This window comes from Camelus dromedarius, unplaced genomic scaffold, assembly GCF_036321535.1.
Source record: "Camelus dromedarius isolate mCamDro1 unplaced genomic scaffold, mCamDro1.pat HAP1_SCAFFOLD_126, whole genome shotgun sequence".
Lineage (NCBI taxonomy): Eukaryota > Metazoa > Chordata > Mammalia > Artiodactyla > Camelidae > Camelus > Camelus dromedarius.
This window is the reverse complement of record NW_026989807.1, coordinates 3,758,659-3,830,747: the sequence shown is the minus strand read 5'-3', so window position 1 is coordinate 3,830,747 and position 72,089 is coordinate 3,758,659. Positions and strand designations below refer to the sequence as shown.

At 41.0% G+C, this 72,089-nt stretch overlaps 1 long non-coding RNA gene across 2 annotated transcripts; it reads left to right on the top strand.

The window, feature by feature from the left end:
- Positions 1-14,734: 14,734 nt before the first annotated feature.
- On the top strand, positions 14,735-49,740 carry LOC135320815 (uncharacterized). Of its 2 annotated transcripts, none has more exons than XR_010380145.1 (8): positions 14,735-15,177; positions 36,961-37,203; positions 37,717-37,856; positions 43,798-43,885; positions 45,067-45,275; positions 47,482-47,764; positions 48,769-48,926; positions 49,488-49,740. It is a non-coding gene; the product is annotated as an uncharacterized LOC135320815 (long non-coding RNA). The 2 variants fall into 2 exon arrangements; XR_010380144.1 differs by having other exon boundaries at positions 45,067-45,356.
- Positions 49,741-72,089: the final 22,349 nt, after the last annotated feature.

Here is a 72,089-nt window from a genome sequence, read left to right as displayed (position 1 = left end):
ATCAATTTCTGGGCTTTTTCCACAGGGTCTTGAGTAATCATTTACTGTAGGTAAGAATTCTGCAAACCAGAACCCACAGATCCAGGTGAGAAGGATGCAGGTTTATCTCTCCTACCCGAGGGAGAGAGAGTAGAGAATTGAGATCTGCTTCCTTGTGGTCTCTTCCTGCCCCAGGGCAACTCCAGTTCACCTGCAGCCTTCTGGCCTCTGCTCATAGGGCGTCTGTCCCAGGACTGACCGCAGCCTTTTCTTCCCTTGTCAACATTTCCTGTGTCTTTTAGAAGTTGGTCTCTTCTCTGCAATACAACCCTTGAAGATGTGATGGTGGTCAGTGTGCTGGTGGGCAGTCACTTGGGGACTGCCAGGAACCATGCTGATTCTCCTGAGTCTCTCATTCGGGGTTACAGAACTGTCGAGCACCGGAGGAAGCCCATTCACGTGAGGCCAGCACAGCATTGCATCATTTTTATTTTATTTTTGAATTTTCAGTGGAGAAATTATTTGTAGCAAACTGTTCCAGATTTTCGGCCGCCTGATTTCCTCACCACCATTTCCTTGTTATCTCTGGTGCTTGTTCTAAGAACAAGGTATCTTCTCTGGTCATTTCTAGCAGCTGGGCTTGCTAAATCCTTGATCTGCATTTGAAGCAGAATGTTTTTCATGATGTCGAGCTGATTTTCCTATTTCTGAATATTTCGTGTACACTCAGCAACTGTTTCAAGTGAAATGCTCTTGTCCAATTTCAGTTTACCCACACTTGATGATCTCCTGCTTTCATGCTGAGGGCAGTTTCTTCTTCCTGTAATAAAAGTTAGCAATTTGTATCTACTATTTGAAAGTACTGGCCCTAGGTGCTTTTGTCCTTAGCAGTTTTAATACAATTCACCCAATAAAATGTACAGCGGTTTTTACTCTATGCCCAGAATTGTGCATTGCAGTCAATTTAGAATATTTTCATCCCACTACAGGAAGCCCCGTATGCACAAGCAGTCATTCCCATCTTCCCCATCCTCCCCCAGCCCCAGGCAGCCACTGTTCTCTCTCTGTGGATTTGCCTGTGTTGGACATTTCATGTAAAACGAGACATTTCATGTAAATGGAACTGTCTCTTGTGACTGACTTCTTTCACACTGAGTAACGTTTTAAATGTTTGTCCACGTTGTTGCCTGGGTCAGTACTCTATGCTTTGCTATTGCTGAATAATATTCCACTGTATGGCTGGGCCCCACTGTTTACCCATTCATTAGGTGATAGTCATTTGTGTTGTTTCTGCTTTTTGGCTGTGATGAGTAATGGTGCCGTGAATATTCCTGTAGGAGTTTTTATGTGGACATTTGTTTTCAGTTCTCTTACGTGTGTACCCAGAGAGCAGAAAGGCTGGGTCATTCATAAACCAAATGTTCAAACCTCTGAGGACCTGTCAGGCTGTTTTCCAAAGTGGCCACACAGCGTTACGTCCTCACCAGCAAGGGCTGCGAGCTCTGCTTCCTCTGTGTCCTTATTAGTGCTTGTTACTCTTTTTTTTTTTATTATAACCTATTGTAGTGAGTGTGAAGCGGTTTCTCCTAGTGGTTTTGACTTGATTTCCATTACAGCTAATGATATTGAACATCGTTTGATTGTGCTTATTGGCCATTTGTATATTTTCTTTGAAAAATACATTTTCAGATCCTTTATTCACTTTTTAATTGAGTTCCCTTTTTATTGTTGAGTTATAGGAATTCTTTTTTTATTTGAAGACAAAAATTCTTAATCAGATAAATGATTTGAAAAAATTTTCTCCTGTCTGTTGTTTTTTCACTTTCTGGATGGTGTCCTTTGAAGAAAAGTTTTACATTTTGATGAATTCCAATTTATCACTGTTTTCTTTGTTCCTTGTGTTTTGGGTTAATATTTATAATCTGAGGTATTTTATTTAAACCTTTATATATAAAATAACTTAATTCTTAGGACAGTTCTAGGAGACAGGTGCTGTTGTTGTCCCCAGTCTATGGATAGGAGACTGAGATGCAGAAAATTTCACTGACATATCAGTGTCACAGCTACCCAGTGCTGTGGGAGTTCAGACCCTCATGTTTGTCCCAAGCATCTGTGCTCTTCACCAACATGCTCCACTCCTTCCTGAATCGTTATGGAAAAAGTCTTTCCTTTTTTGATTTCTTGTTAGTTTGTTTTCTCATTGAGGAACTCAACTCCTCATTTTCCTTGCAGAGATCAGTGTAGGTTTAGTTTAGGTCTCATGTAGGAAGAAGAATTGCTATCAGTTTACTTCTTTATTATTCACTCTCCATTGATGATTGTTGCTAGTTGACCTACTCAAGTCATGCTTAACTCTTTCCTGCTCATGACACTAAAAACAGAGTTATTACTTAGAGAATACTCAAAGAAGAAAGTACTTGAGTGATTTTATTTTTCTAACCAATCAAACCAATCAAATAAAAACCCCGGTGTTAGAACAGATTATAAGCCCTCCAGAATAGGGTCACTGTCATCCTTGTGTTTCATTTGTTTGTCACAGTGTCTGGATAGTGCCTTGTTGTCCAGCAGTTATGTTAGGATACGGTGCTCGTGAATCATTGTAAGGACAGAATTTGGCAACAGATTTTGTTGTTCATTTCACGAGGGAAAAGATCATATAGAAATACTGCTCAGATGTATTTTAAAATTAAGCTTGGAATTTTGAGAAGAGTTCAGGGAACCATACAAAGATCTTTTTCACTAATTTTAGAACTATCTTACACATATTATGGTTACATAGCAGAGTAAATTATCAACTAGATTTGACAAGAGGAGTGTATTATTGATTATTTGTTTTAGTTGAAATATTCTACCTGGGATAAAGTAATCAGTGCCCATAAATGAACAAATATGTTTGTATATCTATGCAACATGGGAGCAGACTTCATATGTTTCTATATAATATATATGACTGTGTGTTTTAATCTGTCTGTCAGTGTTTTTATAGTTTTTCAGCAATGTTGTAACTTTAGAATTCTTCTAAGAAAATCACACCCAATTCTAGTGCAGTTTGTACTGTGTATCCTGTCTTATGCATGGGATACCACTCTCCCCTCAGTGAGGAATTTCCTCTCCTATTAAGTTAGTAGCAGAGTTAAAGGAACTGTGATTTCTAGGCCTTTGCTCTCCATGTGTTTGCAGTTGGCTGTCAATCACGATTTTCCCTTTCTTGAGTTTTCATTGTTCAATTAGAATTTTTGAAAATAACTATTAATATGTTGCATCGGTCTCCCTAGAAACTTGATGTGTTTGTACTTTTCAGTTTTCAATTTATGAAAAATGTGAATGCACTCTTGTTTTAAGTAGTCCTTTTTCACTAGATATTTGTTTACCTCTTTATAGTTAAAATATTACTTTCCCAATGAATGAATCGGTGTGCATGTTTAAAAAAATAACTTACTTTTTATTTTTCTTATTGTAACAGTTATTTTCATTGTAGAGAATTTAGAAAATAAGGATAAACACAATAATAACTTAAAAATGGCCTCTAACCTCACCTGGAGATACAGTTGTAAGGTTTGAAATTGAGAATTACAATTCCTCTCATGTTGTTCTTTTACAAGCACATTTTGGTTAATGAGACCCTTGAATTCCCATATGAATTTTAGCAGCAGCTAGTTAGTTTCTGCAGTGGAGCCGGCTGGGATTGTGATCGAGACCACGTTGTATGTATGGATCGCTCTGGGGAGCACTGCCATTCCAAGAGGGCTGTCTTCTGATCCAGGAATGTGCGTGGTGTGTCTGTCCAGGTATTTAGGTCTTCTTTAATTTTTTTCAACAATGCTTTGAGTTTACAGAGCATTATTTTACTTTTTTTTTTTTGCCTTTATACTGAGGACAAGTGTGCCAGGTACCGGGATCAGAAGTTTCTTTGAGCCCCGCCACTTGCTGCCACCATGGACGCTGCGCTCTTGCTTTGCCCTCTGTACAATCTTGCACAAAATAGGACCTCAGTAACTCTCTCTTGAATGAATGATAATATGATTGTTGAATGATGCTTGACAGTCCTTGTGATGATGTCTTTTTCCTAGCCTTTCCCCTATTCATAACGATGCCCTTTCCCTTCCTTTCCTCCAGCCTGGTTTTCAGCCTGCCTGTGGCATTGATTTTCCCTGTCTGTAGACTCTTCTTTTCACTGGTTCACGATAATGTTACATGTGGGCTGTGGAAACTTGCTAAATGACAAGAAAGAGCAAATCCATTGCATGCTAGTATTTATAGAGTGTGTTATTCTTTTATTGATTGAAATTAAATCAGGCTGACCCCCTGAGCCCTCCCATGAGCTTTTTCCGCCTTCCTACAGGTGATACTGCTCTGGTTGCTGCATGTCCCTGCCCCCAGCCTTGGTTTTGGAGTTGAGTATGTCACCATCAGTGGAGCAATCTCTTTAAAAGTTGAAGACAACATTTGCTCCTTCTCCCTCATTGGGGACTTGGATGAGATGAGGTACCAGATAAAGAATGGAGCCCCACCTCATTCTGGCCCCTGCTCTTTCCATTCCTTTCTCCAGGGGAAAAGAGTACAATTCAACAGTATAAAGATTGATTGTGAGCTAATGAGATAGACAAGACAACCGAACATTTATTAAATATCCTTTCATGCCAGAAACAAATGTATTACACACACAAAAAGCACACAGAGCACGTAATACCGTGGTTACAAACGTGGGTCCGTGTTCGAGTCCTGCTCTGGAGTGACCAGTTCTGTGAGATGGAGAAATGTTAGGTCAGCTTAGCCTCTCCCGGACTTGTTTCCTGTCCTGCAGAGACGGGGCTCGCTAGGCGTCCTCCGCCGTAGAGGTGCTGTGGGTGTAAATGGCGCGCGTGGGCAGCCCGAGCACAGCTGCTCGTTCCTCGTAAATGCAGGATAGAATGGATTTGCGGAGACAGCTTTATGGCCGCACCGTGTAGACTCTCAGTGCTCTAAAGGGAAGACTTGTGGTTTGGAGATGGGATTCTCACTTCTGTAAATACCCAAGGATTGTGTTATTGGGCTCTTCTGATTTGAATCTATTCTTTAGAAAGTACATATCATAGATATATTTTTTCAAGCATGCATGCTTTTTTTCTTTTATTATTTATAGTTCTACCCTCTCATCTCTTGGTGTGACTTTTCATGGAATCCAGGAAACAGCCCTAAGCTACCTGCCTCTTCACACTACTCCGTGGTGGTTTTCTTCCCTGACTAGAAGAGGGTTTTGCATAGGAAATTTTCTTTGTTCCCCTTTTCTTGCAGTCTCTCTGTCTGTCTGCCCTTCTCTCACCTGTCCATCTGTCCATTTATCTACCCACTCATTCTTCTGACATGTTCCAAGAAGCACTTCAGGCAGCTTACAGAAGAACAGATACCAAATAAACAGGTGAGAACATGGGGCCAAGTTCAGACAGGGAGGCTAGGAAGTGAGCCTCTGTGACGGTTGCAGGCGTGAGACACACGCCTCTGCCCTGTGACTTATAAGATCGACAACAAGAGTGTGCCTGAGGCTCCCAGCAGACACAGGGAAACAGGGTTTGTGGGAGATGCTCACTGGCTGTGAAATAAATAAGTGGTTTAGGAGAAGCCCAGCCTTTCCAGCTCCTAAGGCTTAGGAGAATATTTTGAGTATCTTCCAAAATCAGTGTATTTCATCTTTTATTTTGTCAGAGTTCTACATATTTTTGGTTACATTCTAAACCTGGAAATTTCTCCAAAACTCCTTCCCACATGAGTCCCATGGCTCAGGAATGGGGTGGTCCTGCTCATTGACGGTGTTTGAACAGAAACAGAAAATGACAGCCTCCAAGGAGCCTGGGATTTTTCAGTTATGTTTTGTCAGTGCTGTAGATTTCAGACAATGTTTTCACCGTTTCTTTCCATCTGAGGCAGCAGTGTGCTCTCTTAGCAGCATCAGGAGCTCAGTGCCACGGGATGGTGAGTGCTGACTGCACTGCCTTCAAGACATCTAAGGTAGTGACTGCAGGCGTGGTGCTTTTACATACGGCATTTCATGTTCTTTAATAGAAGGTTTCAACAGGGAGTTAATTGAGTTAATTAACATTTAATAAATATGATGCTTTGTTGAAAAGACAGTTATAAGCAGAATATAAGCTGTGAAGATTTTAAGAACGGTTTCATTACTGAAATTTCAGTAGGGAAGATTCACAGTTTACCTTATTTATGCCTCTCTTTTAAAGTAACAAAGAAACAAGACAGAAAAAGCATACGATGATTTCTGTTCTTCCTCTTGGCTTACAGGTGCCCTCACCTCCAGTGACATCCATCCAGACACCAGCACTGACACTGGCCGTGCTCAGAACTTCCTCAGCCCTGAAGACACAACTGACAAATAGAAGGGGGCCGTGCCCTGTTACAGCAGGTGCTCTCACTTAGTGGGTCCTTATGTAACTGTGCGGTGTTAATCAGGATCGCCCATTCTACATTGTGTGGCACTGCTGAGGTATCTCCTAGTTACTTGTTTCTATATGTACTCGTGTATTTTCTCCAATGTGAGGTACTACACATCTTAAAATGCTTTCTTTCAGATGAAAAATAATGTGTATTTAATATAATAAGTCTGAAAAAAGGGGCAAAAGAGGCTATCCTGATCCCACTACTCAGAGATAATAATTAACACTTTAACATCTATTTTCTGTTCTTTACATCAGTGTGTATCAACTCTCTCATAAAAACCAGTGAGCACTCTGTGCCTGTTTACTTTGTGGAGACCTCCATTTTCCATTCAGCTTATTACATGTTTTTCTACAATATTCTAATTCCCCTGGCATGATTTTTAATGACCAGTATAGCATTCTGTCTTGTGGAGGCATCGTCCATTTTACTTTGGACTTAAATAAACTTTTAAATTCCAAGTATACTTAACTGAAATACTGAAAAGAGAACTGTGGTGGTACTTAAAGGCCCCTCCATCCCTTCCCCTTTTTTCCTGAGGGCAAAACTTTTGGCAATGTGGTGTATATACTTCATGACATTTATGCCTATGACATATATATATACCCATACATACATACACGTATATGAGAAATCTATGTATATGTGTGTGTATATATGCTTTATTGAAAAATAAGGCCATAATATAAGTTTTATGCAGCTCGCTTTATTCACTCAGGGGTATATCATAGACGTTCTCCCACTCCATACTCACCCGGTCCTTTCAGATAGAGTGGAGGGGTCCCCTGATGTGCAGTTGTGTTCTCTTGTGCAAGGACACCTTTGTTGGGAGAGTGCTGTGGACAAGGCCTTGGACCACGCCGAAACGCTGGCCCCATCAGAGCACACAGCTCGCCGTGTTTTACCGCTTCGTCGTCTTGATGGTCGATACTTAAGTTTTCTCCATTTTCCATTGTCAGAAAAGATGTTTGACTGGCATCCTTCTTCTGTAAATATTCCTGTGATCTCGTATGAGTATTCCTTTAGTTAAGGCTTCTGGAAATTTAGTCCCTGGATGTGACATTTACATTCATCACAGGCTCTTTTCAAGTGACTCTAGAAATTGCTTCTCCAGTGGGGAATGAAAAGATGTAGAATTACTTATGTAACCATTTCTCTATCACTGGATTTGATTTCACTTCAGCTTTTCTTCCCACCATTGTAAACAGTGCTGTGAAAATATCCTGATGAGTACATCTTTTTGAACTGATTTTTTTCTAAATGAAACGATTCCTAGAAGTGGAGTTGAGTCTGTGTGTACACACGTTTTTCAGAGTTTACATATCCATTGACATGTCATCCTCCAAACACGTTGCTCACAGTTTGTTCTCTCACAGATGGACATTAGCTAGAATAACTTTTAAAAATATTTGCCAACATGATGAGCAAAAGTGCTTTTTCATTGTTTTAGTTTGCATTTGATGACCAGTGAGGTATTCAGCATTTTTCACTTATTAGCCATCTGACTTTTAAAAAGTGAATGATCCCTTTTGTCCTTCGCACACAGTTAAGTGAGGGAGCTTCTTGTTGCTTTGTGGCAGCTCTTTGTATGTTATGAACATTAACCCCTTGACTTCATCAACATGTATCACGCAGCTTTTTCTTGTCATTTCTTGCCTTTCATTTTGTTCAGTAGGTTTACTTTTGTTGTGGCCCAAAATATACTTAAGATAGTAAATGTTTTCTTTTTGGGTTTTATTTTTGGTATTATTTTAGAAATACTTTCTTATAATGGTACAAATCTCTTTTGTAGGTTTTTTAATCTCTAAGATGGAGATGATAGTAGTACTTGTTATAGTGAGAGGAAGTTGAATTAATATGAGCAAATAGTTGTATTTGCTGTTATTAGTACTTTTTAATATTTACATCAATATCTGTAATTTTTCTTGTGGTCATTATGACAGGAATATAATTTGTTCTTTCCAGGTGATTCTCTGATTGTCCCAGGACAATTATTGAATTCATACTTTGCTCTTTGATTTGAAATCCCACCTGTACAAAATACTTATGTACACCAGAGTCTCTTTTTGAGCTCATGCTTTATTTCTGTCAATCTTACTTTCTTACTCCAGTGCTATATCTTACATATTGTAAAATTTATTTAATATCTGACAGTGTGATTTTTTTTTTTATTCTTTTCTTCCATCCCAATTTTTCTTGGCTCGTATTATGACTTTATTATTCCTGAAGAATTCTAAAATACTTTATTCAAGTTAAAAAAAAAACAGATAAGGGTTTTCATAGGATTTTTTAGTAAGTTTTGAATTATCTTTAGGAGAACTTACATCTTTACAAAACTGCTTTCCTCCATGCAATATGTTGATGTCTCTATATTCACATCTCTTACTTTACCCCTCAGTACAGTCCTGTAGTTTTCTCCATGTAGAACATGGGCATTATTTTTGAGTTTAGCCCAGATTACTGTTTATGTTTTAGTTAATTTTGTAAGTGAGAATTTTTTGCTATTATATTTTTTAACTCTTTAAACTGACACCTAGGAAGGCAGATTCGGTTTGTAAATACTCACTTTGTAACTTGTCATTTAAAATTGTAAGTATTAAATACTTGTTCCAGAATCCTTTCTTTTCTGTTTTTCAAAATTTGCTTCCAAGATTATCAAAATGGTCATAGCTAAGTAGTATATTTGGGGAGACTGATGGAGAGAGGTAGTGTGGCTCATGTACAAACTCTGAGCAGTTTCATGGCTGCCTTTAGGCTGGAGAGGCCTGTGAAGAGCCCAGGTAAGACCAGGGATGGCTTTTTATTCACTTGAAAGCCAGCATTCCTGCCTTTATGGAGAAGCCTGTTGGACGTGACAGGTAGATGATCAAGGTCCAATGGAGGCCATTGGCTGCACAGAGCGCTGTGACTGTGAGAACTGGAGACCATCACCATGGGAAATCCTTGGCACCAGGAAAACTGCAGGGGAGCTGGGGAGCCTGTGTGTTAAGGATTTTCCAGTCCTGGGAGTGAGAAGAGCAGACTCTGCATTCAGATCTGAGTTTGAATTCATCCTCTCTTGTTTACTGGTCCTCTGACTTTTTTCAAGTTATATACCTGCTTTGAACTCCTGTTTTCTTGTGTCTCAAAATAGGAGAATTACAGTCTGCTGCTAGAGTGTTTGATCAGGGTAAATGATTTGTGTCTATAAGATGCCACGTACTGTCACAAGTTCAGTGAGAAATGGGCTGTTGTCTATTCTGCAACTCAGTGTTCAACAAGACATTGGGGGAAAGCCAGTCCCTAATTTGTGTGTGATGCAAGTAGGAACAAAATTAATGTCTTGCTTTTCACTAGCAGTATTCTTACTCCTTTGCTTCATTTACTTCTTTCCTCCTTTCATTTCCCCTTTCCCCTCCTCCACCAAAAGAGCCTGAGAATGTCTCAGAACACTAGATTCAAATTACTTTAAAGGTTGTCTCAGCCTCATGAAATGACAGTAACATAAAAAAATCTGTACACATCCCAGAATTCATTGTATTTGATTTACACACACACACGCACGCGCACACACACACACACACACACAATCAGGCTACCTCCCACTTACTGAGGAAGGAGAACCACTTATTCTGAGTTTTCATTCACTGACCGTGAGAGCAAAGTGTCTTACGCAGACTTTCACCCGGCTTCATGCATGGTGTTTTAGTTGGATTTCTGCTTTGTGGCCATAGAATTATTCTACTAACAGAAGAGAGGAAGTGGAGACATAGACATTCTGCTGAGATATTGGTGTCATCATATTTGAGTTGGGAAGGACTTAAGACAGCATAGAGTCGTAACTGTTTATGGGTGAGAATCCATGATGTTGTAACTTGGACAAGAACCTGGATCATCTACCATCGTGTCAACGCAGGTGAAGAGGCAACTTGGTGGGGGATGGCAGTGATCCTTCTTGCTTGAGTTCCAGGGTCTTGCTAGTTTTCATTGCTCACCTGCCTTTAGTTTATGTCCATGTGGCCTCTCATGGGAAGGTCACTCTGTTCTGATAAATAAAGTTACTAATCAGCAAAAGCTCTGGAACCACTAATATTTCCTAGAGTTTTTCGCTGACCTGCTGACACTTTATATAAATGAGACCTAAGAAATTACTGGATATAAAATCCTCTGTGTTATCATTAGCCCTCGAGTTCCATAGGAATGGGGTGCTGTCTCAGGCTGTCTAAGGCTAGATCTGAATAAAGATAGGGTGATAGACTTTGCTGCTGGACCCTCCACAATCAAATGTGTTTTCCACCTTAGTGTTTAGAATCAGGCAGATGAGATCAAATCTTGCCTTTACCAGTTATTAGCTTAGTGACCTTGGGGAAGAAACTGTACTTATTTGTGTCCAATTTTCTTTGTTTGTAAATAAGTTCAGTATTTATTTTAAGGTTTTTGTTTTAGAATTGAATGAGCTAATTTCCTCATTTATACCTAAAATACAGATCGCGTGGCTCTATGATGGTGCCTTGGTTGTTGATTACTAAGGCACTCGGCAGGGAGAAAGTGGGTGGGGGACCCCTGGATTCTAGAGCTTATATTCCAGGATATGCTTGTAAAAGACTGGATGTGCAGTGGATTTTTAGTAAATATCCATTCCTTTCCTAATCTGCATTGATTGTGTATATACCTTTATATTAATATATGAACAATTTTATAATGCAATTTAAATCTTTCTGTAGAATTTAAAATATGTAGTTGTAACAAAAATACATGAAATAAAATGATTTCACTTTTATTTTCTTTTCAATAAGCAAAACAAAATAAAATATAAAAGAAAAAAAGGTTTGAAGGAGTAGAAATAACTTTGTTTCCGTAGAATCAATTCCCTAACATAGATTTATAGGTTGTTTTGTTAAACAGCATATAAAATTGATAGGTTGTGACATATTGGAAATGAGGAAACAATGGAGACATACTACCACCAATGCAGTCATTTTGTTACCAAGTCCAAACTCATTCTGCTTGCTGCATGACAGGCCAATAAATCAGGAGATGAGGTGTTGGAGCAAAGAATATGACTTTATTTGAAAAGCTGGCAGACTTAGAAGATGGCATACAGATATCCTGGAGAACCCTCTTCCCCAAGTCAGAATTAAGTCTCCTTTTATACTAAAAAGGGGCAGGGGTGTGGTTGATTGTTGCAAACTTCTTTCTGTATGAATTGTTTGTCCTTGGAGTCCTTTGTTCTTACAGCTGTCCATGTGGGTCAAATCATGTGCCCCTGTAAAACCTCCAAAAATAAACAAAGTTTATTCTCTGTTTTAAAACTTGCCATCTATATATAAGTGCAGAAGAGCTAACATTCTTAAAGATCACAGCCCGGAGAATAGTCTCTCCTGGATATTTCAGCCTAAAGGCAACTTTCTTTTACAAAAGGTCCAGAGCTAGCAAGTCTGAGCCTAGAAAACAGGGCAGAGGTTTAAAGCCAAAGGAACACATCTAATATGGAGTCAAATTTGTTCTTTTCTATTACAATTTCTTTTCCCACCTCATAAATAATTTTAGTAAGAAACATGGGCAATTTTTTTTTTATTTTTGCTTCTTAATAACTGATAAGTGGTCCAAATACATTTTTGTGATCAGGGATGCTGTGCGTGCCTTGGGGTCACAGCAAACTCTTGTTGGGGGTGGTCGACACTGCAACATGCCTGATGCCCCATGAGTGTTGGTGAGGGTCCCCCTAACCAGGGGCTCTCTTCAGGAACCAGCATATGGACATTGACCTCAGGAGACCTCTTTTTCAGGTGCAGGAAATTTTTTCAGATTCTGTGATTGAAAAATCACTCCAGCTTGGGAAAATTAGGGAATAAAGGAAGAGGAAAAGGGCTTGGAGTAGAGTAGAAGAGAAGGACAGAAGATTAGGGAGCCTGGAGGCTTGGCAGCGTGGCCTCCGGAGAGAGAGAAGCAGGGGTGGGGAGGTGCCCGGCTCCGGAACCAGCTCCTGCACCTGTCCCCGCGCCCAAGCCACACAGCCTTTAATTACCCAGGACTCTCTGCTGTCTGGGCATCACCCTAGGCAGAACCTTGAGAATCAAAATTAAGGGGTGGGCAGTGCTAGTTAGGGGGTCACAGAGGACTTTGTTAAAGTCCACGGTGCGTTTTCTGGTCATGTGTCTTCACTTGTCCTTTATCTTAGGATCTGAGGAACAGGAGCAAGGAACTCAGAGAGAGATCCAGGAAGACATCTGAGTGTGTTAGGGGGGACATTCACAGCGACACGGGGAGCGAGGACACTTGCAGCAAAGAAAAATGACTTTACAACTATTGCATCAGAGCTGCAGGTGTGAGAGAGCCTAAGCCTGTTTCAGAGTGCAGGGGACAAGCGGAAAGGAATGGTAAAATTTCCACTGACAATTGAAATTTTGTTAAATAGCCTGCTACTCTTAATTGTATCACTTGAATGTAGGCAGGTGTATTTCTGTGAGCATTTATAGGTTCACACAAACCCACCAGCCCCTCTTGCCCCCATCGGGGATAGGCTTTCTCAAGCACAGTGCACCTCCTGCTTTGGGGGACCACGCTGCATGTCCTCGCCTGGGGCTGGGCTGCTGCAGGGCACTGAGTCCCCGAGGCACGGGCTGTGAGACACGACAAAAACATCTCTGCTCATGACTGAGAGCCTCCGTTTCCCCCTGCAGTGTAAGGATGCAGGTGACTGAGTTAGAAGCATGCTTCGAAGCTGTCCGTGTCCTTGTCATCCAGAAGCGGAGCCTGGGAGCTTCCGAATTTCTCCAGAATGTGGTTTACATTCACCTTCAACAGGTGAGTGTATGTCCACTTACAAGTGGAGGAATTACTGCAGTTTTTCTGAAACTTACTTACCACTATTCGATCTGATTTTTCTGTGCTAGGATTCAGTATACCCTGCTAAAAATTCTGGAGTCAGATCTTGAAACCCTGATGAAGAGGACTATTTATCTTATTTCTTTATATGATAGTATTTTACTTTCAAAATTCAGAGTTTTCAGTTCCTTGAGGAATTTTTTCGGGGGTTGGAGAATCAACTTTGCTATTACCATCTTTGTGACCTGTTGCTATATGCCTCTCACCTGTCTTCTGTCACTTGTGAGGCAGTTCCATTTGTGACCCTGTCCGGGTTGTTCATGTTATAAAAAATAAAGTCTATAAAAGTACAGTCCCTTTTACTCTGAAGACATTCCACAAGTACTACTTAAATCTGGGTGTGGTTTTTAGAAGACAGAATCATTAGAACATGTACTTGCAGGTTGCTAGTGCAAAACCCCCAAATCAATATTCTAGCTCAACATCTAAAATCTTTCTAATCTACCTTGGATTTATATGGACAAGTGAAGCAGTTTGCTAAGAACAGAAGACCAGGTTTACAATACAGGCTGGTGTAACTCAGCAGGTCCTCCCATGCTGAAGCTCTGCCAGAGGGAAGGGGCCGACCGGAGAGGGCGTGTCCTGCCCGCCCTGAGCTGACAGTTTGATGACAAAGATCTTCACCAGGTGAAGAACTGGGAGATTCTTCTAAGAAGAGTGGGTTTGAAAAGAGGCCTAAAACCGCGGGAGTGACACAATCCCATTTGTCTCAAGTAGGGGGGAGCAGCTGTGGGGCCACTTGGGAGACTCGTGAGTCCAGGTGGTCAGAGTTGGTGGCTTCCTCTTGAGTGGTGCGACGGTCAGTGAGTAAAAGCGAACAGATTGAAGGCATGTTTAGATTGTTAACAGGAAAGGATGAATGATGTCTGTGAATGTAGGATGGAGTAAGGCCCAGGTTTCTGTGTGCATTAATGAGGTAAATGATGGTCCCGCTGTGCTCTGAGGAGGGAAAGCTGCAGAGGGATTTCTGGGGGAAATCTGATGAGTTCAGCTGTAGGTAAAGTGAAAGGCTGTTAGATGTGTGGTCTGGGAGCTCCGGTGAGAGCCAGTAATGAGTAGGGTGAGGGGAGAGGGGGGGAGAGAGACTTTCAAATCATTTTGTCTTGTGAACATACAAATAAGTGTGAGCAATGATACACTTTACACATCTATATTCTGGATTTAAAGCCCTGTAACATTTTGCTATATTGACTGCAGAGATTCTTATTTTTTTAATAGAAATAAAATAAATAGAAACAAAATAGTGGAGTTAATGAACATCTTAGAGTTGATGTGTGTCCTTGTATATATTTTGATACCTCATCTGTTTATAACCATAATCTACAAAAAGTTAACTTGCTTAGCATAAGAGTTAAACATAGGGACGTGAAACACACTGTTGGGGGTTGAAGCTGATCACCTTGGGCAAAATATGTCGCCTCTCTGTGCCTTAGTTGCATCTTCTGTGACTGCCCCCGGGCCCCTCATCACAGCTGATTTCCTAGACTAGATGTTGGGAGGGAGGCTGCTGAAGGGAGTAAGAAGAGGCAACTGCTAGGGATAATGAAGAGAGAGACAAAAACAGATTAAAGCCGATAAACTGAGTGCAAATACCCTCAAAAGAGAAAGAATCCCACAGTGTTTTGAGCCACTTAGCGTAAGGAAAACAAAATCACGTGAACCCAAAGCTCTTGAGAATGTGAGTATTGTGGGTAGGAGGGTGTCATCAGAAAACAGTTGAGAAAAGGCCTTTTGTTTTCCCTTGATGTTTCCAGTAAGGATGGGGAGCAGAAGCTAAAACCAACCGCTTCACAGTGGAAGCTGCTGTTTTGTGCAAAACTGACCAAAGGTTGGAAACCAGTCATCAGCGGTGCTGGCAAATGAAGAGACTTCTGGATTGGGTGGGACACTTGCTGTGACTTCCAGGTGAGCTGCTGGCTGGGGGCTGTGAGGTGGGCAGTAGGTTTGCAGGGTGACCAGGGCATAATCCCTGGCTTGAGACTGCTGGTCTGATTAGCAGACCTGGGCACCCGCAGTCCTAATGGGGCAGCTAGGGATGTGGCCTGGGACATCTGCCATGCTGAGGGCGAGAAGAGGTCTCCCCTGAGGGGGTGTCCCTGCGGAGAGTGGAAACATCCTCCTGCAGGGGAGGAAGAGCCTCTGAGCAGGGGGCCGGATGCACAGGCAAGACCAGCCTGAGCACAGAGGGTTTGGGAAGCTGGAATTCATACAGTGGCCCAAACAGCCTTGTTCCTGATATACTGGAGGGAAAAGATGATGATAAAGGAGGGCTAGGGTCCGAAATTCTGTTGGGTTATGAGTGACAGGAAAGGACTAGACGGGCAGGCACGAGAGAACCCTGTGGGTGTCCCAGCTGGGGCGTCACACCAGAGGGAGGAGCAGAGTTATAGACTTTGCCACTTATTAGCTGTGTGACTTTGAGCAATATCACCCCACCTCTCTCTGTATGTATCTTCATCTGTAAAGTGACAGAGTGACAAGCTCGTGTCATCAGAAGGCTTAGTTTAGCTCTGATCCTCTGTGTCCAGTCCTGTCAGTGCTGCCCTGCAAGGTTCTGCAGCGGCTGCTCTTACTCTGAGATGGGAGAGCATAGATGGACATTGTAGCACCCGAGGGCAGGAAGGGGTTGCTTTAAAAGCAGACATGTAGCTTCCTGCAGCTGCAGACCTGCAGTCAGTTTGATTGATGGTCGTGGAGAGGACTTTGGAGGCCTTAGCTTTGTCTTAAGACTTGTTTTCACTTGGGGACCAGATTTGCCTTTGCAGATTAATATTGAAAATTTGGGCTTCTAGCAAAGCTGTTTTCAGAGATGGGTATATACGTAACATATCATATAAATTAAAATGATTTATTTAACGTGTGGGACTTTGCAACTTTTGGGAACAGCTCTCTTCGCCTGGTCTCCACGGAGGACTCTAGGGGTCAGCAGAGCGTGCGGGAGGGCAAGCAGCCCGCAGTGCTTTTGCCGGCTCTTCTCCCCAGTAGGGCAGTCTGCTGAGTTGACTCTTCTCTGAGTTTGGTTGCCAGATGAGCAGACAGCAAAGTAATGAGTTCTGGTGGGATTGTATAATGACAGGAAGAAAGAGGAACCCGTAGATTTTTGAGACTAGAACACGCTTTTGGTTCCTGATCCAGTGTGTTCCATTACAGAATTGGTGAGTTTTGTCTATTCTGGGATTTGATTGAAAGAAACGTTCAGCCTAAAAGTTAAGAGTTATGTTTTATTTGGCGGGAGGACTCGAGCCGGGATGACAGCCTCTCAGATCACTCTGAGGGACTGCTCCCAAGAGGTAGTGGAGGAGCTAGGATATACAGGAGCTTTACAACAAAGACCAGGTAGTTGGAACAATAAAACAGTGCTTGTTATCTAAAGAAAGCCAGGTATCTCAAGTTCAAGTATTTAGTGCTTTTCTATGTATGGGAAGAAGCAAACATTTTGGTAATCGAATTCATTCATTTTACAAGCACCTAGCTATCTAGGGCCAGTATCCTGTCGTTTCTTATTCTGAGTCAGCTCAGAGGGCACCACTGTGATTGGCTGAGAGGTTGGGCTGCAGGAATGTCCTCGCTGGGGAGTTGCAGCAGCCACTGATGACTTGGGTTCAGCATTCTTTGTTTATTGACATGGTTGCAGTATTTTCATTCACATTGTAGTACTTTCATTCACAGTACTACCCCTTGGTCCTAAATTCAACCAATATTTTGACAGACATTTCATGACCTATTTTGTCCCACGGTGCTAGGATGGCTCATTCCTAGTTCAGGTGAAGAATCTTCTGAGCTGTCATTCAAGGTGTTAGTTTTTCTATCAGGACCTGTTGATACTAAAAGTTCTCTGGATCACCTGTCTTACTAGTCTATTATGATCCAGGAAATGTTTAGCCTTCGTTGTGCATTCCCATACCTAGAATCACACTATTACAATTATTTTATGCAGGGTTATAAATTTTATCTATTTCTTCAAGATGTTTGCCACCATCAATCTTTTAGGCCTAGTTACACATTGGGAAATGTAACAGACAAGTTTATTATATAGACAGGATATAAGTAATTCAGCTAGTAACGTTAATAAAGTCATGAGTAAGAATTTAATATTCAAGAAGTTATATTTTTTGGTTAAAATATTGCTTGTGTTTCCGATTGAGTTTGAGTGATCTTATGAGAAATTTCATATTTATGGTCAGGGTCAGAGCAGGTATTAATTGGCCAGGTGAGGTCTCCCACCTTGTAAGATCAACAGTGGCCTAAACAGAACTATAATTTCCTTTTTAGAATAACGTTTCTGAGGGCTATCTAGTTTGTGCCTTGGAGTAGGGAAACCCACCAAGGTAACACAGAAGTACTAGACATAGGTAATTTACCGTAAACTTAACAATTGGAGTAGTTCATAATCAAAGGTAGGGGAAATTATCAAAGTAATTGGTATACAGGCCTGGTCCGGTGTCTTGGGTCAGCTGTCTTACCTCAGATGTCGTCTTCTTCTCGTCCTGTCCTGGGTAGCTTTTTCTCCATTTGGGCATTGTTTTAAGATGAGCAGTGCTCTATAGGTCAGGGCACTGTAGGGTCTGATTCTGATAGGAAATTAATTGGAAAGTCTGTTTCCTTCAGCTTTTGTGTGTATGGACTAGTTAAGAGTACCTGATAGAGGGTCCTTCCATTCAGCTTGGAGACAGTTCTTTAAGTCATGCCTGTTCCAGTATGTATAATCCCCTGGCTGCAGGTCTTGGGGCATTGGAACTTTACCCAAGGATAGATTACTGAGCTTCAGAAACAAACCTAGAGTATCCTTTTCATAATTCAATTAAACTTTACAGCAATGTGACATAACAGCAAGGAATGATCTGGGAAATGTCTTATTAAACATAGACCTCAATTAACAAAACTAGAATTAAATATCCACTAAAATATACTCCTTTTTCTCTCTAAAGTTACCCTCATTTTTCTCAAATATAGCCAAATCAAGATTAATTTGTTTACAAGTTAAGTCTGACTATTTGATCATATAGGCTTTTTTAAATTGGCTGTGTTGGAAGTTTTAATAAGGAGTCTCAGGGTAGAATGTTAATAAGGTTTCCAAAGGCCAGGAAAGCCACGTCAAGGGCTTGTCATGGGTTTCTGCCTTACAGATATAGGTAAATTCTTTTCTCTTTAAAATCCTTAAAATACCTTGAGATTCCTATATCTGTTAGGAGATAATCTTCCTAATTTGTCTGATAGAGCCACTGGGGACCTAATAGTTTTTAGTCTCTTGAGGGATCAGATAGAAAAGATAACTGTTCCAAGTCGGATTACATAGGTATAATTTATCAAATTTCTGTGAATCATAACTAGCTTAAGCAGAATAGTTTCCTTATGTCTGGGAAACAGGTTAAAAGCCAGTAGTATTTCAATCAAAATCAAAAAGTATAACCATATTCACTAGTTTACTGAGTCCCATGTAACTAATTCATTTAATCAGAGTTTTCATTAAACCTTTAAAATTTCTTACCCAATTTACTTCAGTGCTATAGTTTGAAATTTATTAGAAATCAGTAAATCTCCTTGAAGAGAAAGCATTTTTCAAACTCATTAGAAGAAAACAATTAACTGTCTATAAATGACAATAGATTTAAAAGCATGGTTAAAAACCACTACACTATAATCAATAAAGAAACCTGGTCACTACAACCAGAATTATGACTGGTAACATTTCAGATATACCAGAAATTTAGGGAGTCCATATACTTTCTAGAATATCTATATTAATAATACTTTCTCATACAGTATAACCTAGGAAGATTTATTATTCATTTGACAATACCATGTTATTTAACATGCAAAATGAAACTTACTAGTTTAAAATCTCTCTTTGGGATGTTTCAGGGGCCCTCTGTAGCATCCCAAACTTAACTGGAGATTAAAAGAACTTTAATTAGAAATTGATATTTGGGTAGCTTGTTAAAAGATTTGAGAACACGTGGTCAGATAAACGTATAGGTCACTGTAAACAAGTACTTATTCATTAACAAGAAAATACATCAAAGTAAAGGCAGAACAGTTCAGGTAAGTGGTATAAAAGCTTTACAATTTGTTACTGAAAGTGGATTAACATTTTAAGAAAATTTTGTCCTCTTAACAGTGAGAAAACCAAATCTATTCTTGTACCAGCTTGCCTCTAAGATTAATTTACTTTGCCCAAGTTGATTCTAAACTTAGCCAATTCCGACCACGTACAAAACTCTTTCCTCAGGGTTCCTCTTCCACAAGCCTTCCACAGCTTTCTATACTTATATTAGTGTGTCCCTTATTTTCTCTTCCATTCATAAGTAGCCAGCTTCAGGAGAAAGTCACTATTTTTTATTAACTAAATATAATTCCATTCTTATATCTTCCTTTACACGTTTATCTTACTTTCCTAGGATACTTAGATCATTGCCTTAATAATAGAGACTTTTTCAGTGTGGCACCAACCATTTATTAATATTTCTAAACACCTTTAGTTTCTCTGTAAGAAGAAGTTAAATGTTAAGTAATTCATATTTCAATCTTATTTTATCTGAAAATGGCATAGCTATTTAATAAAATCCTATCATTTAACTTAATTTAGCACAACTCTAGAATTTAAAGATAACAAATATTTAGAGAGTATCTTAACCATACATTTTAAAAATATATTTTAAAAATTTACCCAAAGCTCTCATCTCATTTGCATTTAATTTACTTCAAATTTTACTACACCACATTACTATTTTTTTTCTTGACAATTCTGCAACAGATATAACAGGATCTTATTTGACTTTCATTAAAACTAGGTACAGTAAAGGTATTGTACTTAATATTGATGACTTTAAAGATGTCTCTATTAATTAGAACATACTTAAACTAAACAATACCAAGTGTTATCTTAATATTGAATATTTTCCAGTTCACGTGACGCTGAAAGTCAATTTGGTCAGTTTTTATTTTAAAAATACTTAATTTGTAAGCTCTTATTTTTTTTACGTCAATTAAGCAGAGATCTTTGACTTTGATTTTTTTTTCAGCTGTAGAAATATCTCATATCTATAATGTGTACGCAGGCTTATAAACAGACAAAAGCTAGAGATCTCATAGGTTCACTTTAAAACTTACTTATAAGATAGGTATAATAATAGTTGGAGTAAGCTGAATTTGCTTGCTCAAATCACTAAGGCTTACTATTTATGAAACCGACATTTAAGATTTCTTGACAAATGCTGAAGGACGTGTCAGAGTTATGAGTTCTAAAATGCCAAAAATTTCTTCGCCTTAAGTATTATCTCGTTGAGCTAATTAGGCTCAGTCCTAGGTCACTGTTTGCTGTATTTATATTTCTGATCTGCAAGACAAAGACAGAAGCTTCCAGTTCCCCAGAGAACTGCTCTGTCACGCAGGTCCAATTGTATCTCCTTAATTGGCTTTTTTGTATCAGTGAGAAGAGCTGTAAACAAAGAATTCCATGTTTTAAAACTTTAAGATTTACTTTAGCATGTCTTCCAAAGCTTGGATAAGGTATTTAGTGAGGTCTCTTTTCCTTGAGTTATAAGTTAAACCCAGGGTAAACCTCTTATTTTATTGTCTATTAGCCACTGAATATTAGTTTTTAATTTTACGTTATATTGGAAGGCTCACAAAACTCTATTGGTTTCCTTCACTTTGTTCAATTAATATTTTCTAAGGGACAGATATGTGCCCAGCCTTATAATACCAAGAAGGGGAAGCGTTTTTCCATTGAAATATATCTATCCCACAATATAATTAAGCAAAAGTTTTATATAAAGCCCATTTAATATACCAATTTTACAAACTTTTATCTCAATTTTATTAAATCTTGTACCTTTAATTTTTATATTTATTAGGTTTAATCAGTAATTCCTATTTCTAGAAGGAGTGTCAGAAGCTTTTTTTTTTTTTTTTTTTTTTTGTGCACTGTATCTAATTACATAGAAAAGTCTCTGGGATTCCCAAGTTTCAGCCAAAGAGCTTAGGCCCTTCTCAATTTTCAATTTGATTAATAGGTCTGTTGTCCCAATCATTGATCAAGTATTTCAGTCTATAAATATGTATTTTTTTTTAGCTCTATAAATACATATATTTTAAACTGTGCTAAAGCGGACTTGTTTGAACTTTAATGTTGGGGGGCAGTAGGTGATCTCTTTGGCCCTTTTTTTTTTTACTTTACATAGTGTAATATCAAAACTTTGTATCTAAATCCAAAAATGTCCATTTTATTTATCTCATTCAAAATAACCATATAAAAATATTTATCCATTTGGGATAAGCCCCTTATCTTTTTTTTTTTTGACATTTTTACAATCCTTTATCCAGTTATTCAGCATAATTAACATTAATTATTCTAAGTATTAATTAGCATCTTTAAAACCATTGATAGGAAAGGAAAAACACAAATGTAGGTTTTCAAACCATTTTTTTTTTAACTAATTTCTTAGGTTAACCATTAGATATATTTTTCTACCTTTAAACTTGATTTTAATAGGTACCAATAAAACGGCTGTTTATAATGAGAGCTCTTTCAACTTTCACCAATTTAAAAGTTTTCCCAAATTAAAGGATCCATCATATGGCCATCAATTTATATATATATATATAGTGATTTTAAACCAATAAGATGAAGAGGCTTTTCCACATGAGAGTGGGGGTGTTGCTTAAATAAAATTCAAAAGTTTACTTTCCAAAAGCTAAAAGCCTTTGTGGTCCAGGCTGATGCAACAACGGTTAAGATGGCAAAATATCTGAAAATTGGTACAATCAAAGGATTTTTGAGAATCCCAATTTATTTGCGTGGCCACAATATGTACACAATACTTGTACCTTTTGTATGACAGAGTCCAAGGTGTCGTTTAAAAAAAAAGAAACACATATATACATACATACACACACATAAAACACCCAGAGAAAGATAAAACATTTACATTTCAAGGACACAGGAAGAGAAATCCAAGTTCCCCCTAAATGGGATTTTGTTCTTATAAGTTCAGAATTCCAAAAAATATTTTATCAGGCCTGGTTAGTTACTTTCAGGGTGAGTTTTTTTTTTCTAATTCCTAATTAATGTTGTAAGTTTTGTACGTATATAAACCTGGCTAGTGTATTAGTTGGAGGCTGGCAATCTGTCATTTCTTTTTCTTTTCTGTTCTGTGTTTTTATTTTTTTTTTTAATTTTTTTGAAAGTTCTATTTCCCATTGTAAGTTCGGGTTCTCAGAATAAAATTGCTGGTAAGATTTCCCGCAGGGACAACACTATGACATGAAGTCTTTGCCTCTACCATTCCTGAAAGTTTCTCCATCACCCAAGAATGCTGTTACCAGCCAGGAGGAGGGTCCCATTTTTGGAGTTGAAAGGTTCCTCATAAGAGTTTTACTTTTATTCCGAAAAATTCAATGGAGGTAACCAAATCGAGGACAACATTAGACCAGCTTCTTACCTAACCACTTAGTCCTGAACCCAGTGTCTTTCAACTGGGACCCACTCAGGACGTTTTCACTGGGTGAGTATTTTCCTGGTATGTTTCCACCAGCCCCACTTCAGACGTCTCCTCAAGATGGGTGTTTCCTGTTATCTTTCAACCAGGCCCCACCCAGTATGTCTCCACTGGGTGGGTTATTCTCCCCCAGTATCTTTCAACTGGAGGGCCAGGTACCTGGATACACTGCCAAATAAAACTCAGGATCATCAACCAATATGGGAGATCCGAGAACTAGGAGAGACTCACCCAAATTCACCTGGATTCCCCAAGGAGGCAGATGGGCACAAAGTGCCAATGCTGGTACCAAGGCTCCGGTAACTCTGAGAGTTCAGCTGGAGAGAAGTCTGCTCTGGGTCCCTTCCTGGTGTCCAAAACTTTTGACTGAAATACATGTGCAGCCTAAAAGTTAAGAGTTATGTTTATTTGGCGGGAGGACTCGAGCCGGGATGACAGCCTCTCAGATCGCTCGGAGGGACTGTTCCCAAGAGGTTGAGGAGGAGCTAGGATATATAGGAGCTTTACAACAAAGACAAGGTTGTTGGAACAATAAAAGATTGCTTGTTATCTAAAGAAAGCCAGGTATCTCAAGTTCAAGAATTTAGTGCTTTTCCATGTGTGGGAGGAAGCAAACATTTTGACTCACTGAATTCATTCTTTAGACAAGCACCTAGCTATCTAGGGCAAGTATCCTGTCCTTTCTTATTCTGAGTCTGCTCAGAGGGCACCGTTGTGAGTGGCTGTAGAGGCTGGGCTGCAGGCCTGTCCTCGCTGGGTTGTGTTGGCAGCCACTGATGACTTGGTTTCAGCATTCTTTGTTTACTGACATGGTTGCAGTATTTTCATTCACACTGTAGTATTTTCGGTCACAGAAAGATTATGGATAATCTGCAAACTTGGAAAGCAACCGAGATGGAATTACTTCAGGTACCTTCTAATTTAATAAGCCGTGTGCAAACATAAACATGGAGGAAGCATACAAAAGGATTTGGTGGTGTAGGGAAGGTGTTCTGCACATTCCTTTTCTTTGTGGGCAGGGACGTAAGCCCACCTTTCTTTTCCGTAGTGGTTTCTGAGAACAGTTTATGGTAATTAATGAACATTGAGAAACGGTGGCAAACATTGCATTCAAGAGCTGGCCGGCTGCAAACTTGTGTATTGGACAGGTGGATTTCATAGGCAAGTGGTCAAGTGGATGGGAGAGAGATGGAGCCCAGGCCTGGGCCCAGATTCAGGTTTAAATTGCCATTTCCTCACCATGGGGCCTTGGACTAGAATGTAACCTCTCCTAACCTGTTGGTGAATCTGTGAAATGGGCATGAAAATATTGGTTTCTACCTGGGATTGTTGTAAGTTGTAAAGAGTATTATAGCACACATGAAGCACTTAACACACTGGCACTTAGCAGTGTTCACTGTGTGTGGACGTCCTGCTTCACGTGTGTCAGAGCCATAAAGGCAGCATTTGTCTGTTGAGGATGCACTGATAGCCCCTTGAATAGGTTGTGAATTTGGTGATTTCCTTTTATCTTGGTAAATCTGTGTGCCATGGGCAGTTATTTTCATGGACAGATGAGGAATCTCAGGGTAAAGAAGACTGTGTAATTTGCCCAAAGTCAGACCATAATTTTGGGTGCAGGGGCCTCAGTTCAGCATGGGCCCCTGGGCCTTCTGCCCTCTCCTTTCAGCACCTGAGCCAGATGTGTGCTCGGCTGTCTCCCAGCCCAGAATATCCAGCAGGGAGCAAGACATACCTGGCCCTGTGCTGCTTGAGCAAAACTCAGGGGTGGAGGCAGTTACAAAAAGGATAAACATAAAAACAGATGACTGCAAACTGTGATCATCTCTGAGAAGGAAAGGAACAGGCCTCGCCGTGCAGCGCTGGGAGCTTACCCGTCGGGGCTGCTCTGGGGGCGTTCAACTCAGCTAAACAAGCTCTGCTGCTGCACCAAGGCAGGAAGGCAGGGCACGTGTGACCAGGTAGACTGGGCCTCGTTAGTCATACTCATTCCCCATTAAGCGGCAGCTGTCATGGGCACTTACCTAGTAAACAGATGTTGGCCATAATCATCACGCACTTTTCTTGGTAGTTTTATTGGCCCCACCTTTGAGATGAGGTCATTGAAGCTGGGGAGTTTGCTGCATGCCCGTAATCACCTTGGAAATACCCCCACTGGTCTTTCAACCTAGACTGGTTTGGCTGTCATGCCCCAGCCCTGTAAATGGCATCGTGTAACTTCTCCCAAGTGGCCCAAATGACTGACATTGATTTTCTTAATTCGTAGGAAATGGTATGTGACAATAGGAGAAAAAGGTAGTAAGAAATTGTTTGGAAAACTAGAAAAAAATTGAATTCTTCCCCAGCTGGGGGAGCATACCCTGTGTTACTCACCCCACTCACTGCCTGGCACCTCCTCCCTGCTGACTCCCTGTTCAGAAGCCACTCTGAGCCTTTGAAGAACATTTTGCCTCATGACACTCTTGACTAGGACCTGCGACCTCTCTGTCCCTGGTTAACAGTCTATTCAAAGCCATTTAAATTTTATGCAGGCTTCTCTGCTCAGATGTAAGAATAGCCTCTTTAAACTTCTTGATGCAGCTCCTTAATGAAGATCTTGCAAAGGAAACCTAGCCAAAACCTGGGAGGTATGCACACAGTGACTGCAACCTCAGCACTTTGTGAAGTTCAGAATCAGAGGGGTGGGAGACTCAGGAAAGGCTTTTTAAGGTAGAAAAGGGAAAGTGAAAGGATGATGGCTGTGTGAGACTGAAACATCTTTGTCCCAGCCAGCAAGGCACCTCAGTTCACGATGGTGTGTGGAGAGTGCAGAGTTGTCACAAAGAAAGAAGTGGTGGGATGGGAGGGAGGACAGTTAGGTTCTTTATTGGGGAAGGAAAATTTGGGCTGAGCACTTCCTGGTTGAACAAGAGGACTGTGACATGATGTGCTTGTATTTTGGAGAGAAGGGTTTTGTGGGGACAGGCCTAGAGAAAGCTCTCTGGATGGGGAGTCAGCACAACAAAGAAACACAGAGAACCAGGCAGACCCCAGGGCCCCTGCTGGGGGAGAGGTTGCCCGCCAATTAGAGCCCTGGGGGCTGCTTCTGTCCCTTAGCTGGGGCCTCAGAGCTCCCTTCACAACACAGTCCTGCTGATACAAGAAAAAATACGTGGGGCATGAGAAAGGCTGTGTCCCAGGCTTTGGTTGAAACCCTGGGATGTGCCCCGCCAGATGTTGGTCCTTGGCTTCATGCAGGAAAGGATTCAAGAGCAAGCCAGTGTTGAGTAAAGGTAGATTTATTCAGAGAGATACATAGAAAGGCAAGAGAAACGCCACGAGGTGTGGGGGTTTGATGCTCAGATTAAAAGTAGGTACACAATCCACAGACAGAGTGTGGGCCTTCTTCGAAGAGGGAGAGAGAGAGGAGTGACCGAGAGGTGGCGCTGTGTTGCTGGTTTTCATGGGCTTGGTTGTTTCATATGCTAATAAGTAGAATGAGCAGCCTAAGGGCAAGGGGCTGGGATTCCCAGGGAGTTGGCCATTTCCCACCTTTGACATTTTGTGGCTAGCCTTGGGACTGCCATGGTGCCTTGGGGCATGTTATTCACCATGTTACTATTACAACGGATGTATAATGAAGCTCAAGATCAGCTAGAAGTTAAATCTCTTCATCCTGAGCCTCAAGGCCTATTGGGGGTTGAATCCTTCACCATATTGATGTTAATTGCTGTGGCCTTCATTGAATGGCTGTGCTCTGCCCCCTTCCATCCTGTCTCACTGTGTTGACACAGAGAGAGCAAAGGCCGGGCCCTGCCTGTGCTCCTGCATTTAACAGGGGGAGGGATGGTGTGGGCTGAGGATGACTCTGAGTGGTGTGAATGATGTTTCAGATTTTCCCACGTGGGACATGGGGACGTGCCAGCAGCCACCGCAGATTTATCTCATAGGCATTATCACTTGTGTCACTCATTTGTTTCTATTTTTCTTTTTTTTTTTCAAGTATTTAATCTAAATTTAATATCAGGATTTTTTAGGAAAGAAATTTTTCTTTTTCTTTTCTTTGGGGCTCTTTTGAGGGGTAGGTAATTTGGTGTATTTATTTCTTAGTAGAGGCCCTGGCGCTTGAACCCAGGACCCCATGCAAGCTAAGTACACGCTCTACCACTGAGCTCTACCACCCGCCCCATCATCTTTTTCTTTTTGCTTTAGCTGCCAAGAATCTTACAGCTGAATTTCTAATTGGCCTTTAACACTTACCCTGACGTCATGGCATTCGTTTTTATGACTTTACCTTCCCCTGGTTTCATTTAAGTATTGAATCTCCATTTTCTCTTCACTCTCAATTTTGTCTTTTTGTTGTTATGGTTGTTAAGTTGTGTTTAAAAAATTGATTAATTTCTCTTTTAGCAGAAGGCTAAAAGTAAATAACTATGTAAACAAACTTATCACAATTTAATGTTTTATACATTCTAAGCTGTTTAGTAGTTACTTAAAAACCGAATTGAATACTAAAGTGATAAAATTTTTAAATTATTTTTTAATTTTTTATAAAGGTAGAGCTGATTTACAATATGATATAAGTTTCAGGTGTACAATAGTTGCACAATTTTTATTGTTATGCTCCATTTATAGTTATTGTAAAACATTGGCTATATTCCCTGTGTTGTAAGACACATCCCTGTAGTGTGTTTATGTTACATGGAGAAGTTTGTATAAGAAAGCTGGTTATCGCAGAGTCTGGGGCGTGGCTGTGTCTGACCCAGGTTCACGCTCACCCTGCCTGTCAGAGCCCAGGCCCTCACTCCTGCCTGCAGGGCCGCAAGTGGAGGCAGGTCTCATCAGCGCTGGCACCACCCCCTGAGTGGCAGTGACAGCAGTGACTGTCTGTGGACATGCAAATTGTTGTTCCAGGAGCTTTACATGCATTTCTGCATTTAATAATTAAAGCCCTCCTGTGAGGAATCGTTTTATGTTTTTAATGAATAATACATTTTATTTTGATTTTGATAGAATTCAAACCTCCGGAAAATTTATAGGAATAGTACAATAAACGCTTAGATACAGTTCACCTAAAAGGGCACAATTAGCCCTTTTGTGTCTGGCTTTTTTTAGCATAAAGTTTGAAGGTTCATCCATGTTGTAGCGTCAATCAGTACATTATTCTTTTGGTTTGATAATATCCTTTTTCTTTTTTTTGTTTTTTGTCTATTTAAAAATACTTTCATTGAATTCTAGTCAGTTTATAATGTTGGATCAGTTTCTTGTGTACAGCACAACCCTTCATTTATATAGAAACATACCTGTATTCATTTTCATATTCTTTTTCAACATAAGTTACTGTAAGATATTAAATATATTCTCCTGTACTATACAGTATAAACTTGCTGTTTATTCTATACATACTGAGTATCTGCAAATCTTGAACTCCCAATTTATTCCTTCCCACATCCTTTTCCCTCTGGTAACCATAGTTTGGTTTCTATGTCTCTGTGTCTGTTTCTGTACTATAGATATTTTTATCTTTTTGTTTGTTTTTCCTTTCTTTTTTTTTTTTTTTTTTGATTCCACATGTGAGTGATCTCATATGTTATTTTTCTTTCTCTTTCTGGGTTACTTCACTTAGAATGACATTCTCCAGATCCATTGATGTTGCTACAAATGACATTATTTTATTTTTTTTTTTTATGGGTGAATAGTAGTCTATTGTACAAATATACTAAAACCTCTTTATCCAGTCATCTGTCAGTGGACATTTAGGTTGTTTCCATGTCTTGCTATTGTAAATAGTGCTGTTGTGAACATTGGGGTGTAGGTGTCTTTTTGAATTACGGATCCTACTGGATATATGCCCAGGAGTGGGATTGCTGGGTCATATGGGAGGTCAATTTTTTGTCTTTTGAGGAACCTCTGTACTCTTTTCCACATTGGCTCCACCAAACTGCATTCCCTCCACAGTGTATGAGGGTTCCATATTCTCCACAGCATCTCCAGGATTTATTGTTTGTGAACTTCTGAATGGTGGCTATTCTGACTGGTAAGAGGTGATACTTGATTGCAGTTTTGATTTGCATTTCTCTGATAATGATATTGAGCATTTTTTCATGTGCCTATTGGCCATTTGTATGTCTTCATTGGAGAAATGTTTCTTTAGGACTTCTGCCCATTTTTGAATTGAATTGTTTGTGTTTCTTTCTTATGAAGTGTAAAAGCTGTTTACATATTCTGGGAATTAAGCCCTTGTCAGTTTCATTCATTGCAACTATTTTCTCCCATTCCATAGATTGTCTTTTTGTTTTGCTTTCTGTTTCCTTTTCTGTGCTAAAGCTTGTAAGTTTAATTAGATCCCACTTGTATATTTTTGCTTGTATTTCTATTGCTTGAGTAGATTGCTCTAGGAAAACATTGTTGAGATGTATGTCAGATGTTTTTTCTATGTTTTCTTCTAAGAAGTTTATAGTGTCTTGACTAAATGTTTAAGTCTTTAAGACATTTTGAATTCATTTTTGTGTATGCTGTGAGGGAGTAGTCTAACTTCATTCATTTACATGCAGCTGTCCAGTTTTCCCTACACCATTTGCTGAAGAGGCTGTCTTTACTCCATTGTATGTTCTCACCTCTTTGTCAAAGATTCAATGACCAAAAGTTTGTGGGAATATTCTTGGTAATTGTGTTTATCCATTCATTGATGGATGGATATTGTTTGTAACCTTTGGCTACTCTGAATGATACTGCTATGAATATTGATGTGCAAGATTTTGTGAGAATACGTTTTCATTCGGTTGGCTGTACATTTGGCCAGCCATATCTGTAGTTTCCACTTCATGGATCCAGATGGCTGATTGTAAAGAGACTCGAACATCCTTGGATTATGGAATCGAGGGTGGGGGGTTCCTGAAACCAACCCCCCGAGGATACTGAGGGATGACTCTACATGTAGGAGTGGAATTGCTGAGCCATATAACTCTAACCATTTGAGGAAACACCAGACTTCTGCAAAGAAGCTGCACCATTGTCCCTTTCCACTGGCCACATATAAGGTATCTCTTCCTCCTGAACAACACTTGTTATTGTCCATGTTTTGATTATAACCATCCTAGTGGGTGTAAAATGAGATATCGTTTTGATTTTGATTTGGCTAGTGATGATGAGCATCTTTTCGTATGCTTATTGGCCATTTGTGTATTTATTTAAATCCTTGGCAAATTTAAAAATTGGGTCGATTTTCTTTGTATTGTTCAGTTGTAAGCATTTGTTATATATCCTGAATACTAGTCTCTTATTAGATACACGCTTTGCAAAATTTTTCCCCTATTCTGCAGATTGTCTTTTCACTTTAGTTTTTTAAACATTAAAACAGTTTCTTTATAGGGGAGGTAATTAGATGTATTGACTTATTTTATTTTTCTTGCTAAGCACGCACTCTATCACATGAGATACCCGATTCCCCTGTCATTTCACTTTCTTGATGATGTCCTTTATAACAAAAAGGTTTTAATTTTGATGAAGTCCAGTTTATCTGCTTTTTTCTTCTATCACTTGTGCTCTTCGTATTGTATCTAGGAAACCAAAGCATATCCTAGGGCCACAAATATTTATACTGTGTCTTCTTTTAGAAAGTTTATAAGTTTAGTTTTTACATTTCTGTCTGTGATCCATTTTGAATTAATTTTTATTTGTTATATAAAATATGGGGATCCAGATTCCACATTCATTCTTTTGCCTGCAGATACCCAGGTGTCCCTGCACCATTTGTTGAATAGACTATTCTTTCAATGGAGTGTTGTTGGCACTCTTGTGGAAAACTGACTGTAAATGTAAGATATTTCCCCCTGGATTTTTATTGTGTCTCATAGATTTATTTATCAAAACTTATGTCAGTACCATAATGACTTAGTACTATAGCTTTTTAGTACACTTTAAAGTGAGTCCTCCAAATTTTCTCTGCTTTTTCAAGATTGTTTTGTCTGTCCTGGGCCCCTTGCACTTCCATATGAATTTTGGTATGTTTTTCAATTTTTGCAAAGAAGTCAGCTGGAATTTTGATAGCGATTCCACTGAATTTGTAGGTCACTTTGGGGAGTCTTAACATTTTAAACAATATTGTCTACCATTCCATGAACATGGGATGTCTTCCATATATGTAGATCTTTTAAATTTTAATTCCGTGATACTTCAAAATGTTCAATGTACAAATATTGTAAATTTTTGTTAAATGTATCTCTCATTTTATTTTTAATGCTGTTGTAAATGGAAAGGCTGAGCTTCTTGAGGGTAGGACTATACATCAATTTGTTTATTTCTAGGATTCCTACACAGCAAATCCCCTAGGTTTATATTTGCTACATAAATCTATCCACAACTCTTACCACCCCCGTGTTACAAGAAACCAAGACCCAGGTTAAGCTACCTGAACAACTATGTGGAAGTGAGAAATGAGACATTTTTGTGGGGCTTTGTGCAGATGATACTGAGAGCTTACTTAGGATGGCTTCATCTTAATTTCTTTTAAACAACACTTTCGGTGTTGTCAGATACATTAAGATCATGCCTTTTGATGTGCAGAGGAGCTAAGACTATCATTTTCAAATAATTTCTAGTGAGACTGTTGTACTTGAAATCTAATTTGAATCAGTCTTTGAAGATTTATGTTTCAGGAGCTTTGACTAAAGAACACATGTCTTTATTCATTAATGACAACTAAATGCTCAAGCAACATGTAAGAGTTTGAGCAAACTGCCCCCGCCCCGTAGTGCTGGGTGGCTGCAGCTGTAACTGGAGTCAGCGCTTACCTCTACCAGCATGCTTGGGCTGATCTGCTCAAAGGGGTTCGTCCAACAATTTATCTGTAGTCTGTTGGACAAAGCCATAAAACACTGAGTTAAGATTGCTGGAATGCAATATATTCTTATTAATATTAAGTAAGCACATATTGAGTTCTTACTGTATGTTGGGAATTGTCCCTCAGCCTCACATGAATATTATTTCACTTAAAACCTCACATATTTCCTTGTTATTCTCACTTTACAGATAAGGAGGCTGAGAATTAGGTCTTCTTTCTTTTGGGTGGAGCTCATTATCAATGATGGGAAGTTGTAAGGAAAAAGATATTGATTCACCCCGAGAAAACATTTTTCTGAGAGTCAGCAGTGAAGAGGGTGAACACTGAAGAAGGTGATCATTGTTTGATTGAGATGAGCCCCGGGTTGTACGGAGTCAGCATCCTTGTCCTGGGCACAGCCAGTGTAGTGCTGCATGGTGGGTGAGGCAGCGCAGCCATGCAGGGAACGCGGATGCCAGGCCGTTGGGCTGTGCTCAGGCCCGGGGGGGCTTTCTCCTAAGAGCAGTGGACTGTCATTGACAGATTTTAAGTAGGGGAGTGGGGTGCTCTTGTAGATCACTTTTGTCTTGTAGAATGGTTAGAAACATTTAGAAGGCTCAGCAGGAGGTGATGTGATGAGTCAGAGTAGGGTGGCTGCCAGGTGTAGGAGTGTAGAATTTTCAAGTGGTTTTCAGTCCCATGTTTGTGGCTCAGTAGCCATGTCACTTTGGATGATGCACTCAAGGAAGTGAAACAATTTATCTAATCAATTCAAGCAGTGATGTACCGACCTCCCAGGACTGCTGTGGAGATCCAGTGAGATAACGTGTTCGCAGTGTGCAGCGTGGTCCCCAGCACAGAGTCAGTGCTGCGTGAGTGCCAGTGAGTATCTGGTAGGACAAGTGTGGGTGGTGGGCCTCGGTAACTGATGAAATCTGAGGCCTTAAGGAGGGGTCCAGTCACATCTGTGAGTGATGGGCCTGAGCTGGGAGAGGCAGAGAGACCTTGCCCCCCGACCAGGGGCCCAGGGCAGGACGGCTATGGGAGGAGAACCGTGAAGTCAGCTCTTTGCAGGTGGAGTTGGAGTTGCCCTTGAGACATCTAAGTGCAGTGTCACAAGCTGAAAGTTTAGGTCTGGGCCCGGGCTGTGAATTTTCCTATAATCTTAATCCCTGAGGATGCTGAGATATTGATCACTGAACGTGAAGACATACTTTACAGGACAAGTGAATAGTAGTATCATCTCTTTCATCAAAGCTCACGTCTCTTTATTCATCACTCACTTTGCTATTTGGGTACTTACAGAGCTCACTTCACCGCCCTCCCCTGGGCTCAGGCTCCACAGTAAAGAGCTGGTGAGACTCCCTCCTTTCCAGAAGAAGACACATTTAGCTGGTAGCCTTCTGTACCTCGCCAGACTTAGAATTTTAGTTTGTTGTTTTAATTCTATTTTCTGTTAGCCATCTCCTGACAGGAGAGACGTTTTACATCATGGTCATATTTCAATTAGCTGTTACTGAGAATTGCTGATCTGATCCATAGTGTAAGTATTATATTAACCTTGTAGAGTATTTATCATTTTTCTGTCTTTGCCCTTTAATTTTGTATGCCCCTTCAAGTCTCTATCCTATTTGGGGCCTTATTGTTTTTAATATAAAAATGTCTGTTGTAGTTAAGAGAATGAAAGAAAAAATACACATGATAGCTAAACTTAGAAAATATCCATTGTGTTTTCTGTCTTGGCAATGGAGTGTTGTAGAAACTCGTGAAAACTTTCATTACACAAGTTTCTTAAAATGCTAATTAAGAAATAAAACCTTCCTTCCTCATCTTTCAAGCTGCACAGCTAATTGTCAAGAAAGTGAGGGGAAATCCTCAGAAGCCAAGACAAACCAGAAAGCAGGGATTCTGGGAGATACGTGAGCCTTAGAAGCCCTGGGGTGCCTGTTGGCTCCTGTACTGAGTTTCAGTTGCCCTGGCAGGAGGGCAGGAGGTGAGCCCGAGGCCTCTCACACTGGGAGTTGGATGACTGATCATATGTAAGGCCAAGCAGAACCCGAGAAGCATGGTTTACTATAGGGTGAACTAGGAAAAAAATTCCTCAAGACAAGACCGTAAGGAAAGTCAATTTTGTTGGAAGAGGGGAAAAATAACAAATCCAAAGTAAGGATATTGTTTAAAGCTGTTCTGGCATGAGAGTGACCACAAACTCCTGGCAGAGAAGCACAGCTACTCCTGGAATGAGAAGCTGTGGTTTGAATAAATCAGTGAGCAGCCATTCCGAAAAAGGCCTCCAGAGTCTTGTGGATCAAGATACTGGACCGCAAACACCTCTCTTCCAAGGTCTCATTCAAATAACCAGAAAGGTTTTAAAGGAAAGAAGCCATAATCATAGTTCTATTTATTGACATTACTATATGCCAGGAATTCAGAGGTGACTATGGAGTTGTCTCCTCTTTTATGGATCTTACTTTCTCCTTGGGGAGACAAACTGACATAGTCGGGGAGCTTGGTGGAGGGGGGTGTTAGTCTGTTGCAATTAGCCAGGAGAGGGGATTAAGAAAGCAGTGAAGGGTGGGTGAACTTTTTACCTGAGGACAGACAGTCTTGTTCAGTTGGCTTTTAATTGCAGGCTCAATGAGCTGTCACTGGAGGGAATAGATCTTATGGAGGATGGACTTAGCTCAGGCCTCTTTAGAATGGACAAGTGAACCTGGACAAAGACAGTCAAATCTGTGCAGACATTGAAGTTCACTTGAATGTGCTCGAACCCTGAGCCAAAGATAGGACAAATATGCAGCACTTCTTGAGGACAGAGGAGTGGTTTTTAAGGTTCTCCAAGAATGAATCCCAGGGAACCGAGATGGCCAGTTGTCAAACTGTGACTTTGCTTTTTCGACGGTGTACCCACCAAGTATATTGGACTTTTATAGGTTTTCATTTCTCTTTAATACATGTCAGGTGATGAGGACGTGGGCACAAGTGTTTGACACCTTGTCGAGGTGACTTTGTGTACCTGCCTAGAAGCACGGGCACAGCTATGGCTGCATCATACATCTTACCGCCCATCCCGCTCCCCGGATCCGTGATCACGGCAGAGTGGTCCCTTGTTGACCTGTCCGTCTCCTCTGTGACATCATAACCCATGAAAAGACCAGAGCGTATTAACTTGGCTTTGTTAAAGTCAAAGGAACAGATCAAATATGGAGTCAGATTTGTTTTTTCCTATTTCAGTAGTACCATGGAGAAGGCAGTTTGGGCAGCTTTTGGTAGGGTCCTGGAGGCTTTCTCTCTCAGCCTCTGGGCGCCTCTATTGAAAACCCTTCATAGCTGTCTGGCGTGCTGGAAAACCACTCCGACTGTTTTGCCCTGAAGATGTGCTCTGTTTATAACTCATCTCTACTCCTTGGAAAACAACTCAATAAAAACTCAGTTGGTTTTCCACCAGCCATGGGCAGGGGTGAGGGATACCTTGTTATTATTTCATAGAATAACAATAACAGTAATAATAATAATAATAATAATAATAATAATAATAATAATAATAATTAATAAAAGTAATAAAAGAATTCTTAAAACACCACTGGGCACATTGGAGAGAGTCAATAAATGCTTCCTGGCTTAAATCAAAAGTGATGACTCAGTGATTCCATGGCTGCTGTATTTGCTGAGCTAATTACTCCTTTGCTCGATTACACATTTTTTTAACTGAAAAAGAAATACATGCAAATTTTTTTAAAAAATTCAAACAGAGCACAAAAATACACAAGTGAAAGAAGTTTCCTCTCATGCTCTCTTCTTTCAGCCCTCCCTGGAGATGCCACTATTTACTAATCTTTGTGTGATTTTCCAGATAGGCTATGCACATTTCCACCTATGTATGTAAATTCCTTTAAAGTTTTAGTTATTTTTAACTTAAAGGGATTTAAATCCTCAAGTGGCTTCTGCCTGGGTAATAGAACAAAACAAATCTGACTCCATATTAGATCTGTTCCTTTGACTTTAACCCTATGCTCTGTCTCCTAGGCTTCATCTTGCTTGTAAAACAATGTTGCCTAGAGCCTGAAATATATAGGAGAGCCTATTCTGAAGGCCCTGACCTTTAAGGATATTTAACACTTTTTCATTCATAAAAAGATAACAAATTGCAGAATAGAAAATAACGTTTATTTTGTTGGAGGTTTACAGGGATCTGACCCAGGCAGATAGCTGCAAGAACAAAGGATTCTAAAGATAAGGAATTCCTACACCAAGAAGATTGCAACAACCAAGCATGTAGGAAAGGAGCCTGAATTCTGACTTGGGGAGATGGTTTTCCAGGACATTAGTTTGCCATCTAGGTCTACAGAAACTTGCTATTCCATGCTCCAACACCTGGTCTCCCAACTTATTGGCCTGTCCTGCACTGAGGAGAATGAATTTGGATTTGGTAACACTCTTATCTACCTAGCAAGCTGGGCACTGGAACTGAGTGTTATGGAAACAACAGGCCAGCCAAGAAACAAGCACCACTCGGAGTGTTGGTGTACTCAGATTTATTATGCCGGCGGACTCAGACTGGTTTCTGCTCCGAAGTTATGAGCACCCCGAGACGTGCACATGAGGTTTTAAAGGGTTAATTACAAGTAAGGGGGTATTAGCCAATAAGGCTCAAACAACAAAAAGCAAGGAATCAGTACACTAGAGCTTATCTACTTGTAATAGTTCAGGTTACTGACAATTGTTGAGCTTGGATTTACGAGTTAGCTTGTAAGCCCAGTAAACTGACACTAAACCTCAGATTTATGAGTTAGCCCAGCAGAATTTAGATCAGTAAACCGACACTTATCACACTTAGATTTGTGACTTAGCTTGTTAGCCCAGCTTGGCTTTTCCTTCACATGAGGATAGCTCTCCCACACCCAGGGAACTACTGTGAGCCCTTGATGGTTCCACTAGGGTGGGGTGTGGTTTACCCAGGAGGGATGGGGACTATGCACCAACACTCAGGCAGTCTGCTCTGTCTGGGGCTCTGATCTTGTACCACCCCGCTCCCCGCCAGCCCAACACCTGGGACAGTGGAGCTAAGGCAGAGATCGTGCCTGCCTGTTTCCCAGCGTGTAAAAGGGGAATATGTACCCTTCCCAAGGTAGTTTTGAGCGACAACACCTGCGGGTGCTTGGTTCCCAGAGAAACAGAAAACCAAGCTCCGTGTGGGGCAATGGGTGTGATACCCCTAGGGGTTCTGCAGAAGCATCGGAAGGAGGGCTGGATCAGAGAGGTAAAACGTGAGCTGCGGGCCTTGAAGGGTTACAGAAGGGTACAGAGGCAGGACTGCCTCCTCCTTCGGGGTGCCCCCAGAGGTAAAGCTTTTTCTCTCCATCTCCGCTACTCCCCTCCCCTCTCCAGATCCCTCCCTTTTCTCTGCTCTTCCTGTCCATCTGTCTCCCTCCACTTTTCCCCTCCTCCCCTCCCCCTCCTCTCCTCCCCCTCCCATCTTCTCCCTCCCTCGCTGCCCCACCTTCCCTCACAGAACCCAGAGGATCGCTGGCCCTCCTGCGCATGGGCAGTCAGTGCCAGCTGGACCCCGAGTTGGAAGCTCCAGCTCCGAGCCAGGAATCGGCCCCAAAACCTTCTCAGCTCTGTCGCCCGGTAGGCCTTTGGCTCCTGCCCTGGGCCGGGGCCACCGGCTGTGGAAGTGCAACGTGGGGTTTCCCGGGAAATGGGTCAGGCGACTGCGAGAGGGCGGTCTGCGTGTCACAGCCCCCCAGGGCGCCAGTCAGCCTGTGTTCAGCTGAATTGCTCGGGCCAGACCCCTCTGCCTGCGCCACCTGCCCCGGGGCCCCGGGCAAACCTGTCCAGGGCCAGGTGTGCACCTGCCGCCTCTCACCCAGCCGGGCACCACTCAGTCCGCGGGTGGCGTCCCCTTCCCCTCTCCCGCCCGCGAGTCCTCTCCTCCCGGGCTTCCTCTCCTCGGCCGCCGGGCAGTCCCCACACCTGGGCGGGCTGTGTCCCGGGCGGGCGTGGTCTGCCGACCCGGATGGGGGCGGGCGGCTGGGGCTGGGGCTGGACTCCAAGCGGGGCTGCAGCCCGCGTCCCCAACCCCCCGCTTTCCCTGCCCCGCGACCCCGGGGCTGCCCTCCTCTCCCTTTCCCGCTCCCTCAGGACCAGCTCAGTGGCGTGGGCACTGCTCCCCCGGCTGAGAGCCCCCGGCTGTAACGCCCAGCTTCTCCTAGTGGAGTCGGGAAAAGGGATCCTCAGTGTTGAGCGAGCTTCTATCTCCTCCCTCAGTGTTTCTGCCGCAGGTAAGTATCTTGAACACTTTCAGGTGTTATGATGGCGGTGCTTGTTTATGTCACTTTTTTTATAGTGCGAGGGATTACAGTGTTGAAAGCAGGGCTTGGTTCAGTTAAAAATGTGCTGAAGCTATGAGGCTGTGACATCCTCCTTCCTTCCCTCTCCCAGGGTGAAACGTGTGACAGTCGATTTTAAAAAGATAGTTACCGTCCCTAACTAGAGCATCCCAGCTAGGGTATTTTAACAGGAACAGCACCACCAGGGGCGTTGGAGACCCAGGGATATTGCAGTCCTAAAGAGCTCCTGGCACAGTTTGGCTTGTTTTGGTTTTTTGTTTTTCTTAAATTGTAGGGCAGACTAGTAGTATAGAGGGAAAAATAATTGTCAAGAAATATTTTTTCATATAACAGCTTTATTGTGATATTTTTCACACACCATGAAGTCCATCCATTTATATGGTACAATTCAGCAGCTTTTAGCATATTCACAGTTGTGCAACAATTATTATTCCAGAACGTTTCATCACATCAGAAATACCAGAGGAAATGAGTGACCTATCCACCCCTCTCCAGTGGTGGTTCTAAAGAAGGTTCTTGGCTATTCCTGACCATAAAATAACTTGTTACATTCCATGAAAAATCTGGTAGGAATTCTAATCAGAATTGCAATGCATTTGTCTATCAAAACAGGAAGAATTAATGTTTATGGCATAAATTTCTTCTAAACATGAATATATCTGGAACCGTATCTTTCCATCTCTCCAGAGCCTGGCCCATGGGAAGCCCTCACTAATTTTTGGGCTTGTGAATGATGAGATTCTATACATCGTTAGTTGCTACTGTTGCCTTTCACAGGGGAGGAAAGTAACCTCAGTGAAGCCAAGTGACTCTCTGATGGTCAGAAAGAGTGACAGCCAGTGCTGGAGTGATCCAGTGGACTTGGTACTTGCAACCAGGATTCTCCAGCACCTACAGCTAAGGGGATTAGAGTATTCTTTTATTTTTTCTTAATGGCGTTGCTTTTATTTTTACTTATTTTTTAAAATTATTTTTTATAGAAGTGTAGTCAATTTACAATGATAGTTTCAGGTGTACAGCAGAAATTCAGTTATAAACATATGCATATGTATATACATAAGTTTTAGATTGTTTTTAGTACAAGTCATTACAAGAAATTGAATATAGTTCCCTGTGCTATATAGTAGGTCCTTGTCATTTATTTTATATTTATTAATGTGCATCTGTTAATCCCTCCTTTCCTGGCTGCTAACCACAGTTTGCTTTCTATGTCCATGAGTCCATTTCTAGCAGCACCGTTTTTCCTAGTAATATATGCTCTTTGGCTGCTTTCAGCTTCAGTAATTCCATCTTATCTGTGGGCACTTTTCTTCTGGTGGCCTTTATGTTGTTTGCACACATGGTAATAGAGATCTGTATTTGGGAGAACTCCAGGCCTAGTGTACTCCCTGGTACAGAGTGCCCACTGAGTTGATGCTTGAACTGGGAAAACAACATAGTAAATGTTGGAATTTCCACTATGGTTGAGACTTCCAGGTTTCTATAACCTGTTTAGCCCACCTTAATATTGGCTGCACCCATAATGGGTAATTTGGTGGAATTTCATGGTATGGTGGTGTAGAGACAGGGTCTTTTATGCTTCTTCTCTTTCCGTTTTCTAACACTCATTCTCCTGGGCCTCCCAGATCCTCCCCTAGAAGTTCCCAGGGCTGGCTTGGTGCTGCGCTGAGGCAATATTTATTAATGAGGACCTTTCCTCATCTCTTCTGACCCTCCGTTTCTTTCTCTGCACAATGAGGGCTTAGACTAGATAAGTGATTTTCAGTTTCTTTTAAAGCCATATTTCCTTTGAGAAACAGAAAATGCAAATCTCTCCTCCCATCCCAACCCTTTAGATTTTGATACGTCCTCCAAGGAGTGACATTGCTGTTTGTGGAAAATTGATGTGATTGTGATTCCAGGTGGCACAGAAAAGACTCTTCAGAGATTTATTGCAGGGAGAGGGCAGGAAAGCGGCAGTATGTCACACTTTCTAGTGTGAGCAGTGGAGCAGGGGCTTGGATTTAAATATGGTGTCTGTCGTGTCCTCTCTTTAATCTTGTACAATGTGATAAACTTCTCTACCTCAGTTTCTTGATGTGTCAAGTTGGGGTGATAATATTTTAGGGCTTTTGTGAAACATTATACACATAATCCATTTGTGTCTCAGTAGAACCAAGACCTGCTAGTGTTTCAGGAATTTGTTTAAAAAAAAAAATCTTGTCCATAGCACTCTGTCGGTGTGTATTTTGAATTTCCTGGAGGGTGAGGGTTGAGTCTAAAGTCCATCTAAAGTCCATCTGGGGCTTGAATCCAGACCCCGTGTATGATATACACATGCTCTAACACTGAGCTCTACCACCCGCCCCTTCATCTTTTTCTTTTTGCTTTAGCTGCCAAAAATCTTACAGCTGAATTTCTAATTGGCCTTTAACACTTACCCTGACTTCATGGCATCCATTTTTATGACTTTACCTCCCCCTGGTTTCATTTAATTATTGAATCTCCATATTCTTTTCACTCTCACTTTTGTCTTTTTGTTATGGTTGTTAAGCTGTGTTTAAAAAATTGTTTAAATTCTCTTTTAGCAGGAGGGTGAAAGTAAATATTTATGTAAATAAATATCACACTTAAATGCTTTTATACATTCTAAGCTGTTTAGTAGTTACTTAAAAACCGGACTGATATTAAAGTTATAACATTTTTACATTATTTTTTAATTTTTTCTAAAGGTATAACTGATTTACAATATGATATGTTTCAGGTGTACAATAGTTGCTCCATTTATAGTTATTGTAAATCATTGACTGTATTGCCTATGTTGTAAGATACATCCCTCTAGCGTGTTTACGTTACATGTAGCAGTTTGTATAAGAAAGTTGGGTAACACAGAGTCTGGGGCGTGGCTGTGTCTGACTCAGGTTCCAGGTCACCCTGCCTGTCAGAGCCAAGGCCCTCACTCCTGTCTACAGGGCAGCGAGTGGAGGCAGCTCTCATCAGCGCTGGTACCAACTTCTGAGTGGCAGTGACAGCAGTGACTGTCTGTGGACGTGCAAAGTGTTGTTCCAGGAGATTTACATGCATTTCTTCATTTATTATTTAAAGCCCTCCTGTGAGGAATCGTTTTATGTTTTTAATGAATAATACACTTTATTTTTAATTTGATAGACTTGAAACTTCCGGAAAATTTACAGGATTAGTACAATGAACACTTAGATACACTTCACCTAAAAGGGCAGTATTTGTCCTTTTGTGTCTGGCTTATTTCAGCATACTTTTTTAAGGTTCATCCATGTTGTAGCCTGAAACAGTAATTTATTCTTTTGGTTTAATAATATCTTTTTTCTTTTTTTTTTGTTTTTGGTCTATTTAAAAATAGTTTCATTGAAGTCTAGTCAGTTTATAATGTTGCATCAGTTTCTTGTTTACAGCACAACACTTCAGTTATATAGGAATATACATGTATTCATTTTCATATTCTTTTTCAACATAAGTTACTATAAGATATTAAACATATTTCCCTGTACTATACAGTATAAACTTGCTGTTTATTCTATACAAAATCAGTATCTGCAAACCTTGAACTCGCAATTTATCCCTTCCCACACCGTCTCCCCTCTGGTAATCATAGTTTGATTTCTATGTCTCTGTGTCTGTTTCTGCTCTGTAGATAAGTTTCTCTTTCTTTGTTTTTCTTTTTTTTTTTTAAGATTCCACATATGAGCGATCTCATATGGTATTTTTCTTTCTCTTTCTGGCTTACTTCTCTTAGAATGACATTCTCCAGATCCATTGATGTTACAGCAAATGGCATTATTTTATTATTTTTTATGCCTGAGTAATAGTCTATGGTATAAATATACTGCAACCTCTTTATCCAGTCATCTGTCAGTGGACATTTAGGTTGTTTCCATGTCTTGGCTATTGTAAATAGTGCTGCTGTGAACATTTGGGGGAAAGTGTCTTTTTGAATTAGGGTTACTTCTGGATATATGCCCAGGAGTGTGATTGCTGGGTCATAGGGGAAGTCAATTTTTTGTCTTTTGGTGAATCTCCATACTGTTTTCCACAATGGCTCCACCAAACTGCATTCCCACCACAGTGTAGGAGGGTTCCACTTTCTCCACAGCCTCTCCAGCATTTATTGTTTGTGAACTTCTGAATGATGGCTATTCTGACTGGTGTGAGGTGATACTTGATTGTAGTTTTGATTTGCATTTCTCTGATAATGATATTGAGCATTTTTTCATGTGCCTATTGGCCATTTGCATGTTTTCATTGGAGAAAAGTTTCTTTAGCACTTCTGCCCATTTTTGGATTGAATTGTTTATTTTTCTTTCTTATCAAGTGTAAAAGCTGTTTGTATATTCTGGGAATTAACCCCTTGACAGTCTCATTTATTGTAAATATTTTCTCCCATTCCATAGGTTGTCTTTTGGTTTTGCTTACTCTTTCCTTTGCTGTGCAAAAGCTTGTAAGTTTAATTAGACCCCACTTGTATATTTTTGCTTGTAATTCTATTGCTTGAGTAGACTGCTCTAGGAGAACATTGCTGAGATGCATGTCAGATGTTTTGCCTACGTTTTCTTCTAAGAGGTTTGTAGTGTCTTGTCTACATGTTTAAGTCTTTAAGCCATTTTGAATTTATTTTTGTGTGTGCTGTGAGGGAGTAGTCTAACTTCATTGATTTACATGCAGCTGTCCAGTTTTCCCTACACCATTTTCTGAAGAGGCTGTCTTTACTCCATTGTATGTTCTCACCTCCTTTGTCAAAGATTCAATTTCCAAAATTTTTTGGGACTATTCTTGATAATTTTTTTACCCATTCATTGATGGATGGATATTGTTTGTAACCTTTGGCTACTCTGAATGATACTGCCATGAATATTGATGTGCAAGCTTTTGTGAGAATATGTTTTCATTCTGTTGGCTGCACAGTTGGCCCGCCATAGCTGTAGTTTCCACTTCATGGATCCAGATGGCTGGTTGTAAAGGGACTCGAACATCCTTGGATTATGGAATCCAGGGTGGTGGGTTCCTGAAACCAATCCCCCGAGGATACTGAGGGATGACCCTATATGTAGGAGTAGAATTGCTGAGCCATATGATAACACTAAACTTTTGAGGAAACACCAGACTTTTCCAAAGAAGCTGCACCATTGCCCCTTTCCAATGGCTGCATATTGAGGGTTCCCTTTCCTCTGCCTCCTGACCGACATTTGTTATTGTCCGTGTTTTGATTATAACCATCCTAGCGGGTGTAAAATGAGATCTCATTTTGATTTTGATTTGACTAGTGATGCTGAGCATCTATTCATATGCTTATTGGCCATTTGTGTATCTATTTAATTCCTTGGTAAATTTAAAAATTGGGTCGATTTTCTTTGTATTGGTCAGTTGTAAGCATTCGTTTTATATCCTGGATACTAGTCTGTTATTAGATATATGCTTTGCAAATTTTTTCTACTATTCTGTAGATTGTCATTCCACTTTACTTTTTTTAAACATTAAGACAATTTCTTTATAGGGGAGGTAATTAGATTTATTCATTTATTTAATTTATTTATTTATTTTTTGCCAAGCATGCACTCTATCACTTGAGCTACCCACTTCCCCTTTCATTTCACTTTCTTGATGATGTCTTTTGTAACAAGTGGTTTTAATTTTGATGAAGTCCAGTTTATCTGGTTTTTTTTTTATCACTTCTGCTCTTGGTATTGTATCTAGGAAACCATAACCTATCCTAGGACCACAAAGATTTATACTATGTCTTCTTTTAGAAAGTTTATCGGTGTAGATTTTACGTTTCTGTCTGTGATCCATTTTCAATTAATTTTTATTTGTTATATACAATAGGGGGTTTCAGAATCTAAATTCATTCTTTTGCCTGCAGATACCCAGCTTTCCCTGCACCATTCATTGAATAGACTATTCTTTCAATGGAGTGTTGTTGGCACCCTTGTTGAAAACTGACTGTAAATGTAAGTTTCCCCCCTGGAATTTTTACTGTGTCTCATAGATTTATGTATCCAAACTTATGACAGTACCATAATGACTTCAGTACTATAGATTTGTAGTAAAATTTAAAGTGACTCCTCCCACTTTGCTCTGCTTCTTCAAGATTGCTTTGGCTGTCCTGGGCCCCTAGCACTTCCATATGAATTTTGGGATCAGTTTTTCAATTTTTGCAAAGAAGTCAGCTGGAATTTTGATAGCAATTCCACTGAATTTGTAGATCACTTTGGGGAGTCTTAACATTTTTAATAATATTGTCTACTATTCCATGAACATGGGATGTCTTCCATATATGTAGATCTTCTAAAATTTTTTCAGTGATACTTCAAATTGTTCAATGTACAAATCTTGTAAATTTTTGTTAAATGTATCTCCCATTTTATTTTTAATGCTGTTGTAAATGGGAAGGCTGAGCTTCTTAAGGGTGGGACTATATATCAATTTGTTTATTTCTAGGATTCCTACACATCAAATACACTAGGTTTATATTTGCTACATAAATCTATCCACAACTCTTCCCTCCCCTGTGTTATAAAAATCCAAGACCCAGGTTAAACTACCTCAACACCTATGTGGAAGTGAGAAATGAGACCCTTGGGTGGGGCTTTGTGCAGATGATACTGAGAACTTATTTAGGATGGCTTCATCTTAATTCCTTTAAACAATCCTTTCAGTGTATATAGTCAGATACATTAAGAACATGCCCTTTTGATGTACAGAGGAGCTAAGACTATCATTTTCAAATAATTTCTAGTGAGAATGTTGTACTTGAAACCTAATTTGTATCTATCTTTGAAGATTTATGTTTCAGGAGCTTTGACTAAAGAACACCTGTCTTTATTCAATAACGACAACTAAATGCTCAAACAACATGTAATAGTTTGAGCTGTAACTGGAGGCAGCACTTACCTCTCCCAATACACTTGTGCTGATCTGCTCAAAGGGGTTCGTCCAACTGTTTGTCAGTAGTCTGTTGGACAAAGCCATAAAACATTGATTTAAGGTTGCTGGAATGCAACATATTCTTATTAATACTAAGTAAGCCCATATTGAGTGCTTACTGTATGTTGGGAATTGTCCCTCAGTCTCACATGAAATTTATTTCTCTGAAAACCTTACATATTTCCTTGCTATTCCCACTTTACAGATAAGGAGACTGAGGATTAAGTCTTCTCTCTTTTTGGGGGAGCTCATTATCAATGACTGGAAGTTGTAAGGAAAAAGATATTGATTCATCCTGAGAAAACATTTTTCTGAGAGTCAGCATTGAAGAGGGTGACCACTGAAGAGGGTGATCATTGTTCGAGTGAGACGAGCCCCGTGTTGTACGGAGTCAGCATCCCAGTCCTGGACACGGTACTGTGCTGCGTGGTGGGTGAGGCAGCGTGGCCACGCAGGGAATGAGGATGCCGTGCCGTTGGGCTGTGCTCAGGCCTGGTGAGGCTTTCTCTGAAGAGCAGTGGACCGTCATTGACAGATTTTAAGTAGGGGAGTGGGGTGCTCTCGTAGATCACTTTTGTGTTTGTAGAATGCTTGCAAACATTCAGTAGGCTCGGCAGAAAGTGATGTGACGAATCAGAGTAGGGTGGCTGCAAGGTGTAGCAGTGTTCAATTTTCAAGTGGTTTTCAGTCCCATGTTTGTGGCTCAGTAGACGTGTCACTTTGGATGACGCACTCAAGGAAGTGAAACAATTTATCTAATCAATTGAAGCAGTGATGTACCCAATTCCCAGGACTGTTGTGGAGATCCAGTGAGATAACATTCGCACAGTGTGCAGCGTGGTCCCCAGCACAGAGTCAGTGCTGAGGGAGTGCCTGTGAGTACCTGGTAGGTCAGGTGTGGGTGGTGGGGCTCGGTGACTGAGGAAATCTGAGCCCTGAAGGAGGGGTCCAGTCACATCTGTGAGTGATGGGCCTGAGCTGGGAGGGGCAGAGAGACCTTCCCTCCCAAACAGGGGCCCTGGGCAGGACGGCTATGGGAGGAGCACCGTGAAGTCAGCTCTTTGCAGGTGGAGTTTGACTTGCCCTTGAGACATCTAAGTGCAGTGTCACAAGCTCACAGAGGAGGTCTGGGCCCGGGCAGTGCATTTTCCTATAATCTCAATCCCTGAGGACGTCGAGGTATTGATCACTGAACGTGAAGACATACTTTACAGGACAAGTGAATAGTAGTATCATCTCTGTCATCAAAGCTCACATCTCTTTATTCATCACCCACTTTGTTAATTGGATACTAACAGGGCGGTTCTTCACCGCCCTCCCCTGGGCTCAGGCTCCACAGCAAAGAGCTGGTGAGCCTCCCTCTTTTCCAGAAGAAGACACATTTAGCTGGTAGCCTTCTATACCTCGCCAGACTTAGAATTTTAATTTGTTGTTTTAATTCTATTATCTGTTGGTCATCTCCTGACAGGAGAGACGTTTAACTCATGGTCATGTTTCAATTAGCTGTTACTGAGAATTGCTGATCTGATCCATAGTGTATGTATTATATTAACTTTGTAGAGTACTTATCATTTTTCTTTCTTTGCCCTTAAATTTTGTTTGCCCCTTCAAGTTTCTATCCTATTTTGGGCCTTATTTTTTTTAATTAAAAAATGTGTGTTAGTAGTTAAGAAAACAAAAGCAAAGAAACAATGCACATGGTACCTAAATTTAGAAAATATCTATTGTGTTTTCTGTCTCAGCAATGGAGGGTTCTAGAAACTCGTGAAAACGTTCATTACACAAGTTCCTTAAAATGCTGATTAAGAAATAAATCCTTCCTTCCTCATCTTTCAAGCTGCACAGCTAATTTTCAAGAAAGTGAGGGGAAATCCTCAGAATCCAAGTCATACCAGAAAGCAGGGATTCTGGGAGATACGCGAGCCTTAGAAGCCCTGGGGTGCTGGTTGGCTCCTGAACTGAGTGTTAGTTGCCCTGGCAGGAGGGCGGGAGGTGAGCCCCAGGCCTCTCAAACTGGGAGTTGGATGGCTCATCCTATGTAAGGCCAAGCACATCCTGAGAATCCTGTTTAATAAAGGGTGAATTAGAAAGGAAGAAAAATATCATTCCTCAAGGCAAGAAATTAAGGAAAGTCAATTTTTGGGGAAGCAGGGAAAAATAACAAATCCAAAGTAAGGATTTAGTTTAAAGCTGTTCTGGCATGAGAGTGACCACAATATCCTGGCAGAAAATCACAGCTCCTCCCGTAATGAGAAGTTGTGTTTTGAATGAATCAGTGAACAGCCATTCCGAAAAAGGCCTCCTGAGTCTTCTGGATCATGATACTAGACCCAAACAGCTCTCTTCCAAGGTCTCATTTAAATAACCAGAAAGGTTTTAAAGGAAAGAATCCATAATCATAGTTCTATTTATTGACATTAGTATATTCTAGGATCAGAGGTGACTATGGAGTTGTCTCCTCTTTTATGGACCTTACTTTCTGTTTGACATAGTTGGGGAGCTGGGTGGAGGGAGGTTTTAGTCTGTTGCAATTAGCCAGGAAAGGAAATTAAGAAAGCAGTGAAGGGTGGGTGACATTTTTAGCTGAGGACAGTCCTGTTCAGTTGGCTTTTAATTGCAGGCTCGATGAGTTTCACTGGAGGGAATTGATCTTACAGAAGATGGACTTAACTCAGGCCTCTTCAGAATGGACAAATGAACCTGGAGAAAGACAGTCAAATCTGTGCAGACATTGAAGTCCACGTGAACGTGCTGTATCCCTGAGCCAAAGATTGGACAAGTAGGCAGCACTTCTTGAGGACAGAGGAGTGGTTTTTAAGGTTCTCCAAGAATGAATCCCAGGGAACCGGGATGGCCAGTTGTCAAACTGTGACTTTGCTCTTTGGACGGTGTGCCCACCAAAGGTATTTTCCGTTTATTAGTTTTCATTTCTCTTAAATACATCTCAGGTGATGAGGACGTGGGCACAAGCATTGGACGCCATGTAGAGTTGACTTTGGATACCTGCCTAGAAGTGCGGGCACAGCAGCGGCTGCGTCGTACATCTTGCCGCCAACCCCGTTACCCGGCTCCGTGATCACGGCAGGGTGGTTCCTTGATGACCTGTCCGTCTCCTTTGTGACATTGTAACCCACCAAAGACCGGAGTGTATTAGCTTGGCTTTGTTCTTTTCCATCCTTCTCTTTGAATGGACTGATAGTGGACCCAGTTATGTTAGCAGATGTTTTACAAGTAGGGCTCTCAGTACAAACCTTGTAATCCCCGCTGTGTGATCTAGAGAAGAAAGTTACATTCTTTCCAAATTGTTTTGATGCACTTATGTGGGAAAATGGTGTACGTTTGAATATGTATTTCCTCTCTGAATCATCATGGCTAGAGATGAATGTGGGCAGACATGGAATGTGTTTTCTGTATTTGAAATGTATGGTCCCCTAAATTCTCCCCAGCTTTTTAAAGTCATCACTGGAGTGCTACCTCCAGAGTGTCCCAAAGCATCCACCACTGCCTGTTCTTCAGACACTGTGAGTTTCCAAGTTGGAGAAGGCTGCTAGCTGGTGAGGCATTCTCTGGCACATCTCTGGCTGGCTGATGTGGGCTTAGCACCCAAGACTTGGCAGACAGTAACTAACCACGATCACTTCCATTTCTGGGACACTCATTAAGGATTTTAGATGTATGCTAGTGGCATACGTTATTTCAATTAGTTTTCCCAGCAATCATAATTAGATTTTTTCACCTGTATTAAAATGTAAACTGTCAAAGCGAGTGACGTGCAGACTTTGGACTGGAACACGGGTCTTTCTGGTCCCTGTCTCTGTTCCCTCCCCGGCCTATCCTTCCAGATGGCCAGGAGACTCTTCCTCAGTCTTGAGTTTCCTGCTGATATTACCACTCTCTTTGTTTCTAGGAGAGGAAAACAAGTCTAAACTTACTTTCCAGTTGGAAATGGAATGGAGAGTTAACTTTGGAAGCCGGGAGAGTCTGTCCTGTGATGAAGCGGTCTCCAAGCCACTTCCACTGGGATGTCACGTCACTGTCTGGGCCCCTTTCTCAGCCTGTGCACAGGTGACAGCACAGATGTGCCGAGCCGTCCTCCCGGACAGGGCAGTGGGTTGGAAATGAGTTTGGGGATTTGGTTTCATTTCATAGGTTTCTGAGGGCCTTGGCCTGGCACTTCGAGTGGGACCATTCCCTGTCCCACATACTCGTGCTCTGGGCCCGTGCAGACCTGATGTGGCCTCAGCCTGAGGCTCAGGGCCCATGGTGAAGTGGAGAATTTTAGTCCATGGTCTGTGGAGGCACTGACAATTCTGTGTCATGGGACATTGTCCAGGATGATAATAATTCCTCCCCGAGTTTCAGATTTCCTTGCCTGTGAGACGGGGTAGTAATAGTTTCTGAGATGATTGTAATGATTCAGTAAGGGGCGCAGCGTGTGCTGGCAGGTAGCTGGTGCTTAAGGAGCAGAAGTCGCAGTCACTCTGTCAGCCTCTCACTGTGTGCTCTGTGCTTTGAGAAGATGTGTTTTTGGTGAAAGTCCTGCCCAAATACTAGGGTCTAGATGAAACGTTGTTCCTTTACTTTTCCTTTCTTTTGCTCCTTCCTTTCTCTGCGTCTCATGTGTAGGGAGCAGATTCCTCTGTTTCAGGGAATACAGGCCTTTCTAGGAAAAGGACAGGATGAACGTGGAGAGGTGGGGCCGGAGGGGGTCTGGAGCATCTGCACAGCGCTGCTTCCCTGCATTTCTGCATCCGGTCCCATCAGTGCACGAAGTCAGCCTTCCTCTTCCTTCCTGTGTCATCAGGTCTCTGTTTTATGGGAAAACCTTTTTTACGTGTCTTTTTTCACTTACATGTTTCGTTCAGATGCTTGTTGCTTTTCTCCCTGTGCTTCAGCGTTCCTAGGAGAGAATTCAGCAGTGCAGCATCTTCTCCGAGCTCTATGAGTTGATTGGCTTCCACTGCAAGTCCATCTTCTTCAAGTGGGTGGCCCCCGTGCAGCGCATGGCGCCCGGCATCCCGGAGCCTGGCGGGAAGGCCTGCTACCGACTCCTTCTGCAGACGCTTCCTGGCTACAGTCTGTCACTGATTCTGCAGGACTTCAACAAAGGTTTTGGAACTAAAACATTGCTTCAGTCCGATTAACCATGCCTTGTTTGGGCCCTGCTCTCCTGTCTCATCAGGGTGAATTGTGATTCGTGTAGAGCAGGACACAGCAGACTTTTTTCTGTCAAGGGCTTGGGAGTCAATATTTCAGGATCTGCAAACCTCCTGATCTCTGGTGCAGCTGCTCAGCTCTGCTGTTCAGATGCCAGAGCAGCCAGACAGTCCACACACCCACAGAGCTTTATTCACAGCAGTGGCTGGGGCTGGATTGGGGGTATGAACTGCAGTTTGTCCCCACAGCCTCCTCACTATTGACGCCTGCACCAGAGCATGCATTTGCGACAATGGGTGAACCTACACTGACACGTCATCATCACCAAGTGCCCATACTTGACACTAGGATTTACACTTGGTGGTGTGCACTCTGTGGGTTTGGACAGATGTACAATGACACGTTTCTACCATCACAGCATCATACAGAGTAGTCTGTCTTAGTGACCCTAAAAATGCTCCGTGCTGCACCTCATTCATTACTCCTTCCCCTCTAGCCTCTGACAGTAACTGATCTTTTAGTCTCTGTGGTTTTGCCTTTCCCAGAACACCATACAGTTGGAATCAGACAGTTGCGGAACCTTCCCAGATTGGCTTCTTTCACTTAGTAATATGCATTTAAGGTTCCTCCATGTCTTTCCATGCCTTGATAACTCACTTCATTTTAACACCATAAATAGTCCATTTTCTGCCTGGACCACAGTTTATTTATCCATTCACCTACTGAAGAACAGCTTAGTTGTTCCTGAGTTCTGGTGATTATGAATAAAGCTGCTATTAACATCTGTATGCAGATTTGTGTGTGGACGTAATTTTCCATTTTGTTCAGTAAACACCAAGGAGAACAGTTGCCAGATCATATGGTAGGAGTACGTTTAGTTTTTAAAAAATTGCCAGACCGTCTTCCAAAGTATCTGGGCCATTTTTCATTCCCACAAGCAATGCAAGAGAATTCCTGACACTCCACATCCTCACCAGCATTTGGTGCTGTCAGTGTTCTGAGTTTTGGCAGTTATGACTGGTGTGCAGTGATATCTAGCTGTTTCAGTCTGCAGCCCCTTGATGACAGATGCTGTGGAGCATGTTTCCATAGATTTCTTTGGCATCTAGTTTCCATGTTGAGGTGTGTGTTGAGGCATTTTGCTCATTTTTTAAGCAGGTTATTCATTCTTCTTGTTGAGTTTAAAGAGATTTTGGTGTATTCTGGATATCAGCCCTTTATCAATGTGTCCCTGCCCTTCACCTGCAGCACCGGAGTTGTCCTTTGGGTCTCAGTGGAGTGTCAGCTCTTCAAAGAGGTTCCCTGTCTTCACTCACCTAAATACTGTCCTTGAATTTTTCACTTTCATTGACTCACTTTGTTCTTTTAAAATAGCATTTCCCATAATTTGTAAGTACATTAAAAAAAAAAAGGCAATGATTGAACACTGCCTCCCCCACCAGGCTGTGTGCCCTGTGAGAGCAGAGACCCTGTCCCCACTCACCATGTCCCATGACAGCACATGTCACATGTCCATGTAAATGTGTGTAACATGGGGCCAAACCTGATGAGCAGCTATGATGACATGTGTTGGCTACCATTCATTGAATAGAGTTTGTTTCTTGATCTTAATTTTAAATCACATGAATGAAACATGTTTCTTTTGAAAAATAAAACAACAAAGCACACCTCCATGTGATTGGTACTTTCTACTTAGCCTTCTGACCCAGGAGGGGACATTCACCATCATTTTGTGGAGGAGGTTGGGGAGGTAAAGTAGGAGAGTGAGATCAAATAAAGTAAAAATGATAACTATCAGCTGGCTTTATTTTCACTAAGACAAATGTTACTTTAAACCATATCTCAGCTGTTGTTCTGTTGTTTTAAACACTTCTCATAGAATTAAATGGAAGCCCACTAAACCCTGAAAGGGAAATTATGTGCTCAGGTCCTGAAAAGTGTTTATGTCTATTTCTTGAAATGCACATTTTCCCTGCTGGTTACAGAAAGTCATGGCGGGAACACAGCCGTGAGCTGTGTGTGTCTGCCGGCTTCACGGGCTGCTCACTGTCATTTTCATTTTCTTGTGTTGCAGTGTATGAAGGTTTTCCATCAGACTGTTTGCTCAGCCCCTTCCTGAATGAAGGATTGAATTTTCCACAGGAAATCTTATGGAAGAGAGTGACAAGGCACATGGGTTTCCCAAAAAGCAATATTTGTTGTAATAAACTCTCACATTGGTGAACTTTTTGAATACAAGCGAGTTGAAAATTTTATCACTAGGTCATATGCCACAAATCTGTCTTAAGAATAAAAAGATTCAGATTTTATAGAAGAAGCAGTTTGAATCAAGTATAAATTACAATTTGTACACTAGTTGGTGTTAGAAATTATACTCACTCTTACCATAATTGCCTGTGGTAGGAACTGGATCATTATTTATTTATTTAAAAAAAATCCTCAAGGTTCTACTTGCCCCATTCTTGATGCGGCAGTGCTGAGGTTAGTTAAGTTGGGACATTTAGAATTCTTGGCTAGGTTTTCAGGACATTGATTTCAGCCTCTTTATCTTTTTTAGAATCTCTTCTTTGTGTCGGTCTTTGGTCTTTTGACAATGTGGAAATACTGCACAGATCTGTCTTTCCCTTTTTTCCTGTCTTTATGGGAAAAGATTTCTGTAAGACACACTACTAGGACATTAAGGATTTTGTGTGGGGTAAGTTTGGTCGGCTCAAAGGATTTCAATTAATACGTATTAATACTTGCTATTCAGCTAATGATAAGAAAATTATAAAATAACTTAAGTATACATCAATAAATATAGTACAATAAGCCCATCACCCAGATTAAGGAATTCACAAACATTTCCATATTTCCTTTATTCAGACCTTTGTTCTTTTATTTGTCCTTTGTTGAAGTATTTGACAGCAAATTCAAGAAAACATGTCATTTTACCCTATGTACTCAAGTAGGCATGTCTGAAAAATGAGGGCCATTTCTTTTATCAGGTTTTTCCATTTGACTTATGTGCTCGTTAAGTACCAGCTGTATCAGGCATCTCACTAGGCATTAGGAATCCTTGGGGCAATGAGACAGTCCTGGCTCCCAAGGAAGTTAAGGGCTGATGGAAGAAACCAACACAGGAGCTTAGGTGCCTCACCTAAGGTCCCTGCGGGATGACACCAATTGGAAAAAATTTGTGCACAATACAGTGGGATTCACAGAAGGGACTGGTCAGACTAGTAGGGCAGGCCGTGAGAGAGGCGGTCAGCAGGGCTACAAGAGGAGGAATCATTTGATCAGAATCTGAAATCTTTTCTGCCAACCTTCCTACCAAGCCCCTCGGGCCCATCACACACAACCCTATGCTGTAACTGTTTTTGATTCCTGTTACTACGTCTCCTTCAGGAAGGATTTTAAGGTGGAAAATATTTAAAATCAGTAATTGTTGCCAGAAGGGACATAGAACAAAGAACATGGAAACAACACAAATGTCCATCAGCACATGACTGGATAAAGACAAGGTGATACATATCTACAATGGAATACTACTCAGCCATAACAGATGCAATTTGCAGCAACATGGATGGACCTGAAGACTGTCATTCTAAGTGAAGTGGGATGAAAATAGAAAGAAAAATGTCATATGACTTCATTTATGAGGAATCTAAAATTAATAGCAATAATAATAAGACCACAAATGAACTAATTGTTATTTTGATTTCTTGAATATGCTTAAGCACATATGACTGTCCTTTGTGATTTGATTACCATATTCTGTTTATTATTCTTTTGTAGTTGGCTTTATTCCTCTGGTAACTATGTAAGTTTAAAAATCTGAAACTCTAATCTGTTCTTAGAAACAATAATTAGTACATATATGTAACTAAAAAAATGCAGTATACTCTGTAAATGTATTTACATGCAATGTGTATGTGGAGTTGAACTGTAATAATTATACCTAATAATACTGAAAAAGAAAAAAAATAAAATAATATATAAAAAAAACTAATCACCCCTCTTTAAATATTAAAACATTCAGTTCTGAGATTCTGTGAAAGACAGCATGGAAGTAGGTTTTTAAGATTTTCTCCTTGCTCCTTGGTGAGCAGCCTGGGCTGCACAGCTTGGCCGCCACAGGCACCCAGGACTTGCCGGCTTGCTCCTCACTTGTTGGGAGGAAGATTAGCTGCTTCAGGAATATTTATGCTCTTAGAAGTTGCTGAAAACCCACAGAGCTTCTGTTTACATGGAGTGTATCTGTCAATATACCCCATTTTAGAAATTTGAACAGAAAATTTAAACCCAAGAACTGACAAGCACACGCTGCCCCAGCACGTGGTCAAAGCAGTGCTGCCACGGTGGCGTGTGTTGGTTCTAGAAAAAATGCACCATACACTCAAGAATGAGGGTGAACCCACAGATCTCATCTCAGCAATGCTATGAAGAGGTGGGATCCAAAGCCCCTAAAACAGTGCTGAAGTCCCCAGATGTCCCAGAACACACAGAGCCATGGGACCAAGAATCCAGTGTCTCATGGATCATCAGCCGTGGAGACCGCGTCCTGGGTCAGGAGAAGCAAAAGTAGGGATACCAGGCACACAGTCCTATTACAGCAAAGCTTTAAAGGTGTTGAATTGACTAAAAGAGTGGCAAAGATTTGCATTTAGAATACTACATTTCCTCTCCTGGAGACGTTAGAATGATAACACTGATTAACAGAGGATGATTGTAATGGATTAACTATGATACTGATGACATGAGCTGCTCACACTAACCCTGCACTCAATGTAGACTAAGCCTTTTATGCACACACTTCATTAGGTCTCCACATCCCTGCAAGGTGGCATTAAGCACTCATACAACCATGAAATCAGTGACTATAAAACAGTCACAAGGCTTTCTCTGCAGCATGAGGTAGCAAAACCAGCAAGGATTTTCAATGACAAAATCCAAAATCATATATATTTGGGAAAGAAAGCAAACAAAACACAGAAGGACAATAAAACAAAAGAGCAGATGGAATGGAAACTTTTATTGAAGAAAGCAATGATTGATTCAATTACAACAGGTAATGTCCCTGGTATAATTGAACCATCAATCCAAATTTTTGGAATAGTGAGTTGTGAAATTACTGTCTCAATTAATATTGGAATTCCTAGTTGGACCAATTTGATATACATCACTGGTGTGATGTTATCTATTTAGGTAAATAACAATATTCATATTTTTTAATATTGTTAACAGGAATCATAACACAGGACTCCAGATTTAGAGAATTCAAACAACTACTATCATACTCCATCCAGTAAGGACAAGTGTCCCTGCGTCACCAAAGCAATGAGAATTTGCACACAGAAAACACAGTTCTCCAGTTGTGACAAATACAAGACCGTGAACCATGAATTACGAGAAGAAGCAACTGTTTAAATGCCATGGGCAAAATTTTTTATCATCTTGAAAACATCACTGATGCACTAAGAAAAAAAATTGTTTTACTAGCAAATCTAACTGACACAGGGGATTTTCCAAGTGAGAAGGTAATTCCAAAAAGTGCAGTAAAATGAGTTAAGATGATCTGTGCAGTGAAGGAGCTGATATTAGACTGACAAGCATCACGATTTCCGGTTTTACACTTGCTCTCTTCTTGTCACCTCTGACACAAGAATGAATCATATGATTTTTTTCTTTAGGGAAAAAAAGATAAATAAAATCTAACTAGAAGATGTGGTATGGAAAGCAGTAATGAAGTTGTCTAACCTAATAATGCAGCCAGTGTAATGTAGCACTTATTCGGGCACTAGAATTTTTTAAATCATGAATTATTTTATATCCTATTTCTATCCTAAAGGAGGCACTTAAAGTTTTCTACTTTATTCAACATATCTTGTGGGGGTTGTGATATATACCGGTATGGCAGTTTTCAGAGATTCAAAATCACCTCTGTGGTTGTGGTCAGGAAAGGCAAGGCTCCCTCACTGCTGCGATGGAGAAGGAATCCCCGGAGTCAGCCTCCGGGCAGCTTCCGAAACGCATTTGCTTGCACTTAGCACAGGACACCATCAGCAAGTGTAAATCTGACAAGATTTCCCTGGGGACCTGGGAGGTGCGCTAACATTCTGAAGCCACTTGTTTCCCAGTTAGGTAAGGCTTGGAAAAACAGTTTATTAGAAGTGACTCCCTTTGTATGTGCCTTTTGTCCTGAGAGGTCACTAATTAGCATAAATATAAAATACCCCATAATATAAGAATTTAGGTACCCCATTTTTCAATCTACCTGTCTATTTGTTTATCATATTTATGCTTAGGTTACACTTTCCATGATGTTCAATTCTGGGCACCAAAAAAGAAAGGTTGCAAAATATTTCTTATAAAAAGCAGGAATGGGTCTAAGGTTTAAAAACCACTACTGCTAACAACAAAAGCCAGACAATATTTTTAACCTCAATTGCATCAGACCTTCCCGAATTCCTCCCTTAAGTTCACTGTTACAACAATAATGGAATCTCTGTCCTTCCAAGACTCGGGCCTGATCGCCACCCATCCAGATATCTTTCTGTGGGTCCCTACTTGTCCTCGAGGCCCCCAAACACAACTTACGGGTTGAAATTTCTTCAGTGTTCCTACTGTAGGGGAAACCTGGAAGTCTCAGGCACTGTCCAGGAGTCACACCTACCTGCAAAAATCAAAGTCATGTGACTGTAACGGGACAACCCAGGTTGTGTGGTAGGGCTGAAAGCTTACCAAAAACAGCTTTGGGGGCCTTACCTAAGCCCTCCAGCTCCTAACATGAAGAGGGACAGGGAGGCCAAATTAACCACGAGACTGTGTGGCTTAATTACCCCATGAATAAAGGATTTGTGCCAGTGCCACCTGTAGACAGGGAACCCCAGAACCCAGACTTGGAAGCACCCTGTCCCCTACCCTCTGAACAAATATTCTCTCAAGACACATAGTGGGAGATGGGAGCCCCGGTGAGCTCTGGAATAAGATGCGACCTGAAAGACTGCTGGTAACAAATGGTGTGCAGCTCAGGCAGCCCCCAGGACCACCAGCCATTCTGGTACCACTGATGCCCACACTTCCATCCACAACAGTTTCTTCAGGACACTTATGCACATATAAACATCACACAAAAATGATTGCTTAGACATATTTTAAGAGAAATATCATTATGAGAATGCCAAATTCATGACATGTCAGAGTCAAGACCCCAGAGTATTTACTGGATGAGATCTCACGTGTGCCCCGCAGTGAGCTTTAAACCCTTAGGACACAGTCATGGAACAGTAGGCATTTTCTTTCTTTCCTCCAAGTTGGCTTTACTGGAGAACTCCATAGACACAGGAAGACTCTGTTTCCCACCTCTACTACTTACACAAAGGGCTCATCATGTGGTGAGGGATCAGCGCTGGTGCGACCGGCTCCAATGTGAGCACTGCAGTGCCCAGCTCCTTGAGGAGCAGAGCTCCACCCACAGGAGCAGAGACCCCCCAGGAGCAGAGCGCCCCCCACGGGCACTGCAGTGCCTGCAAGAATCAGGAGTCTGATGAGTGAGCCAGGGGTGGGCAAGTCATGAAGCAAGCACCGCTCCCTCAAGCTCTGCAGGGGATCTCTGTGTCATCTTGAATAAATACAGTCAGCGTTAAAGATGTTTGACAAGAGGGTAAAAGGTAAGGCCTCCCCAAATCTCCTTGCATTCCTTTAGTTGGAGACCTGGTAGAACACATGGCGACAAGAGACTCTGGCTTTTCATGCCCACGTTGGCCTCAGGGCTACAGGGGAGGCCACGGTGCTGCCTCCGCCCCACCTCCTGCCTTCATCCTGCAGAACTCACAGGGGCCGCTGACTCGTTTCTCTGACTTTCTCTCCTTGGTTGTGCTGCTCTTCCAGCTTTTAAAAACTCACAAAATCCTTACCGGAAAATCTTTATCAATGAACCCAAGTCAAATGAAATCAACCAAAGAGGCACACTGCTTTCTTCATTACTTTATATTTTAGGATGAAATTCTTGAAAACGACACCCTGACCTGAAGGGGTAGATGGAGGAGAAAAGAAAACAAGACAAGCATTTTTGGGCCCATAAAAAATGAGAGGTAACCAGATGGTGTCTAGTCTTCATTGCACCTCTCTGCCTGCCCCAATTTCACATGCCCTTCCCAATTGAACTCATCAGAACTCGACTGAAGGAGACGGCTGTGCAAATTTATTGGAAACCAAATAAATCACTACGGAAACAGTCTCCCAAACCCAGCGAGAACACTGTAAGCTGACCAGTGCCAGGATCTGAATACGTGCAGATCCAAATTCCAATCCCCTCCCTGGTGGGTGTACTTACAGTGGGGGTGTCGCCGTGCAGTTTGTCTGCATCCAACATATAAAAATGAAAGGGACTCCAGTTTTCAACATCACAGTCCCTCTGAAACAACTGGTGGTCAATTAGCGTTTGTCGCCAGCAAAACTCGATTTTCTCCCCTGCACGTGGAGGTGAACACACAGAAGAGACTGATGATCCCCGCTGCGAGTGTAGCTAAGTGTGTCTAAGCAAGCTGGCTCCATCAGCATCCTGATGAGCAGGGGAGTGTGTGAGCCGCGGGGCTCTGCAGACTAATGGCCAGGCAAGGAGGGCACTTTCTTACATTGGGGAGAAAAAGGCTGAAGCAGCACTCGCTGGAAATAAATTCTAATTAAACCTTCAGGTGCTGTTCCTGCAGCAGAAGCCACGCCAATAGATGAGGCTCCCTCCGTGCTGTCCAGTCATGTGAACCAGGCTCATTAATATACCTGTGTGTTTGGTTTAGCAAGTGAAACATGTCTGTTTTCTGGAAATTACATGAGGGTGGAAAACCTTCCAAACATGTTCATTTATTTGCTGTGGACTTTGTTTAATCCTCTTAAGAGCATTTAGAATGACAAACTTCTTAAATTAGCATGTTTGCCCGAGAGACATTTCCAGGCACATGGGCCGAAACCTAGGACAACCCAGAAGCAAATTCAAAACCGTTCCAGCTGCACAGCACTGCAGAATGTGTCCAGTTTGAGAATCAAGGATTTTTTCTCCACACACTTTTCCTCCTCTGCCCAAATTAATCAGCCTCTGCTGCTCTTGTATAATGAGTATCGTATGACTCATCTTCTCTGCCTGTAAAATAGAAATGGGAAATACTTCTGCCCAATAAAATGACATAGAACTAACCCCCAAAATTATATATATTTAAAAAAAAAACAGGGCTTTACGCTGTCCAGGGATATGAATCATTTATTTAATATATCAATTGTTACTAGAATAATCTTTTCAAAATATAACCCCTCCTCAGAAAACTTCAACTACTATTCGATAAAAATATCACAGAAAATTTCTGAAAAGAATTTAAAGGAAAATCATTTTTAACTGAATCATATTCTAGGCACACTGAATAAATTCTGTTTAGAGAACTACTTGTTTTTAATAAATGACCTATAAAAATACACCCAGCATTAACCAGTAAATCTTCATTCCTTATTTTAAAATTCTTAAGGCATGCTATATTTCTTAAATCAAATGAGGAGATATTTGCAAGCCAATGGACAACGGAATTACCTAAGAAGACATTATAAAGCAGCAAGAGCAACTAGCACTTTGCCAAGCATTCTGCCTGAGAGTCACTCGTACCATCTTATTTTGACCTGACTGCTTAGAGGTGAGCTCCATCAGCCCATTTAACACATGGAGAAACTGAGGCTATGTGTGGTCATGTTTCCAGTACTTGGTGGAGCCAGGATCCAAACCCGGATCTTTGTCTATAGAGCCTGTGCCTTTACCAGATCACACTAAATTTCTCACTCTTCAAATGCACTCAGTCCCCGAGGTAACACACCTTCCTTGCATTTCTAGGAGTTTTAGGAATTACTGAATTACAAGGACTAATCAGACATTTGTGTGAGCTAATTTTTTGTTTTCTGATTTTCCTGAATCAGTTCAGGCTGAATTCATTCTACTTACGAGAAGTCCTGAGGCAGAGGAGAGAGGGGAATATAAGCCAGACATAAACAATTTCAAGAGATCCACTTCATCAAGGAAGCAAAGTATTAAGTAAACCATTCTGCAACATGCTTGTCAATAAACCTTGGTGTCTCTGTCTCAGCCTGAAGGAGGGTAAGCCCTCCAGCACATCTGCCTTCCAGCCACATACCCTGGATGATCTTGGTTCCCTCACCGGTGACACATGTGTTCTCCTGGGACTCTTTGTAGAGATTAAATGATAAAACTGTATGCAAAGGGGCTACTTCATTGCCAGACAGTAGGCACTAAACAAATAAAAAAATTATTTTGTCTCATGAAAATGGGAGGCAAGTCTCCCAATTAAACATTCCTGATAGAATCCCAACAAGCACTTTAATTTATCTACAAGAAATTGTAAAATAGCATTTCTTTTTTGAAGGCCGTATCCATTCTCCCTACTTTTTACCAATCCTGGTTGTTATCCTGAAAATCTATTCCCAGAACGTGGCATCCATCTCCCATATTTAAATCCTTTAAGTTTGAAATTATGATGAAGCTTGGGCACATAAAGATTCACACCATAATTCACAGAATAAACAAAGACCACAGGAACAGGGCCACCTCCAGACCCCATGTGCTCAGGACAGGCTCCAAACTTCACAAAATCAGAAGCATACTGTTTGAAGAGAAAGAAAATTGAATGTGATCAAGGAGGCTGACATAGAGCACTGGCCGGCTCACAAGGCGACCCCTTCGCCCCCTCGTCTGACCTAAGTCATCAAACACAGTTATCCGTTGATCTCTAACTAAAACTAGAACACGGGTAGGGTTGGAAAGTAACATTTTTTCCTACAATATATACATATTTTCAACTAAAAATTGGCACTTGTCATCTGCCTCTAATTTGGTTAAGTCATGAGCCACTGCAGCTGCTGACCTTCAAAACCCTCTGAAAGTAGTTAAGTGTGGAGATCAGGAATGGGGCGCTCTGTGCTCTGGGAAAATGGGCAGAAGAGTCTTCAGATAGTTAGACATTTTCAGGAAATTTTATGCGCCCAAATTCTTGCATCCCCTCCTATCTAGAAAAGCACTAATATCATTAACAGAGACACCTGCTTCTTGACTAGCAGCAGCCTCTGCCTAAACTTGTATTTGACCGCACGTCCCCCTTCACTGAAATCTTATATAATTCTGAGCTCCCCCTCCTCTTCAGAGCAGTTCCTCCGAGCTCTCTGAGATGCTGTCACCTGGGCTTTGGTCCTTATTTTGCCCCAGATAAACTTTAACCAACAAATCTCACTTTTTGTGGTTTATCGACAGTACCACAAAAATTAAGCTTACATGCTTGAACTCAGAGTAAACATTCAGTATCAAATATTTCTTGACTTAAATTCCTATTTAAATGTAAATAATTATTCCATTTCTTAAATATAACATCTTTAAATATAAATTAACAGATATTTGTGAATCTTTGAAAAATATAGTCTAGAAAAAAATTTTAGCAATTAAAAAAGCTATTGTGTGGAGCTTTAGAATTTCAAAAGTGGAAGAGAATAGTATTGTAACTCAAGTTCTTGTTTTAAATGCAGAGATCCTGAGGCCTCAAAAGACATATCAATTTGCCTGATTTTATACACTGTCCTTTAACAGAAAAACTTGAACTAAGTTCCTGGTCTTTGAGAAACCAAGACTTGCTCTGCTGGTGCAGGGCTGAACTTTATGAAAATGGGTGGTGAGAAAGAACCAGAATGCGGGGGCCTGGGAGAGGCAGCGGAGGAAAGGAGGGTCTCACCTGGTCATGGGTGAGAAATAGGCTCCCGCAGTGCTGGTGTGATGGGCATCCCTCAAGTGCCTGAAAACTACTATTTGGCACACCTGCCACCGAAACGCACACAAGCTGTTTAACTAGAAGGCTGACCAGGAGGCTTTCTCATTGACACAACAAGCTATTTTCAAGTTAACTCTACAACTACAGGAAGAGAAAGAATAGAAAGCAGTTATTAATTATTAAAAATTTACACCAAGAACCAAGGAAATTCCAGGAGAAATATAAAGACGTTGGACGTTTCATTATGCGAACTTACTGCCAATTCATTTGTCTTAAAAGCTGTGCTATAAAATATATTGTCCTTTGTTGTTCCAAATCACATTTGAAAGAAATAATGTTTCTTAAGGGTGTTTCTGGAAATTTCTTCTATTTCCTAACACCAAATCTCAGACCCTTAAAGAAATGGGGGGTTGGCATTTCGTCCACTGTTCTCTAGGCAATTTGTTTTTTCCTTCAAAGAACAAGGGGGGAATCACACAGAAAAGAATTTGAACATCAGGCTGCTTACATTTCCTCCGGGAGTCTTGGAAAATAAGGTGGAAATGAACAGTAGGACAGAAACATGGCGGGAGAGTCACTGGCTAGAAGGTGAGAACAAATGTGTTCTCCAACGTGCTCTGGTAGCCACTAGTTTAAATGAACCGAACAATTGTTCGAGCATACACGCACTTCTACGGGAAAATCTCAACCGTTACCAACCGATCAGTGCAGCCCGAAGCAATGGACGGACTGCGGAGGCCCCTGGCATCTCATCGTGGTGTCTTACACCATGTGCAGGATGAGCAGTGCCTCCCCGCCCCCTCCCTCCCCTCCCCTCGAGGGAGACGGCTGGTCCTGAGCTGAGCTTACCTCATAGCAAGCTGTCTCTCAGCCCTCTGTCTAAAGCAAGATAAAAGCAGGAAAGCTACCTGGGACTTTACAGAACCAACCCAAAAGGGAACTGAAGCACCTTTCTTCCCTCCTTTCTGCTGCCTGGAATGTGGGCCTGATTTTTGACCCTCAGTCAGACACTTTGGGCCATCAAGTTGACGGGCTGAAAATAAAAGGCATCTGGTTCTCTGACCCTGGGACCTTCATGCAAACCAGCCCTGTGGTACCGATTGCTTGACTTCTTTATGTAAGAGGGAAATACAAGTTTAGCATGTGTAAGCTACCGCTGTTATCTGGGGAAGTAGGTGTTGTACATTGCCACGGTAAGTCCTAATAATAAAGTTAAAGATTCACCAAAAACTATTTACCAAATAGTTAATAAATGATAAAGAGTTCCTGATTTTTGTTTTAATGCTATGAAATGTAAATCAAGTTTCAGCATATGCTAGTAAAACAAGACACTGTGGAGAAAAAGCAAAACAGAGATTATAGAACAGAGACACAAAGCCTCCTCTTCTCCAAGGCACAGGAGGACAGCCGTGACTCTACGTGCCAAGGTTGGAGTCTCATGGGCTCCCTGTTTTCCTTGCCTTGGGTTGTCTTTTCTTTCCAGCCTTGGGAAAAATGGATAAGGCTGCTGGTCAAATCATTTCAGGAGCAGCTTCCATCGTGTAGAACCCCTGTCTCTTCCTTTCCTCTGCCTCCTGGAATGTTCTGACACAATTAATCAGTCCAGCTTTCTAAATTGAGCAAATGGAGCTCAATCAATCTGCTTTTAGACAGAGTTAGGAAACAGACATTAAAAAGCATAACTAGGAAATCTTATCTTCCAGAGGTCATTGCACAGATGAAATAGGAGAATATCTGTGAATCACTCTGTAAACACTAAGTACAATACAAACAATATTACTACTGATTCTATGTCACATTCTTCAAAAAACGAAAACAGAATAGTTTTCTACCAGAAGGAGAAGGTGCTTTGCAATTTTCTGTCACTTTAATTCTTCAAAAGTTTCTATAAAATTGATGTCTTTAAAAAATCAATGCACATTAGGGACTAAATTTAATTCCTTCATCTTCCCCTGTTTAACAGATATCAAGAATGATACCATTTCTAGACATTTTATCTAGGAAAGCCTTTGGTATACATGAGGCACAGAGCATGACAAATTGTCACTATCACTCAGGATAGGAAACCCATGTTTGATACCCGAACTTGAAGACATGAAGAAGATGCCTGGCATGTCCCACTGACCTTTCAAGCTGTTATTTTTGAAACACTTGTTTCTTCTTGGTCCAGAACAGACCCGCATTTGTTGATGTGAGACTCTTTAAGTGAAAAGGTAAACCCATCATTACACTTTAGAGACTGAAACTTTACCCTCCTCATCCATGTGGACATAGCATCCTTACTGATTCCTAACAGGAAAAATGACCACCAATGACATCTCAGGATGCTCCAATGCAGAGGTTCTCTGCTGCAGTGAGGAGGAAAGAGCCGTGTGCTTCAAGATGTACTTACTGTCTGTAGCTCACTTGGCAAGACACGGCAACTTGTCTAAGCTAAAGCTTAAAAGTGGAAAATAGAGACAACATCCATGGCAAAGAGCATTCGGAGGCTAATTCCTGGGCCCCACTTCATCGCTTCTCAAGAGCCGTGGGCAATACCTTGAGAAAGGCAGCAATACATTACCCAACTCATCAAAAAGCTGTGCCTCCTACTAATTGACAGTAAAGCAAGTGTCATCTGGCTCAACAGATCTCCCTGTGTCTAACAGTGGTCGTCTACTTTTTCTTTATTTTCTCAGTTGGGGGACACTCCTTTTTTGAAAATCCTCCTCCCTGCAGTAGAAGTTCTTATTTTCCCAACCAGAATGCAGGCTTGAAGGGGGGCAACAGAGCTGAGAACACATAAATCAGTATTTATTCCTTGATATATTTTTTACACATGGACTTAAAATCATTGGGTCAGTTGGACATCAATATCATATCTAATTTACACTATTGTCAACTTTCATTTTACTACCAGCTCCTGAAACAGTCACGTGGTCACTAGGGTTTTTTTCCTTCCCTTGACCCATGGGTTCGATGATTTCTAACCAGACACAATAGCTTTTTGAAAAGAAGTCTGTTTCACCTTTTGCTTTTAAACTAAACTTGTGTGCTTGACCCTGATTTCATTCTAACATTCACAAAAATCTATCCAAGGACAACCACATTTAACATCATCTCTAGATGTCTTGAATACAATGGTGAGTGATTCTTCCAGATCATTAAACTATATATGCACATTATGCTGTGGTCCTCTTCAATTTGTGGTGTTTACAGTAATCGTTACCTCTTTGGATACTTTATTACACATTTAGCATTTCTTTATCCAATTCAGTTACATTAATATATAAGATTTCAAAAGATCTGCTTTCTCAAAATGATGATGTTTAACATCTATAGTCTATTTTAAATCAAGTAATTCAATAAGGTTGTCAAGGACAGCAGTGAAGGTTGTGTGTGGTGATTGCTGCTTCAGAGTCTCCGGTCCTGTCCCTTGATCTTACAGGTGTTTACGCATCCTTGTCAATGTCATCACATCAGTCTATTAGGAGCTGAAATTAAACTACCTGGATGCTAAATTTTTTTAAAAAACAATATACTCAATTTCCCCTTCTAATACTTTATTGTTTCTCATACTGAGGCTCACCAGTTTTCCTAATATATATATTTGGTGGGGAGGGGGGCACAGCCCTGAATGCCTGCAGACAGCACCAACTCTATAAGATTAACCAGAGGTGGCCGTGGATGTTCTGTGACTTCAGCCACTGAGCACGAGCACCTGCTGTCCTTCCAACTGTTCTGCCTCCATTATTGACAGCTCTGAAGGTCACTGCCTCTTGTAAAATTCTACAACATTACAGTTCATATATTTTTAAAAGTTATAAATTTGTGAAAGTCGTCTGCTGTTTGTGTAAAAAGAGGGGTACTTCCTTTTGCTCATTTCAGGCTAAACTAAGTCCAGAAGGACACACACACACACACACACACACAGAGACACACGCAGTTCTGAGTGCCCCCAAGGAAAAGTTTGAAAGGCTTCGGGACAGTGGTGGCGCTCAAACCTTTGGAATTTTGAGCTCTATGAAAGCATCACTTATTCAGAAATTAAGCATTATAATTCTAGACAAAGAGAATCAGAATCACCCACAAGATACTTACCAGAATTTTTTTAAAGAAAGTATCTTCCCTAAAATCCAATGATAATTCAAATATCCATGGAAAGAAAATAGATCAGTAATATCAAGCAATAATTTCTACACTATTGCTGATTAGACTTCAGCCCCAACCAAAGAACATAGAAATAAGATACCTGGAGATAAAGAGATGGAAATGAGGTATTAAAAAGCAAGAATATAAAAGAAGTAGCGGCCTTACGGAAACCTGCTCATTTTCTTTGAAATAATTTCTTGTTTACAGGAACTCACTCGTGAGGATCTGGAAATGCATCAAGAGGAAATCTAGCAGGGAAAAGAAGCAGAAGCGGAAGCAGGTCTCAGTTTTCTCCGAGGCTGATCCTAAATGAAAAAAACTTTCCTTGGCCTCCAGAATAGACAACCTGCATGGTTCCCTTAGCAGAAGAGTGAGGAGGAGAGAAAACCGAATGTGTTTGCAAATCATCCTTCACCAACCCTGTTGGAACACAGAATTTTGGTGTTAGGGGCACTGCCCGACCTATAAATATAAGAGAAGGAACAAGCTCTAATAAGGTTTTTGAGCGAAAAATGCTTTTAGCTTTAAACCTACTCTAGAAATCATGCTGAGAAATCATGGTAAGTGCTTGAGGTGTAGCCTTGCTGTTTACGTTACATAAAGGAATGCGTCCCCACATGTACCATTTTGGGAACGGAATATGTGTTGCAGCCTCCTTCACTTAGGTTTTTGGAAACCCAGAGTTTCTGGCCACGGGGAAATAGGCTAGTTACATATCAAAGGGGAGGCAAAAACTCCAGCGTGCTTTTCCATTGCAAACCGATTTTACTAGAGACCAGCTTTAAGAATCATGCTGAGAAAAGAGAGTGTTTCTACATGTCACTCTACCTTTTATGACGGATGTAAAAAAGCCTCTCCACATGATCACTTCTGACATCACAATCTGTGTGGAAGTTGTTGTAAAACTAGATTTTTGGGTACACAGAGCTTCTGTCTTAGAGCATCTACACTAATCATATATGTAAAGGGAGGCACAATCTCCAAAACGATTATCCATAGGAAACGGCTTTAACTTTGAAACCGGCATCAGGAAACATTCTGAGAAATCAGAGAATGTGTCTCTAGAAGTACCCTTGTATTTTATGCTGGATGACATAATGCCTCTACACATGCTAAATTTTTAGGTCTGTATGCGTATGGAAGCCGAGTTTCCACTGGCTTGTTGGGAAACCAGAGATTTTGGCCAGGGGAAACTAAACTGCTTTCATATATATGGGTATGTATTAGAACCAAATCGGTTTTCCAGTGCAAAAAACTATTCTTGGAAACCGGCTTTGAGAAACAAATAGAGAAAACAGAGTAAGGGTTTCTGTATGTCACTTAACTTAAATAATGGATGATAGAACGCCTCAGCACATGGTGAATTCCCACATCAGTAAGTGTGTTGGAGAAGTCCTTCACATAAATTCTTGTAAAACCAGAGTTACTGGTCTAGAGAAAATGCATTACTTACATATCACAGGGCAAGCACTACTGCAAAAGCATTTTAAAGAGCAAAAAAAATTTACATGAAAACCGACCGTTGAATTCCTACAGAGAAATCAGAGAAGGTGTTATTAAAATAAAATCTACCTATTAACTGGATAAAAGAACGTCCCACCACATGACGAAATACGAAAGTCTCTCCACATGCTCAGATCTGAGAGATAAGTGTGTGTGAAAGCCGTCCTTCACCTAGCTAGTTTGGAACACAAAGTATCTTTTCAGTTGCAAACTCCACTCCAATACATATCTAAGGGGAGTTACTAGCTCCAACTCGGTTTACCTTGAAAAATGCAGGAACTTCAAAAAGGCACAAGGAAACAGACTGAGAAACCAGAGTAAATGTTTCTACTGCAACGCGTTCCAATTGTGCTACATGAAGGAACGTCTCTCCTCAAGCTCTGTTCTGAGAGATAAATGTGTGTGAAATAATAATTCACCTAGCTTTTTTGGAACACAGAGTTTATTTTCAGTTTCAAAAACCACTCCATATACTTATATGGGGAGGTACTAGCTCCAAAACGATTTTAAAGTGAAAAATGCAGGAACTTCTAACCGGCACTAGGAAACAGACTGAGAATCCAGAGTAAAATTTTCCACTACAAACCTTTCCCTTTGTGCTAGATGAACGAAAGTCTCTCCACATGTTCAGATCTGAAAGATAAGTGTGTGTGAAAGCCGTCCTTCACATAGCTTGTTGGGAACACAAAGTTTCTTTTCAGTTGCAAACTCCACTCCATACATATATATGGGGAGGTACTAGCTCCAACTCGGTTTTACAGTGAAAACTGCAGGAACTTCAAAAAGGCACTATTAAACAGACTGAGAAACCAGAGTAATTATTTCTGAGGCAACCCGTTCCCATTGTGCTAGATGAACGAACGTATCTCCACATGCTAAGTTTTGAGACATAAGTGTGTGTGAAAGCTGTACATCACCTAGCTTGTTGCGAACACAAAGATTCTTTTAAGAGTCAAACTTCAATCCATTCAAATATATGGGGAAGTACTAGCTCCAAATCGATTTACAGTGAAAACTTAAGGAACTTCAAACCGGAAATAGGAAAAAGACTAAGAAACCAGAGTAATAGTTTCCCCTGCAACCCGTTCCCTTTTGCTAGATGAAAGAACGTCTCTCCACAGTCTCAGTTCTTAGAGATAAGTGTGTGTGAAAGCCGGCCTTACCCTAGCTTATAGGGAACAAAAATTTTCTTTTCATTTGCAAATTCCACTACATACATATATATGAGGAGGTACCAGCTCCAACTCGGTTTTACAGTGAAAACTGCAGGAAATTAAAAACGGCACTAGGAAACAGACTGAGAAACCAGAGTGAAAGTTTCTCCTGCAATGCGTTCCTTTTGTGCTAGATGAAAGGACGTCTCTCAACATGCTCAGTTCTGGGAGAATATTTGTGTAAAAGCCGCCCTCCACTATCTTGTTGATAACACAAAGATTCTTTTCATTTGCAAAATAAACTCCATATATATATGTGGAGAGGTACAAGATCCAACTCGGTTTTACTGTGAAAACTGAAGGATCTTCAAACCGGCACCAGGAAACAGACTGAGAAACCAGAGAAAATTTTCTCCTGCAACTGGCTTCCTTTGTGCTATATGAACGAACATCTCTCCACATGCTCAATTCTGAGAGATAAGTGTGTGTGAAAGCCGTCCTTCACCTAGCTTGTTGGGAACCCAAAGTTACTTGTCAGTTTCAAACAACACTCCATACATATAAATGGGGATGTAGTAGCTCCAACACAGTTTTACAGTGAAAACTGCTGGAAAATCATACCGGCACTAGGAAACAGTCTTAGTATCCAGAGTAAAAGTTTCTGTGGCAACCCATTCCCGTTGTGCTAGATGAACGAACGTCTCTCCACATGGTCATATCCCAGAAATCAGTGTGTGGAAGCCGAACTTCATCTAGGTTATTGGGAACACAAAGTTTCTTTTCAGTTGCAAACTCCACTCCAATACAAATCTATGGGGAGTTACTAGCTCCAAATCGGCTTTACAGTGAAAACTGCAGGAAATCCATACCGTCACTAGGAAACAGACTGAGAATCCAGAGTAAAGTTTCTCCTGCAACCCGTTCCATTTGTGCTAGATGAACGAACGTCTCTCCACATGCTCAGTTCTGAGAGAAAACAGTGTGTGAAAGCCGACCTTCACCTAGCTTTTTGGGAACAAAAAGTTACTTTTCAGTTGCAAACTCCACTCCATAAATATATATGGGTATGTACTTGTCCAAATAGATTTTACAGTGAAAACTGCAGGAACTTCAAACAGGCACTAGGAAACATACTGAGAAACCAGAGTAATATTTTCCCCTGCAAACATTTCCTTTTGTGCTAGATGAACGAAAGTCTCTCCGCATGCTCAGTTCTGAGAAATAAGTGTGTGTGAAAGCCGTCCTTCACATAGCTTGTTGGGAACACAAATTTTCTTTTCAGATGCAAAAACCACTCCATAAATATATATGGGGAAGTATTTGCTCAACTCGGTTTTACAGTGAAAACTGCAGGAACTTCAAACCGGCACTAGGAAACAGACTGAGAAACCGGAATAAATGTTTCCCCTGCAACACGTTCCCTTTGTGCTAGATGAAAGAACTTCTATCCACATGCTCATTTCTGAGAGATACTGTGTGTGAAAGCCGTACTTCACCTAGCTTGTTGAGAACAGAAAGTTCTTTCAGTTGCAATTTCCGCTCCATACATATAAATGGGGATGTACTAGCTCCAACTCTGTTTTAATTTGAAAAATGCAGGAACTTCAAACCGGCACTAGGAAACAGACTAAGAAACCAGCGTAAAAATTTCCCCTGCAAACCGTTCCCTTTGTGCTAGTTGAACGAAAGTCTCTCCACATGCTCAGATCTGAAAAAAACGTGTGTGTGAAAGACGTCCTTCACATACATTGTTGGGACACAAAGTTTCTTTTCAGTTGCAATCACCACTCCATAAATATATATGGGGAAATACTAGCTCCAAATCTGTTTTACAGTGAAAACTGCAGGAACTTCAAACCGGCACTAGGAAACAGAATGAGAAACCAGAATAAATGTTTCCACTGCAACACGTTACATTTTTGCTAGATGAACGAATGTCTCTCCACATGTTCAGATCTGAGTTATAACTGTGTCTGAAAGCCGTCCTTCACCTAGCTTCTTGGGAACACAAAGTTTCTTTTCAGTTGCAAACACCATTCCATAAATATATATGTGGAAGTACTATCTCAACTCGGTTTTACATTGAAAAGTGCAGGAAATTAAAAACGGCACTAGGAAACATACTGAGAAATCATAGTAAAATTTTTGCGGCAAACCGTTCCTTTTGTGCTAGATGAACGAACGTCTCTCCACATGCTAAGTTCTGAGAAATAAGTGTGTGTTAAAGCTGTCCTTCACCTAGCTTATTGCGAACAAAAAAATTCTTTTAAGGGTCAAACTCCAATCCATACAATTATATGGGGAAGTACTAGCTCCAAATCGATTTTACAGTGAAAATTTCAGGAACTTCAAACCGGCACTAGGAAACAGACTGAGAAACCAGAGTAATAGTTTCCCCTGCCAACCGTTCTCTTTAGCAAGATGAAAGAACGTCTCTCCACATACTCAGTTCTTAGAAATAAGTGTGTGTGAATGCCGGCCTTACCCTAGCTTATAGGGAACACAAAGTTTCTTTTCATTTGCAAACTCCACTCAATACATATATATGAGGAGGTACTAGCTCCAACTCGGTTTTACAGTGAAAACTGCAGGAAATTAAAAACGGCACTAGGAAACAGACTGAGAAACCATAGTGAAAGTTTCTCTTGCAATGCGTTCTTTTTGTGCTAGATGAAAGAACGTCTCTCCACATGCTCAGTTCTGGGAGAATATTGTGTGTAAAAGCCGCCCTACAACTATCTTGCTTGGAACACAAAGATTCTTTTCAGTTGCAAAATAAACTCCATAGATATATGTGGAGAGGTTCAAGATCCAACTCGGTTTTACTGTGAAAACTGCAGGATATTCAAACCGGCACCAGGAAACAGACTGAGAAACCGGAGAAAATTTTCTCCTGCAACCGGCTCCCTTTGTGCTATATGAACGAACGTCTCTCCACATGCTCATATCTGAGAGATAAGTGTGTGTGAAAGCCGTCCTTCACCTAGCTTGTTGGGAACACAAAGTTTCTTTTCAGTTGCAAAGTCCACTCCATACATATATATGTGGAGGTACTAGTTCCAACACTGTTTTACAGTGAAAACTGCAGGAAGTTCAAACCGGCACTAGTAAACAGACTGAGAAACAATCATAAAAATTTCCCCTGCAACCCGATCCCTTTGTGCTAGATGAAAGAAAGTCTCTCCACATGCTCAGATCTGAAAGATAAGTGTGTGTGAAAGGCGTCCTTCACATAGCTTGTTGGGAACACAAAGTTTCCTTTTAGTTGCAAAGTCCATTCCATACATATATATGTGGAGGTACTAGCTCCAACTCTGTTTTACAGTGAAAACTGCAGGAACTTCAAACCGGCACTAGGAAACAGACTGAGAAACCAGCGTAAAAATTTCCCCGGCAAAACGTTCCCTTTTTTCTAATGAACGAACGTCTCTCCACATGCTCATTTCTGAGAGATTATGTGTGTTAAAGCCGTACTTCACCTAGCTTGTTGGGAA